We start from the raw sequence: 60,948 nt of genomic DNA, 5'->3' as shown, positions 1-60,948 counted from the left end.
CATGGTGCCCTGGGACAGAACTGTCCCATCCAGGGTGTACGTGTATTCCCGACTTATCCAATGTTCCTCAGATAGACTCTGGAGCTACAGCGACACTGCCCAGGATGAAATGGCTGTCCAGGATGAATGAATGAATGAATGAATGAATGAAATATACAGTATGATTATAGAGAAATGTTGTGATGTGTTTGAAAATGTCCTGAGTAGGGAGGATGGTAGATTTGTCAGAAGCATGAAGTGGAAGAAAAACTCAAATAAAGCATACAGACACTTAAAAAGCAGACTTAAGCACAGTAACACAAGAAGGTGCTTTGTTCATTTCCACTTCTGAGGCACACTTGGTGTTCATAGATCAGTGGTGTGTTTTCAGTAAAGACATCCAGACTTTTACTTTGGAAACAGCTCTGCATGTTGTGTGTGTCAAATATTTTCCTCTAGCTGGCACTAGCATGGCCAGTCCAAAGGAAGATATGATCAGTCGCAGATTCGGTAAGCAACTGATTACATTCGACATATTTTTGAGCATTATACACTGTCTTTTGTCATTTGCTAAGTAATCTGAGGTAAAAATAAAAAATGACACTGAACGCGTGAACCAGTTAGCTTGTTAGCATCCTGCATTGCATGCCTTTAGTCGACTTAGGTCACTTAGTTGTAGCTGTAATTATCGTAGTTGTTTTGTTTAGCTATCTAAAAGCGAATATTAACTTATTTTAATATAAGAAAATAATTTAAATAATTACTTGGGGTTTTTTTTGTATTTAAAAAAACAACTATGGGCTAGCCTGTGTAGCTAGCAAGGTAGCTAAACTAAATGTTCGATAATGAGGTAAATCAAGTAAATATAAACGTCAAACACACTTTTATTACCATATATATATATATATATATATATATATATATATATATATATATTCAGATTAAGTGTTAAAACGTTATCAGTGGAGACTGGGGGGAAAAACCCCTGTAACAACTATTTTTCTTTCCTTATCCAGACTCATTGAATAACCTTTCTAGGCTGAGGCTGTTAATGATTGAGACAAACATTACAGATAACTGAAGGCCAAAACACTGCTGTGGTTTCTGCTGATTTTTTAAATAAAAACAAATTAATTTCAACTTTTACACGTCGTTTTTGTTTGTCATACGATATTAGAGCAAAAGGTGACCGCTAGTGATTTGAACAATAAATGGTCCCTTGTCATTCAGATTCTTATAAATGGAATAACGATTGAAATGTAGGTGGAATGACATGCTTTCAGCTCATGAAATGGAATGACATTGTTTCTAAGTGGAATGACATACTTTTAGGTTATGTTATCAGTGATATCCCCTTTTACAAATGGAATGACAGTGTTTCCAGGTGGAATGACATACTTTAAGCTAATGTTATCAGTGATATCCCCTTTTACAAATAGAATGACAGTGTTTTTAGGTGGAATGACATACTTTGAGGCAGTGTTATCAGTGATATCACCTATAACCTAACCCTAGAAACAGTCATTCCATTTGTTAATTTGATATCACTGATAACATTGCCTCAAAGTATGTCATTCTACCTAGAAACCTTATCATTCCATTTGTAAAAGGTGATATCACTGACAACATTAGCTCAAAGTAAGTCAATACATATAGAAACCCTGTCATTCCATTCGTAAAAGCTGATATCCCACCAAGCACCCACTTATCTTATCCTAGGGAGATCTAAAACTAAAGATTTCAATCGTTATTCCATTTGTAAGAATCTGAATGACAAGGGACCATTTATTGTTCAAATCACTACCTGTTATTCGTCATTCCATTTCATGCGTCATTCACTTTAGGGAGTTCTGTTTCAGTTTCGATTAGAGTTGGCCCATATAGCAAAAAAAAAAAAATCACGATACTTTGATGTGATACTATATTTATCACGATATTTAATTTTTCCAAATGTTTGCTCACCAGGTCCCAAAAACAAAAATCATTAAAAAGTTTTTTTTTTACACTTAATGATAATTAAATGGTTAAAATGATTTTAACATCTATAAATGTAGAAAGAAAGAAGAAACCTTTATTTGTCACATGCACACTTCACTTCAAGCACAGTGAAATTCATCCTCTGCATTTAACCCATCTGAAGCAGTGAACACACACACAGCCACACCAGAGCGCCCGGGGAGCAGTCAGGGGTTCGGTACCTTGCTCAAGGGCACTTCAGCCCAAGGCCGCCCCACGTTAACCTAACTGCATGTCTTTGGACTGTGGGGGAAACCGGAGCACCCGGAGGAAACCCACGCAGACACGGGGAGAACATGCAAACTCCACACAGAAAGGCCCTCGCTGGCCGCTGGGTTCGAACCCAGAACCTTCTTGCTGTGAGGCGACCGTGCTAACCACTACACCACCGTGCCGCCAAATGTAAAAATAATATGCAGAAAATATATTTTCTGCAGTCTGCAAAGGAAAAAAAAGGCAACACTAAATCACTTTCTTTTCCCAAGCAGGTAAAAAAGAATAACTATAATTTGCAAAACAGGCAATCGAAAATAGGATTTAGGAAATAAACCTGTATGAACGAAAAGTCAGTGAATTTAAATATTGTGTTTTTCTGCAGGTTTGGCACATCTTCCTTGTTTAAAGATTGTAAAGGTAAGGGGAAAAGGAAAATAACAACTTGCTATCAGAAAAATGATTAGTGGTGAAATTTGAGCCCGGAATGTTGTCCTACTTACAGATAAAGACATGGACCACGAGGAACGCTCTCCTCTCAAAGACTTTGTACTGGCCAAAAAGAAGATTGGTGAAGTTTTTGAGCAGCTGCTTAATTACGCCCAGGACAGTTCACAGTTTGTTAAAGGTGAAATGAAATGAATCGTTTTTTTTTTTTGAGTGAAACAAGTATTTTTGTTGGTGTGATTTTTCTGATTCTTTGTCTGCTTGTCTATCAGATACATGTAATAATGAATCATTAGAGCACATTGCAAATAGACATCAGTTGGAGGTGACAGAGGCATACATCAGCAAACTAACAGTTATCAAAGAGGTGCTGGCTCGCAGACATATGAAGGTGGCCTTTTTTGGCAGGTGACTTCTGTTTCCTTCTGAAGCAAATAATTTGCTAAATTGTAACCTGAGGCTGGATTTGTATGAATGATTTTCTAATGGTTTGTTATATTTAACCAGAACAAGCAATGGAAAGAGCACAGTTATCAATGCCATGCTGCGCGACCGGGTGATGCCCAGTGGCATTGGCCACACAACTAACTGCTTTTTGAGCATTGAAGGCACTGATGAAGATAGGGCTTATCTGAAAACTGAGGGATCAGAGGAAGAGAAGAGCATCAAGGTGAGAGCCAGCTCGACAAGACTTATTAAACTACACAGTCAGGTGACATTATTTAATTGGATTGTAGGTTATGTTTCTGTAAGGGGAAAAAAACTTTGGGGTGTGTGCTGTAATAGGAAAATAATTAATCATATAATCAATCAGAATGATAAATGACAGGGTGGTGTGATGCAGCATGACATGAAGTGGAGTTTCTGTTACCACCCTGTTATCAAATTGATTATTTTTCTATAACAGCATGTCTTGAAATGTTTCTCTCTCACTCGTATTACAGCAATTTGCCAATGCAAGCACTCTTTATACTGTATTTGCTAAAAAACATCATGCATGTTTTATGTTTATAGCGACATTTTATAATTGTTAATGTCATGCTTTGACCTGTATTTTCACAGACTGTCAATCAGCTGGCTCATGCACTGCATATGGATGAGAGTCTTGATGCTGGCTGTTTGGTTAAGGTCTTCTGGCCCAAAGCAAAGTGCGCACTTCTCAGGGATGACCTAGTACTCATGGACAGGTATTGATTTATATAACAAATGTCTTTTTTTAAAATGGGCATTGTTGTATGTTTGTACATTGATACATGTGCACGCCTTTCTTGTGTATTACCATTAAAATAAATAAGTAGCTTAGGTGATCGTGTTTTGTATCCACAGTCCCGGGACTGACATCACCACAGAGTTGGACAGCTGGATCGACAAGTTCTGTCTGGACGCCGATGTGTTTGTGCTGGTGGCTAACTCTGAGTCTACGCTAATGAACACAGTGAGAAGCTACTGCAGTGCATCTTATTAACATTTCAAAACTGTTGTTTTTCATAGCCTATTTAAATTGCAAAATAACACAGAGATTTGAAAATTTTTAAATTGGTTATACTGGGTGTCTCCTAATTCACTGGAAGTCATTACACAGTCAATTCATGTGGTATGTAGAGTCACAGGTTTGCCATGATCAAGCTTAGCCAAACCTGTGACTCTACATACCACATGAATTGACTGTGTAATGACTTCCAGTGAATTGGCTTTATATATAATATTATTTATATTTTATCAGTGAGCAAAATGAATTTCTGCTTAAACAGTAGATATTTACAAAGTTATCTACGTATCCAATTTATTTAAACAGCTTGCTTTGATCCAACACAATAAAGCATGAACACACATAATAATCAGTAGCACATAAAAATAGTTAGAACCAGTCAGAATTATAATGTATGAATCAGTAAAAGGTGGGGGAAAACTGGAGATTGAAATTGGAAAACTCTAACAATTATATAGAAATCTGGTCAGAAATCCTGCCCTAAAACATCTTAAAGCTAGACAGCCTTTCAATTTTATAAAATCGGTGAAATTTTTGTTCTCTCTGAAATTTGGTCATTGTGATATGTTTATTTCTGTAATATCTCCAAAAAAAATGTGGCTGGGAAGTTATTTAACTTGAGGGGATTGGCTAGCAAATAATATGCATGAAATCGCTCGCTTCAAGCAGACAGAAGAAGTCCGTGTGCGCATGCGCAGGTTTACCACCTTCTCCTTCTTCTTCTTTTGGGTTTTACAGCAGCTGGCATCCACAGTGTTGCATTACCGACATCTACAGTTGTACCGTTGTACAGTTGTACCGACATCTACATCTACAATTTACCTTGACCGTGCACTGACAGTTCCATCATTCTGTCGCTAAACGAACAGCTGATCACACAGAGGTGCTCGCTGACCACCGATATTTATTAGTTTGGTCCTGTGTTTCCTTTCCTTCGCGACATAACGTCTTTTCTTCTCGCTTTCCGTTACTGTAGTCGGTCTTTCACGTTTCATTCGCACTCTCACATCTGCCATTTTTCCCTCCCGTTTCAAATTTGTGTCCCACAATGCCTTGTGCGAATGGGGAAAGCCCACCACGTGATGCATGACATAGTATCTTGAATTGGGTCATAGTGAAGCAGGAAAAAATAGCAGGGAATTTAGGGCCACATGGTCCTAAATTCATTATTTGTTCCATTAAAAAAAAAAAACCCTAATAAAACTGGAAGTCTGTGATTCGAATTCAGTAGCTTTCGGTCCACTAGACAAAAATAATTGGATGTCAGGGAAAATTCTTTTCATGACCTACACTTAAAATCTGAATGGCAGTTTACCTTTAATGACATTAGAGGGAGACATTTCGTAGATGTTTAATACCAACTAATTGGCTTGTGTATCAGTCTGGAAGTAAATTAGTAAATATTTTGGTTCTTTGGCAAATTTGTCCTGAATTCAGAAAGCCAGTAAGATCTTGTTTAATTTCATGTACTAGGCCTGCATGGTAAAAAGATGACCTGTTTATTTTGTGAATAACCGTTTAGGTTGTGTTTTATTGTTCAGTCATGAAACACTTCCGCTCAGATAAGACAGGATGCACAGGCGTCCCTTTTGTTGCGCGTGTGTGTGTATGTGGATTGTTGGAGAATGGAGTTTTTCCTCAGCTGAGTTGCTACCATGTTACCAGAGTTTAAGTGTTCTGACCTTCCTTTGTGCTTTCTTCCTCAAAGGAGAAACAGTTCTTCCACAAAGTAAACGAACGCCTTTCAAAGCCCAACATTTTCATCCTGAATAATCGCTGGGACGCTTCTGCCTCTGAACCAGAATACATGGAGGATGTGAGTGCCTTATTTGTTTTGTTTTTTTTTTAAATCACAAATTTCCAATATATTGTCCTTTTTTCATAGTCTCTTTATTTTGCGAGATTACATGACTGATTTTACAACTGCCTTCTACTTTAGGTACGTAAGCAGCACATGGACCGGTGTGTGAACTTCCTGGTGGAGGAACTCAGGGTGGTGGATCGCCAACAGGCTCCAAACCATATCTTCTTCGTGTCTGCCAAGGAGGTGCTGAACTCCAGAATGCAGCGGGCGCAGGATATGCCAGAGTCTGGTAAGCAGGTCACGCTCAGGGTACATGGCACTTTAGCTGCTTACTTCTGCCAGCATGTCATACGTGGTTACTCCGGTGTTGACCGTGCTTAGTAACAGCCACAGTGTACCCACATACTCATGAGAAGTTGAACGATGACTTCCTTATTCATTTATTTATTTATTTAGCAGATGATTTTATCTGGGTGGCACGGTGGTGTAGTGGTTAGCGCTGTCGCCTCACAGCAAGAAGGTCCTGGGTTCAAGCCCCGGGGCCGGCGAGGGCCTTTCTGTGTGGAGTTTGCATGTTCTCCCCGTGTCCGCGTGGGTTTCCTCCGGGTGCTCCGGTTTCCCCCACAGTCCAAAGACATGCAGGTTAGGTTAACTGGTGACTCTAAATTGACCGTAGGTGTGAATGTGAGTGTGAATGGTTGTCTGTGTCTATGTGTCAGCCCTGTGATGACCTGGCGACTTGTCCAGGGTGTACCCCGCCTTTCGCCCGTAGTCAGCTGGGATAGGCTCCAGCTTGCCTGCGACCCTGTAGAAGGATAAAGCGGCTAGAGATAATGAGATGAGATGAGATGATTTTATCTCTGTTGTATGACTTGTGAACAGCAGTCACAAACATATTAAGCACAGGATGATCCTGTTATCAAAGAATGGGGAAAATGATAAAGGGAAAAAAAAACTATTCATGCATGTATTTAACAACCAGCCAGAAACCAAGACACATCTAAACCCACATGACGTTGACTCTCAGGGCCTTTATTGGAGGTGAGCGAGGATGTGTGAAGTACACCATAAAAATCAGCAATTAATGTATATTGCAGTGAATTTTGTAATATTTCATTGCAATAAATAGATCATTGAATAATAAATCATAACATGATCACATAAATTGAATTCTTTTTTTCTTTGTGAGCCTTTGAAAGGCTATAATCTACAGTTTTTTTAATGTATTACTATATTTTATTATTAACTGCATCTATTCTCTAATCTGATTATGATCATGACTCAGTTTAATATATTTATTTTTGTTTCATAATGATGACAAATCTATATTCATTCATACCACAACTTATTTTCTAGCAATAAAGAAGAAATCATACAGTATGTGCATTTCACAATTTAGAGTTAATCATTATATCAAAGGCTGATTAACACAATTTAAGCCCTGTTTACATTTAGTTTTAGAATGCGTCTTAGGTGATTGGATCACAAGTGGATCACGCTAAATACAAGTGTAAACGATCACCAAGGCATGTTGTGATCCGATCATTCAAACCACTTGCCGAGGTGGTCTGGGAGGGGGTGGAGAGCAAGAAAATAATGACGATATGTTGCAAGTTTTATGTTTTTAACATAACTGTGCATGGAGCCCTTTGACCTTTTAGCAGAAGTGATGTAGGTAGTAACGAAATCTGAACACAAGTGATCAGCTGGACACCTTTGAGATGCATGATACACACAGGTGTAAACGGCGATGTGTCTTGGCTGTCCACTTGTGATCCGATCATCTAAGACCCATTTTAAAACCAAATGTAAACATGGCCTTAGACATATTTCAGAATAATTTTTAAACACATTAGATATGCTTTGCGGGGGCGGCACGGTGGTGTAGTGGTTAGCGCTGTGGCCTCACAGCAAGAAGGTCCGGGTTCGAGCCCCGTGGCCGACGAGGGCCTTTCTGTGTGGAGTTTGCATGTTCTCCCCGTGCCCGCGTGGGTTTCCTCCGGGTGCTCCGGTTTCCCCCACAGTCCAAAGACATGCAGGTTAGGTTAACTGGTGACTCTAAATTGACCGTAGGTGTGAATGTGAGTGTGAATGGTTGTCTGTGTCTATGTGTCAGCCCTGTGATGACCTGGCGACTTGTCCAGGGTGTACCCCGCCTTTCGCCCGTAGTCAGCTGGGATAGGCTCCAGCTTGCCTGCGACCCTGTAGAAGGATAAAGCGGCTAGAGATAATGAGATGAGATGAGATTTTAGGCCATGTTTCAATCTAGACACACCTTAAAACACAAGTTCACTTACTCTGTTGCATTTATTTTATGTTCTCTTTCTGTTTAAGTCCATAAAGATGCATTAAATTCCCAAAGCACTTTTAGCCATGAATATCTGCGTGCCAGTGGAGGATCGGCGACACCCTGTCCCTGATTTGACCTAAACTTTTCATACGTCAGTTGTAGGTATCATGCCGCCATCTTGTGTCTAAGAACTACACTTCCGCGTTGACAACGTCACGCCTGGGCGGGATCACGTACATCATTCCTCAGGTTTCATATAAGAGACTTGGAAACTCCATTTTTCTTTGTCTCTGGTGTCTGAACTGAGCGGAGGACAGACCATAGAGGGACGCTCACCATCGGACCGTCCGAAACCACGACTCTTTCCTGCAAGAGACACGTTTTAGAACGTTCTCCTCCTTCTGTCCACCCTTGATCACGGTGGACTCCAGGAAACACGCGCGTTTTTAACTCAAGTGAGTTATAAACCGGTTTTGTCAGTTATTTCTTTCAGTACGTACTAGACTGCAACCAAAAGGCAGTTTTATTGGTGTTGGGAGCGGCTGGACCGTCCTAACCTGTCTGATCAGAACTTTCTTCTCACGAGCTACGAAGATCTTCAGAGGAAACTTCAGAGCAACCGCTCTCTCTCTCTCTCTCTCTCTCTCTGTCTCTCCGAAGCGCAATCTTCAGCCTGCCGGTCATTTCCACGGAAGAGACTCTGCTTTCTACAGAAGACGAAGGTTTGCAGTAAGGAAAGGCACTGGGCAAAATAATTAGTCTAGACAGTAATCAGGGGTGTAGTGGGCGTGGTACGCGGGGGTACGCCGTCCACCCACTTCTCCCGAGGTGAGATTCAAAAAAAAAAAAAACTCATTCAATGGCCTGAGTTTATACGCTCTACAGTAAGTGACACGTGCCTTTGTGCTCATCATCAATGCCCCCCCCCAATCGAACGTTACGTAAAACGTAGCGACGCAAAGTAGAATGCATTCTAAACGCAGCCGAGATATTATAATTATGTAAACGGTTGACTCCGCCATCTGTCGGTTTAATGCTTCATGATCTTTGAAGTTCTAATGCGATTTTTGCTCAGTATAGGCCTATGATTTTGAATAGCCTAATAATAACAGTAGGGTCTCTGTGTGTGTGTGTGCGCGCGCGTGTGTGATTTCCGGGCGTTCATGGTAGCAGCACCGAGAGGGCAACAGAACTGATATTGAGGTATTTCACCTGACGTCACAGGGTCACGTGACGCCCCGGTGTCCACCATTTTGGACGGCAAGCTAGCTAATGTCAACAACAGTAGCTGGTATGTTACTGTAGCAATGTTTACGTTCAGTCATTTGGATGACTGTTAAAACCTTTCAGTCTCAAGTTTTTCCTTTACTGGATTTACTAGTTTACTGAGCCAGCCGGCCCCGGAGCGCTAGCTAGCCATCCAGCCGGCCCCGGAGCGCTAGCCAGCCATCCAGCCGGCTCCGGAGCGCTAGCCAGCCGGCCCCGGAGCGCTAGCCAGCCAGCCAGCCGGCCCCGGAGCGCTAGCTAGCCAGCCAGCCAGCCGGCCCCGGAGCGCTAGCTAGCCAGCCAGCCGGCCGGCCCCGGAGCGCTAGCCAGCCATCCGGCCGGCCCCGGAGCGCTAGCCAGCCATCCGGCCGGCCCCGGAGCGCTAGCCAGCCATCCGGCCGGCCCCGGAGCGCTAGCCAGCCATCCGGCCGGCTCCGGAGCGCTAGCTAGCCAGCCATCCGGCCGGCCCCGGAGCGCTAGCCAGCCATCCGGCCGGCCCCGGAGCGCTAGCCAGCCAGCCGGCCGGCCCCGGAGCGCTAGCCGGCCAGCCAGCCGGCCGGCCCCGGAGCGCTAGCCGGCCAGCCAGCCGGCCGGCCCCGGAGCGCTAGCCAGCCAGCCGGCCGGCCCCGGAGCGCTAGCCAGCCAGCCAGCCGGCCGGCCCCGGAGCGCTAGCCGGCCAGCCAGCCGGCCGGCCCCGGAGCGCTGGCCGGCCAGCCAGCCGGCCGGCCCCGGAGCGCCGGCCGGCCAGCCAGCCGGCCGGCCCCGGAGCGCCGGCCGGCCAGCCAGCCGGCCGGCCCCGGAGCGCCGGCCGGCCAGCCAGCCGGCCGGCCCCGGAGCGCCGGCCGGCCAGCCAGCCGGCCGGCCCCGGAGCGCCGGCCGGCCAGCCAGCCGGCCGGCCCCGGAGCGCCGGCCGGCCAGCCAGCCAACCGGCCGGCCCCGGAGCGCCGGCCGGCCGGCCCCGGAGCGCCGGCCGGCCGGCCCCGGAGCGCCGGCCGGCCGGCCCCGGAGCGCCGGCCGGCCGGCCCCGGAGCGCCGGCCGGCCAGCCAGCCAGCCCGCCCCGGAGCGCGCTCAGTAAACTAGTAAATACAGTAAAGGAAAAACTTATAACGGGCCATATCTCAACAGACTAAGAAGTTATTTCAATGACATTTAATAACATTTTGTTTATCCTGAGGACCGAAAGTAAATGAAAATGTGAACAAACCTTAGCTGTCAGTGAACAATCCTGGTGGAAGCAGGTAAACGTCGTTCTCTAAGCCTGCTAACCTCAATTTTTGCAAATACCTCTCCCTCTGCTCGCCCTGTAAATGCCCTACGTCGCTGGATAGTGAAGGTGTTTTCTGCATCTCGCTCCTTTTTCTTTTATGTTTTTCGTTTGTCGCCTTCCTCGCATTCAAACTGATTCGAGCCGTGCCGTCCAAAATGGCAGTGTCACATGACTTGGTCACATGAGTGAAATACCTCAATAATCGCCTGCCTGGTCATCCTTACGCGGATAATTTCACCACATACTGTGTGTGTATATATATATATATATATATGATTTGAAATTCATAATCTTTGTGGCCTTCCTGTTTAGTGTTTTGTTGTACATCCAAAAATGTGAAATGACAATAAATTTAAAGAAATACTCAAGTCTTTAAGAAGGAGTGCATGGTAGGGCTTAACCCAATGGCTGCATGTCATGTATTTTGTATACGCAGGTGCCTCAATCGCGCCAGACTAAAGGCCTCTGTATGTTCGTGCGACAAGGCTTTCGCAGATAGCTTTTTGCAGATAGTTGTAATTTATTGTTGAGCGGGGATAATAGCCGTGCGCGATGTTATTCACCGGCACAACGCAAGGGGGCGCGAAGTCGCTAGGAGTAGTTGGTGGGTGTGGTTAGTGGAGTGTTTATCCTCCGGTTACTTATAATGACTAGAACTTTTTTTTTTTTAATATAATGACTAGAACTGGAGTCGTATAGATGTACGTACTTCCTCAATCAACCGCTCTTCATGCTGCTCCATCTTCGCTCGTGTTTTTAAAAATGCCGGTCGTGAAAACAAACCAAACTGGGAAAGTAGGGAAGCGGAAGTGCGTGTACAGCGGATGTAGAGTGGACCAATCAGAGCCCTCTTGTCTGCGGCGCTGTCTGTGAGGCTTCTGCGGTGGTCACAATTTTTGGGAGGTGCGCGCAGAGCGTCTGCGAAGGTGGGGGGCTACGCAGACACTGTCTGCGACGCTATCTGCGAGGACTGGGTTGTCAGCATAAATTGGCCTTTAATGCTTGATTTATTCGATTGGTGCCTTTTATAATAAATTTCAGCCCATTGCTGGTTTGTATGTGATGTGAGTGAGTGACGTGACTTTTTTTGAACTTCTGGACACATGCTGTAGCTGTTGCCACGGCAGTAAGTAGGCTAGTAAAAATATCGAATTCCGAATGCAGCTCGACTCAAATGAACATGAATCGAACATGAACAAAGGTGTTTGTGTATCATCATTTCCAATATTTTGGCTTCACGCCTGATAGTCCATGTTAAACCTATGCAAGGTTTATGTTGAGTTCCAGCAGCAGAGTGGTGCTGTCTACGACGATGCATTCGGAAGGAGAAGGCGAATTTGTTCCTCTTTAGCCATTTCGGCATATTTATTGGAGACAAAATAAACCGCGGCTTTTCGCCAGAACAGTTGGGCTGTACTGACAAACACGAATGAAAATTGCACACACAAAAATGTCTGAAAAAAAAGTGTCTTCTTGTGCCCTCTTGTGTTGTTAAAAGAACGTAACATTTATACAAATCATTCATACCAAACGTAGGCGACCAAACAAAGGCTACCGCTTCTGACATATCAAATCGATGACGTCACGAATCGCGTAGCCCCACTTTAAAAGTCTCCACTACACCACTGACAGTAATTAATTCACTAAGTGTGAAGCTATAGTCAGGAATAAGTGTGTACACTGATTTATTATTTTTGATTCTCTATTATTTGGTATTATTGATTTAAAATTGGTTAATCCATAAGTTTGTGCATGTCTTTTTATCCAACAACATGAGCTGCAGGGCTTGGGCAAATCCCTGCAGGGAACTATATTAACCGTTAACCTGCATACTGATCTAATCTATAACACTATGCAGACTGTAGACAAATTGGCTGGAAGAATCAAGAACGAGATCAAATATGTCAGAGAAATAAGGGATTTAATGCAAGACCTGCTTAGAGAAGTAGGTGACTCAATTAGTTCCCTGAGTAGTGGCAAGGTCCCATCGTATCTCACACCCCTTAGCTTGGTGGAGAATATACTACAATCCACTACTACTACTAGAGACGTGCATTCCTCGCAAATACACCTGGCATATAGTCTCGGCAGTGCTATTCCTATTTTTGTGAGTCCACAAGATTTCAAGATAAGTTTCATACTAAATCTACCCATCATTGAGAGAAACAACATATATAGACTCAAGTCTGTCCTCAGTGTAGGTTTCTGGAAGGACAATGTCCGTATACGCATACAAACACCACCCATGGTAGCATACCATGACGACAACCCCTCTGTCTATTTTATTCCCAACCTAGAGATGTGCACCTCCACTAAAGACATCCACTGGGTCTGCCCAAGCAACCCATTTATTAGAGACACTATGGATCGCCTGTGCGGTCTGAGGGCGAAAGCGCCCGAACAAAAGTGTGTAGGTCAAATGTCCGCAAAGGACGAGGATATGGAAACTAGAGTAGAAAGAGCTGGTAGTCGGTGGGTTGTTAACACCCCGAAAACTGAAATCTTGATGTCATACAACCAGCACCACACAGCCACAAGAATGAAAATCCCAAACCAAACGGTGTTCCTTAGTGTACCACAAGGAGCCACCATTCACATATGGCCCTTTTCCACTACCCTTTTTCAGCTCACTTCAGCCCGACACGGCTCGCGTTTCGACTACCTAAGAACAGCACGACTCAGCTCGCTTCAGCCCTGCTAAGCACCCAAAACTCGCACGGTTTTGGAGTAGGGCTGAAGCGAGCCAAACCGAGCTGAGTGAGGCTGGGGGCATGAGCAGACACTCCCCTGTGCACTGATTGGTGAGGAGGAGTGTCCTCACATGCCCACACACGCCCCGCGAGCACGCTGGGATCTGTAAACACCGCAAACCTGGAAGAAGAAGAATTACGAGAATTTCTGAAGCCTTATGCGCCTCGCCTCATCTATACGCTCTTGCGAGTATCTGTTGGCGTTGTCGGTGACAACAAGCCACAGCACCAAGACCAACAACACTAACGACTCCATGTCCTCCATGTTTATTGTTTACTATCCGGGTCGTGAGACTACCGCTTAAAAGATCACTGATGTCACTGTTTGCGCCACTTAACGACATCACGTGACGTCCACCCACTTTCGCTAACTCCACCCAATGTGTCCACCCACTTCCAGCCAGCACGGTTCAGCGCGGTTGTAGTCAAAATGCAACTCCAATAGCCCCGCTCAGCTTGACTCAGCCCAACTCAGCACGGCACGGTTCAGCCCGACTCAGCCGCGTTTGTAGTGGAAAAGCGGCAATAGGTGACATCACCCTACACCATCTTAGTACTGACAGGTACGATTCGGAGATTGAGATGATAGATGCATTCGAAGGTTATGATCTTGAGATCAGTAACACCCTCCAACAGCAATTGCTGGTTGAAGGGACCAAAACGGGGGAATTTAGTGTAGATCAGAATGGAATTTCAACCATAGTCTCCCAACTCCGATCAGAGGGTTACTTGACCTCAAATCTGCCCTAAGTCTGATTGTTTTGGGACTACTTCTCTGTGGCTGGGTCTTTTCTGCTGGTATCGCATGCGTGCTACACAAACGAATAGCGACGCTATATGCCAAGCTGGATAAAGGGGTCTGCGTTCCTGACAGCTTCGGCCATAGTAGTGCACGCTTTCTGGCCAAACCATCTGTTGCGGTTACTTTGCCAGAAGATTAGGTTTAACACCCTAAACACTAACACTTCTTTTCTCTACTCCACTTCCTCTCTTCTTGTTTTATTTTTTTTCTTCCTTTGAGTAGGAAATGGTGTGTATATATATATATATATGTAGTGTTCACTGAAATGAAGTATACATGTAACCTGTACTGAAATGAAGTATATATGTAGTCTTCACTGGAAAAATATGTAACGTTCACTGTTTGAACTCTGAGGTAACCCTAGTCTAGTTAGTGATTATATGCCCAAAGTGCCTATGGTGATTATATGCTCAAGTGCCTTGTAATGGAAATTTCTAATAAACACTTCAGAACGCTTAACAGTCGTCTTTTCAGTCATTTATTAAAATAAATCATACAAAGGTATATAAGAAAGAAAATTAAAGCAGAACATCACCTCTAGTGATGTGAGAGTACGCGTGCGCTCTCTGAGTTGTGTTTTAGTGGCTGCTATCTATTATACTCTAAAGGCATTTGTTTACTGCTTGCATCTTCACGTGATTGGCTCAAGATTTTCTATGAAGCTCTGTTAGAGCGTGCACCTGGCACGCGGGCGGATGCGTAGTTATGAGAACTCAGGCACCCCGCTTATCACCACCAAGGTCAGGAAAGGTGGTTACATCATGAGAAAATGCAAGCTAGGATGAACTCAAGCACCCTGCTCATTACCACCAAGGCCACAGAAAAGTGATTACAACATAGGAAAAAACATCTTTCTCAGTATAGGCCACTTGAGCTCAACACACAGAAACACAGAATAATAATGTTCATCCATTAAAAATCCCCTCACATTCCCCCCTTTTTATCCTATAGGATAAATTGCTAAAAGGAAAGAAAAGAACTGTACACAGTTTCAGTGATGAGTTCTCAGAGAGATTCGACTTAACACGTCATTGAGTGTACAGGGATAACGCTAAGGCTGTTTTTATAAGACATACACATCTTAAATAAATGCTAGCAAGCCATATACATAGATCAGGAATAATAGAACAGGAAACAATCATAATGAAAGTGTTTTAAGTCAGGACTAATTTCATGTCAACTGTGCTGATGTCATGGAACGGTGGGTTATAGTCTTCGTGTGGGTTTGGAGGCCAGTCAGGCAAGTCATCGGAGTCTATTTTCACCATCTGGTAACCGATATTTGTCAGCTGCCTCTGAAACACAGACATACAACATTGACAGAGAACAGGGAGCAAACATAACATCACAATCACTAAGCCCAGGACCGGTATGGTGGATAGAATTAGAGTCTTCCATCCACTAAACCAGCGCCACCAGCTGTCTCTATCTCCTCCATGTTCGTCTGCTCGTAATTGTTCAGCAACCTTGCGCATCTTGTTCAGTGCCTCAGTGATGTTACCATGATTTCCGTCGTTTTCAGGAATGTACGTACAACAGTGTTCTCCTATCATGACACACACTCCACCTTCCTTTGCCAAAAGGATGTCGAGGGCCATGCGATTCTGTGTCGTCATTAATCTGAGTGCGGTCAATTCAGTTCTCACGCTCTCCATGGCCTCTATGGTTGAATTCACAAACTGCGCCAGCCTATAATGCACCACCTCAAGTTCACTCCAGAGTTGTGTTATCCCGTACTGTGGAAACAGTGCCTGAAAGAATTTCTTCACCTTGGGTTGCAGCTGATGTTCTGGAGGAGGAAAATCATTGTCGACACTTCTGCGTCGTCTGCCACTCGTCTCAGGGGTTGCTATTATTAGGTGGGCATCTAATTGGATCAGGGCACATGTGCCTTTCCAATCTACCGGAAGAAAGTTATACACATAGTGACCACACTTCCACTGCCAGCCTGGGTAATAGAAGGTTGGACCCGCTAACTGAGTTAGATTCCCTCCTGGTCCTAAGTCACTTCCTGTTATCGCTTTTCTGCCTTGCTTGTACAGAGTGCCACTTCGTCCCGTGCAAGTCACATTTGGATTTGGGACTGAACCCTGCACAGTGCAAATGGTTGAACACCTAGTTTCCTTGACCTTCCCTACGAGGTTTGAGTTTGGATCACCCTTTCGCCCTGCGCATAAGGTATAATTTATCCCCTTTCCTAATTCATTTACACTAATTTCTACCCTTGGGTCGTCTCCCCCACCTTGATACGTGACACTACAGTCTTCTACATCATTGCAGACAGCTTCCATCACAGCTCGCCATGCTTGCGCAGTGTCTTCATCCGTTGTGTTGGCGATCTCGAACACGAATGGTTGTGTAACGGTGTGTGGCAGAGTTGAGCAAACTAGACAATTTGACCTGTTAGCTTGTTTAGCTGTAAAATTAGCATACTGGCAATACAAATTATGAGTTGGATGTCTCCCTCGTCTCGATTCTGTGTCAGTCTGGGTTCCCTGTATCGACCACCACACGAATCCTCCCATGAGCCCCATTAGGATCAAGATGCTCAGGCCCACGACTGGACCTAGTTTGCATCCTCATTTGTGTGAGTGCTACAGGGAGGACCTTTGTCCATCCTAGCCCTGTTTCTGCACAAGCTTTGCTTAGTTTATTTTTAAGTGACCCATTTTCCCCCTCTACTGCTCCCGCACTGGCAGGATGATAGGCACAATGTTGTTTCAGGTCTATCCCTAGGAATGCTCCTATTTTCTTTAGGGCTGCATTAACAAAGGGTGTTCCATTGTCACTTGGGATTTTGCTAGGTATACCCCACCTAGGAATTACATCTCTCAGGAGTGCTTTGACTACCGCCTCTGAGTCTTGTTTAGCTGTGGGGAATACTTCTACCCATTTTGAAAACATGTCAACTATTACCAGGCAGTACCTTTTCCCTTCACTAGGTGTCAGTTCAATAAAGTCCATTTGGAGGTGATCAAATGGTTTGTCTGGTATTGGGTGTGCTGCTTGAGTTAGTCTGATACCTTGACCTGCATTATGTTGTGCACATATCAAGCATTGCTTGCAAAATTTTGCAGCATAATTTGAAAACCCCTTTGTGAACCATCTCTTTGTTACTTCTGCCATCATCCCCCCTTTTGACACATGGGTGAGCCCATGTGCCAATTTTGCATGCCTCAATGAGGGCACAGAGCTCTGCAGCCTGCGCCGACAGGTTCGAGGGCAGACGTGACGCCTTGAGGACCTCGTGATCTGAGACTACGGCAAAACCTACTTTGTTCTTTCCCGTCTCTGGGTCTCTGGAGGCTGAACCATCCACATAGAGGATCATGTCTGGATTTTCCAAAGGGTCGCTCTTTAAATCTGCCCTGGGGGAACAAAAATCGTTAGTGAGAGCAACACAGTCATGTGGCTCTCCATCGTCCTCTGTAGGGAGAAGAGAGGCAGGATTCAGAACAGTACAATGTTTCACAGTGATGTTAGGCACATCAAGTATGACTGTGTTATACTTCAGCCATCTCTGTGCTGACAAATGTGACGTCTTTTTCTCCAACAGAAGCAGGGAGACAGCATGTGGGACCAAAAGGGTGAGGTTAGAATACCCCACAATATTTCTGGAGGCAGTTACCGCCTTTTGAGCTGCAGCAACTGCACGCAGGCAAACAGGAAGTCCAGCCGCCACTGGATCCAGCCTGCTGGAGAAGTAAGCTACAGGTCTCAATCTATCCCCGTGTTTCTGCAAAAGAACAGAGGTCATAAAACCCTTCTTTTCATCTACAGTTTGAACAAGTGGTTTATTGGGATCAGGCAGTCCCAGTGTGGGTGTGGTCTGCAGGGCGCCTTTTAGGGCCAGGAATGCTTCTTCAGCTTCTGGTGTCCATACGACAGGTGATGAAGCGGTGAGGGACGAACCGTGCACGAGCTCCCTCACTGGACTTTCCAGGATGGAATAATTCGGAATGAATGCTCTGCAATAGGAACACATACCCAAAAATGACAAAACTTGTTTCACAGTGATCGGCTTGGGAATTTTCTGAATAGCTGAGACTCTGTCCGCAGACAGCGTTTTTCCCTCCCCTGTGATATCATGCCCCAAGAAATGCACCTTCTGTTTTGCAAACTGTAATTTTGTGAGGCTAGCCTTATGACCTTCCTTAGCGAGGTGTCGCAGTAGCATTATGGTGTCATCCTCACATTGAGCTTTAGTTGGGGCACAAATCATTAAATCGTCAACATACTGCAGCAAAGCTGATCTTGGTGACAAAGTTAACGAAGCGAGGCTGTCTCTGAGGCACTGGTTGTATATGGTTGGGGACTCACAGTAACCCTGGCACAAACGAGTGAAAGTGTATGGACGACCATCATACATAAAGGCGAACCAATACTGGCTGTCTTTATGTATAGGAATAGAAAAGAACGCATTTGCTAGATCCACCACTGAAAACCACTTACTGTCAGCGGGCACCTGGCCCAAAATGGTGTATGGGTTAGGGACGTCAGGTGCGCACGGAACAACCGCAGCATTGACTGCTTGCAGATCTTGGACAAACCTCCACTCATCGGGCTGAGACGATTTTCTTGTCTTCTTAACTGGAAAAATAGGAGTGCGCACTGGAGAGTCCGGGCAAGGGACAATTACACCTGCCTTCAGCAACGAATCAAAAGACTGGTTTTATACCTGCAATTGCTTCTGGTTTGAGTGGATACTGGGTCTGCCTAGGCCTGAAATCCGATTTGGGGGTGATCACCACTGGTTCAGCATTCTTTAGTAGGCCCACATCATGTTTACCCTTTGCCCAAACGGAATTTGGAACTCCCGCCAATTTGGGGCGCACCTCTGCTGGAGTTATGCCTGTGGAAACAGAGACAAACAGGCCACTATGGCTGGGGTCCCCAGGACCCTGGTCATCAGTGGCTAGTATTACGCTGCGCTTAACATGCACACACACAGCCTGACTTTGCTTGTAGACCCCAAGCCTTTGACAAAACAACACACTAGGGTCCTCTGTTCGGGACCATTCATTGTCATTGGCTGCACACTTCTTGACCCACTTCCCCACGTCTTTCCAATGGGCGGCTCGCGGTTTTGCTAATGAGACATGGGGTATAGAATCAATGATGTCAAAGAAATCATGTTGGCAGCAGTCAACCTCAGAGTCCTCTGTTCTGAGACCATGCATAACATGTTTGAGAACACTGCGATTAGCATTGATGCAGCTGTTTGGACAACGAGTAAAATGGACCTGCACAGCACAATAATGTTTAGACCAATATGTAGTTTTGAGGGTCAATCTTTCACGTGTGTGGGGGTCTGCAAACCAAGTCTTTTCAAACTCTACATCTTGCCCTTGGTGAACATGTGCTGTACAATGCAAATCTTCCTCTTTCATATAATCTGTGTCAACTGATGGTGTTCAAGCGTGAGAGCTGTACAAGGTGTTTTGGAGTTTGTGTGAGCTGATCTGAGCAGAGCCGCCAGACACAGGGCCGTAACCAGGATTTTTCAAATACCGAGGTCATAGTCCGGGAGCCATGGGGTCGGACCCGGAATTTTTGGTTAAAGTTATTTTTTTTGCTTTATCTTATAGATTTGAGGTAGCTCTTCAAGATTTAAGAGGGTGCCCGGTGATATCCTTTGGGCAATTTAATATATTAACCCTTTAATGCCCTATATGCCCAAATAATGGAAGAAAATACAAAAAAAATATCAGTGTAAATACTGATATTAAATGCACCAAGTTGGCTGTATCTGATAGGTATTCACATTTTTCTCTATATTTGTCATTCAAATACATCAAATGTGGATTAATTAACCCTTTCATAACTTTTCCAAATTAGCGATTTTTATACAAGTATTACATAAACTCTACAGTTAATACAAAATAATGATCAATATCTATGTAAGAACTATACAGCATGCAAAAGAACTATATACAGCATGCACACACACACACTAATGACCAATAACTATGTAAAAGAACTATATACAGCATGCATACACTCACACCAATGATCCACTATGTAAAAGAACTATATACAGCATGCATACACACACCAATGATCCACTATGTAAACGAACTATATACAGCATGTATACACTCACACCAGTGATCCACTATGTAACTACAGCATGCAATAGAACTATATACAGCATGCATACACTCACACCAGTGATCCACTATGTAAAAGAACTACTGTATATACAGCATGAAATAGAAATATATACAGCATGCATATACATTCACACCAGTGATCCACTATGTAAAAACTACTGTATATACAGCATGCAATAGAACTATATACAGCATGCATATACACTCACACCAGTGATCCACTATGTAAAACTACAGTATGCAATATATCAAGCATGCAAAATGGCATATACAGCATGCGCGCGCACACACACAAGAATAGCAAAAGATACTGATTTTCAATTAACCAAATTGGCTGTACAGTATTCACGCTTTACTGTCATTCAAATTAGTCAAACGTGTAATTGACCCTTTCATAAATTTGCAAAATTAACAATTTTGATACAAGAACTACAGTACATAAAGCATGTACGTGCATGCATGCATGCACACGCACACACATGCACACACACTAATGAGCAATAATTATGTAAAATAATTACATACAGTATGCAAACACACACAAAACACAAAAACTATTTAAGGAAAGAACTAAGAGTTCAGATGAAAAAAAAACCCCTCTAAACCCTTTGCCATTGCTTAGTGTCTAAAAATACGCTTATGTACTGGATGCCAGCTAGTATAGAGGAGAATGTTAAGTAAACCTTACTCCCCAACGTTTTAAAAGTCGTGCTAGTCAGTGGAAGAGCAGTGTGGTTTGGAGTGGGGGTGAATCGGGGACAATGCCCTGAATTTTACTAGGGAACCAGGAACATTACTATTTCAACAGTCAATATCGTAAAAATAAGCAATCTATTAGCTTAAGGAAACCTTACTGCCCAACGTTTTAAAAGTCGTGCTAGTCAGTGGACTGGCTAGTGCACATGACTCTCAGTCCACAAGCAGTGTGGTTTGGAGTGGGGGTGAGGGTAAGGTTAACAGACTTTTGAGATGATAATCGGGGACAATGCCCTGAATTTTACTAGGGAACCAGGGACATTACTATTTCAACAGTCAATATCGTTAAAATAAGCAATCTATTAGCTTAATGTATTAGCTTAAAAAAATCAGTGACTAGCATTTACTAGGTGAGAGTTAGGTGTGCTAGCCAGTGTTGTGAAACTATGGGTCTAGTTCACTGGTGAGCAGTGAGTACATGTCACTGCTCTTTCATGATTACAGTCAAATAGTTTCTCTGCTTAGCTTATGCGTGCTGTGATCTTTTGGGGGCAGTGTGATTGACAGAGTTAGCAAGATAGCTACACAAGTTGGCTTGAATTAGCTAATTGTGTCCCTCATATCCCCCTGCAGAAGTAAACACAAGGATGACAATGGAGTGTATGCCTAATAATTTAAGGCTCGCATTAACAACCAAAGTAATAGAGTAATAAAGGGCTTTTTGGTATAAGCCCCGCCCCCAATTGCATGGCCACACCCCCAACCATGGCTGGAACCCCACCCCCAGGCCTTAAACTCATCCTATTATGTTAACAAACACAAAAATAAGTATGATATATAGACTTTGGTGAACATAAAGTGAAGAATGTCAAAATGTCAGAATTTAGGCTATGACTGCAGCACATCCAACAATAAAGGGCCAATATCCGGAATTGCCCAAGGGATATCACCGGGCACCCTCTCTTATCTTAATGAGTAGACCTTGGACAACAACAAACAGCAAAAAAAAAAAACTTTAACCGACGAAGCCAGGTTCAGCCAAATTTGGGCCTTTGGCTCCCGGACTATCAAACATTGCGATACATCTTATTTGCCAAAAAAAAAAAAGTGTCCTAATATGGTGACTTTTCATACATTTTGGAAACGAGTCAAAATCACAAGCCCAACAAGATGAACATGTAGGTGAACATGTTTATTTTAACAATTTAAAAACTGCATGATCACAAAAGTATTGTGTGAGTGAGAGAGAGTGAATGAGAGAGTGTGTGAGTGAGTGAGAGTGACAACGCAATCTAGCCGAGCCTGAATGGACTTCAATTGCTTTTTAAAAAATATATGCCCTTTTCAATAGCAAAATACTAGACGGTTATTGGACAAAACCGACTAAAACGCCACATTCGGAGACTGAGCCTCACTGGAGATGGGAGTCAATAAGAGGGGCGGGACAAGACTTCCCGAGAGGAGGCTCATCTCCAGCTGGTGATCGGAGGAGGAGCTGTGAACGCGGCTGGGCTGCTCATGATTGACAGAAAGCAGTCAGAGGTGGTACATAATGTTGTAAATAAAATGTGAACATAAGTTTGCTACCCGTTTTCATTTCCGTTCGAAAATAAAACCAATGATCAAAACAATAGTGTCTTGTGTTCACGTTAGCCTATAGTCTGGTAAGTTAGCAAAATAGCTCAAGTCTCGTCAGTATCCAATAACTTCATAAACAACAGGTCACGACTGTCCAGCCTTTTCTGATCTGAAACGCATCAAATCGAGAGAGAGAATAAAAGAGTTTGTGCCGCCTGGAAAACGAAAATTCTATCTAGCTAAGTGGCTTCGACTGTTGTTGCTTGAAATGCTAATTAAAATTGCACTGTTAATGATCATAAGCATTCCGGACTGGCAAAATTAACTCACCTTCTTCCCTCTTTCTTTTTCTCTCACTTGTTGACTTTCCAAAGCTGAGTTTGGTTTGTTTTAGTGTAGTAGACTTCTTCATCTTATGTCAATTTTCAGATTCCACGACTAATTGACAAACTGCCTGGCTGCGGAGTCGGACCTTGATGAGAACACTTCTCAGCTCTTGTATATCCCATGGTGCTTAGCTGACTATCGCGAGGCTGCCTAATATGAAATGTTTCCAATGTCGGATATTTCAGCTTCGTTTAAAAATGATTATGTGGACTTTATTTTTAGACAAACAAATGAGAACAGGGGGATGCAAGCTGAATTTAGAATTTTCCACCGATCAAAGTCAGAACGATTTTCATCATGTATTAATTTCACATTTCTGAGTGAAAAAAAAATAAAAAATACCATGGGAAAAAAATGCCGAGGACATGACCTCGGTGTCCTCAATGGTAGTTACGGCCCTGGCCAGACATACACATACAGGGGGCTTCCAAACCCATACTGCACACCGCACATTTCACTTACTTCAATGGTTAGCCCATCTGGAGTGGACATGAGATTTACTCCTAATTTGCACATTAAATCACGTGCTAACAAATTCACTGGACATGTATGTGAGATGAGAAATGAGTGGGACGTAACTATTCCTCCCTCGCTTTCACACGGGAGGTTGACTGAGAAAGTTTCGGTTATAGGTCGTCCTGAGATGCCCATCGTCTGAATAGAATTTGAGCTGAGCGGTGGGTCTACTGGAAGTACCCCATGTTGTATCACTGAATGTACTGCTCCAGAATCTACTAAAAAGGTTAACACATGCCCACACACAGTGAGGGGCATACAAGGGAGTTTAGAAAAAGGAGTAGTTGTGTATTTTAACAAACTTAATGCAACTTCAGGTGTATTTATTTGGACTGGTATATCGGGCGTTTCTGTGTAGTCTTGCTGTTGCATGCAGGGGCTGCTACTAATGTGTTTAACGTTATGTGAATGCTCCTGTCTATGTGTATCATCAGGGGTGTGTGTGTGTGTGTGTGTGTGTGCGCGCGCGTTACCTCCCCTGTTCTCTGTGTGGGGCCTGTTCCCGGAATCCGCCCATCAGTCTGCTTTGCTGTACTCCTCACAGGGCTTCTGGCTGCTTCTGTGGAGACAGTTTCGAGCAATGTGTCCCTTCTGATTGCAGTTGTAGCAGGTTGCATCCTTTATCCAGGACGAGTAACTCCAGGTCGTCCTGTCTCGGCCCCTACTTCGACCTCTTCCTCTTCTTGTTCCTTTTTCTCCAGGCTGAACAGTCTGGAAAAGAGTGAGAGTGGCAGCGTGTAGATCTTGGTCTCTTTGTGTCGACTTTGTCTTCTCCTTCAGCAGCTTTTCTGCATGCACAGCGTACTGCTCGATCTTGGTGAGACTGGTGGTTTCCCACAGGAGACAGAGCTGCTTTACTAACTTGGCCACTGCTGGATCCATACCGCTCATGAAACTGTTCCGCAGGTGCGCTTCCCAGACCTCAGGACTGCCTTCCACTCCAGCCAGGGTCGCGGGTCTGGTCAGGCCACTGTGTTTCTCATGCACAGCAGTGAGACGGGTGAGAAATGCTGACATCCCTTCTCCATCTTCTTGCTTACACATACTGATCTTAGTCATGTCTATGTTCAAAGGAAAAGCACTATCCAGACGAGCACAGAGAGCAGTGATGGTATCTCTATACTCACTATTGCCAGCCACGCTCCAGTCAAGGATGTGATTTGGGGCTGGTGAAATTATCTGAAAATTTTAGCCGGGGGTCTGGGGGCCGCAGGCCCCCAGCTGGTCCAGGGCAGCACCCTGGTGGGGGGACAAGGGGGGAAGCCCCCCGAAGCTCCTGGGTTCTGGGGTTTTCTGACTTAAAAATTGTACTAAAATGGCAAGCAAACACACAAGAAAAAACTTGTCATGATTAACAAATTCAAGCCAATTTAATGGTCAACATGCAACTCTGACACACACACTCTCGCTCACTCTCTCACTCGCGCGCGCACACTCTCGCTCGCGCGCTCTCTCACTCGCGCGCTCTCTCCCTCTCACTCGCGCGCTCTCTCCCTCGCGCGCTCTCTCCCTCTCTCCCTCGCTCTCCCTCTCTCTCTCCCTCGCGCGTGCTCTCTCTCTCTCCCTCGCGCGTGCTCTCTCTCACTCTCTCTCACTCGCACTTTACGCTCGATCACGGAGGCTGCCATCTTTCAACTCTGAAGCGAGCTTACGTACAGCTATCTAACAAGCGCGTTCATTGGTTGTTACAGAGCGACGGGCCAATCACGTACCTCGTTTCATCTCAATGACGTAATTGCGTAAATGACGTAATTACGTCAATGAGATGAAACGAGGTACATGATTGGCCCATCGCTCTGTAACAACCAATGAATGCGCTCGCTTCAAACAAAGAGTTGAAAGATGGCAGCCTCCGTGATCGAGGTGTAAAGATGCAAATCCGAGGCTGCCATCTTTCAAACAAAGTCGGAACGAATAGGATACGAATGTGGATTTGAGGGAAAAATCGGAAACATTTTTTTTTCAAGTTTTGAGGTGAAAAAAGCGGAATTCCGCGAATTCGCGGAAAAATCACATCTCTGTCCAGTCTGGTGTAGTCATTCGCTGGTCAGCTTCCGGCCACTCTTTGGAAACTTTGTTCCAATCTATACCCATCTTGATCATGAGTAGGCGGCGAAGTTCATGGGTGGCCGGTCGGAATTCTCTGCAAAATATCAACAGCTCATTACCAAATGTCTTTCCTCCTACCTCTCTCACATTGGGAAGAGAAGCCATGCTTTCCTTCATGTCCGCTGTCGTCCAGGGTCTGTGGACTAAAAGCACGCCATCAGCTCCAGCCACTTCCACCATTGGAAGATGAAGGACTTCAGACTTTAGATTATGGCCTTGTGGACCCACTGGTGAGCACGTGGTCAGGTCCAGGAGAGTATCTTTTCCATCGCCATATGTAAGACCGGATCTCGTGTGTGATGGAGAAGCGAGGGGAGGTGCTGATGCTGGAGGCGGCTGGTAGGCTGGAGGAGATTCCAGAGGCTCAGTTTTTTCCTTCGTCTCAACTTCTCCCCTTCTCTGTGGGTGAGGCGCTTGTGGGAATGATGCTCCGCCTTGCTGAGGAGGCAGTGTGTGTCGGGGTGGTGGGGCAGACTCCAGGTCAGGGTCCATCTGAAATTTCAAAACACTGAGAATACAGCGATGTATTCTCATTTGGAAGACAGCCTACTTATAACGAGTCGGGGCCCATTAAAAAAGATCCCCAATTATTTTGCCTGTCGTTTCTCTCTTTTGTACTCTCTCTTAAGTGTTTCTTCTTTCCATGCAGAAAACGCCCTCCAGTCCCCTAAGAACTTAACATTATCTGCAGGCTCTTCTTTTTCCTTCTGTTTCAACTTTTCTTCTAACTGTCCTATCTGCCTGGGACTAAAACTGCCCTTCTCAGGGAATCCTAAGTCCTTTACCCATATGTCAAACTGTGCCAAACAATCCTCGCCATACGAGGTTTTCATAAACTGGATGTTTGGGCTATCATAGGAACACCCACTTCTTACTATAGCACATGTAACTTCAGGCTTACCTGCTTCTTCCTTTCCTTTCTCTAACTTGCTGCTTCTGTTCCCCATTGTACACTGTTATATTAATAGGCTGTGACAACAGCGGCTGAGTTTCTTTATCAGGATCACAAAAAGAACAGGTTGGACTATGTCCAAAAATGCGACACAATAATCCTTTAGGTGTGTTCTTATTAGTAAACAATTTATCTGACATTTGCCTTAAACCAAAGTAGGTATCATTTAACACAACAACCTCAAAGACAACTCGCGCATGTGTACAAAATCTGTTTCTCTGTTTCAGAATTTGGAGGAGGACAGTACTCTTAATTCATCAATATTTTGCGTGCACACCGGTGTGTCTTTGCGACTTCGTGATCGAACCTCTCTATCCCGTTCCTCCGACGGGCCAGTTGTTCACACAGAACAAAGGGAGCAAGATTCAATTCTTTCCCAGTTACGAATCGCTGAACGCGAGTCCGTCGAGACACGCACCCGTACTTCCTTCGCTCAAGTAGGTGAGCCATTACCCAGTCGTCACTTGGGCAGATAATTCTCTTACACAACCCAATAAACTACTCGCGGTTTATTGTCTCAAAATTGTGTTTATCCGTTTCGGCAAACATATTGATGGTACCACAGCTTAGCAGTCCTCCTGGGCTCGGACAAACTTCTGTCCGTCTCTTATATCAGTCTTCCTTGACTGGGACAATCTCTGTCCATCTCTTATATCATTCTTTAAATACTAGGACAAATCTCTGTCCATTTCTTGTATCATTCTTTAAATACTGTTTCCACTAATTTCTTTACACAAGAATGCAAAGTTATCACTTACTGGTTCGGTGAGCCCTGACGGTCTGGTCTCTCGTCCGAGTTCTCAGCTCCGCACTGTAGCCTTGGGAGTGTTCCGTCGTCCGAGGATCAGATGCATAGGGCCTACCCAGGGGACGCCAAATTGTAATGGAAATTTCTAATAAACACTTCAGAACGCTTAACAGTCGTCTTTTCAGTCATTTATTAAAGTAAATCATACAAAGGTATATAAGAAAGAAAATTAAAGCAGAACATCACCTCTAGTGATGTGAGAGTACGCGTGCGCTCTCTGAGTTGTGTTTTAGTGGCTGCTATCTATTATACTCTAAAGGCATTTGTTTACTGCTTGCATCTTCACGTGATTGGCTCAAGATTTTCTATGCAGCTCTGTTAGAGCGTGCACCTGGCACGCGGGCGGATGCGTAGTTATGAGAACTCAGGCACCCCGCTTATCACCACCAAGGTCAGGAAAGGTGGTTACATCATGAGAAAATGCAAGCTAGGATGAACTCAAGCACCCTGCTCATTACCACCAAGGCCACAGAAAAGTGATTACAACATAGGAAAAAACATCTTTCAGTATAGGCCACTTGAGCTCAACACACAGAAACACAGAGAATAATAATGTTCATCCATTAAAAATTCCCTCACAGCCTCTACCTCCAACTGTCTCACTGGAACTCCCAAGTTTACACAGTCTTCACAGAACACCATGAACTGTGCAGAACAAGTCTACCTCAAGGACTATGGACACGGCGATGATACGGTACGGTGCTCTCAGTGCTACGACTCCGTCATACCCCTGAGACCAAAAGGGGGAATGTAGGTATCATGCCGCCATCTTGTGTCTAAGAACTACACTTCCGCGTTGACTACGTCACGCCTGGGTGGGATCACATACATCATTCCTCAGGTTTCACATAAGAGACTTGGAAACTCCATTTTTCTTTGTCTCTGGTGTCTGAACTCAGCGGAGGACAGACCATAGAGGGACGCTCACCATCGGACCGTCCGAAACCACGACTCTTTCCTGCAAGAGACACGTTTTAGAACGTTCTCCTTCTATCCACCCTTGATCACGGTGGACTCCAGGAAACACGCGCGCTTTTAACTCAAGTGAGTTATAAACCAGTTTTGTCAGTTATTTCTTTCAGTACGTACTAGACTGCAACCAAAAGGCAGTTTTATTGGTGTTGGGAGCGGCTGGACCGTCCTAACCTGTCTGATCAGAACTTTCTTCTCACGAGCTACGAAGATCTTCAAAGGAAACTTCAGAGCAGTGGTGTAGTCTACGTGATACGCAGGTCTACGCCGAATGCCCACTGGAAAAGCTCAGCGATTTCCGTATACTCACTGAAGAGCTCAGTGATTTGCGTATGCGCATACGCCTACCGAAAAATATATTCGTTATTTGAACTGGCCAAACCAACGTCAACATTGTCAGATGAATGTTCCACAGTTCCATTCCTAAATGCCTGTGTCCACCAAACGCGCTTTAGCGCTACAAGCGCCTATTCAATTCAAATCCTATGGGCTTCATTTATTAGACGCTGACAGAGCCCGACTCAGCACTCAAGGCGTTGCGAGTTCTTCTTCTTTGGAGTTTTACGTCAGCTGGCATCCAATATGTTGCATTGCTGCCACCTACAGTATTAATCGGTCAAAGAACTAAATTCTGTTATATAAACCAGAATCTCGTAAAAACTTGATCAAATGCCGTTTGCCCTTCACATTTGTCCCCATGTCCAGTACACTTTCCAATGATATCTCTTTCATGCCATTCTGCATCAAGGAACTGATCAATACTTTTCTATGGCAATCATAGTTCCTACAAAACAATAAAACATGTTGAACTGTCTCCATCTGCTGACAAGAGCATAGCCCATCCGGATGTTTCCCTATAATAAATAATGAGTCATTCAGACACGTATGACCTATTCTCAATCTAGTAATAATGACCTCTTCCTTACGTTTACCACTTCCGCAAACATTAACTGAATCAGCAACACGATTATTTATTGAGAATGGATGCCTGCCCTTTATATCTTGTTCCCAAAGATGTTGCCATCTCAAAAGAGATTGCTGCCACGCAATAGATTTGCCTTCAGACTTTGATAAGGACAGACTAACATCTACTGTTTCCCGTCGCGTCGCCTCCTTAGCCAGCTTATCCACCTTTTCATTGAACTTGATTCCCACATGGGCAGGTATCCATAAAATTGCCACTGTCACTCCATATCTTCCCACATCTCTAATTGTCAAAAGGATGTCATATACTATGTCTTGTCGCCTCTTGGACATTCCCTTCCCAAGACTCCTGATAGCCGACACAGAGTCGCTGCATATCAGCACCTTCCTATTCTGAAGTTGTCCAGCCCACTGCACAGCCATCAGGATTGCATACAACTCCACTGTAAACACACTCAACAGATCAGAAGTCCTCTTTGAGGCCTGCACATTCATTCCTTGGACTACAAAAGCTGCCCCAGTAGCCCCTGTATCCTGATCCTTTGATCCATCAGTAAATATTAATACATAATCACGGTATTTGTCTTTTACATGGCAATGAAAGCTATACACCAACTCTGCTTCAGGATCTTGCTCCTTAGTTTTAAGTAATATTAGATCAATCTCTGGGACCTCCAGCTGCCACATAGGGATCAACGGCCACAATACTCCTGGGCAAAAGGTCCTCTGAAGAATATTCAACTCCTGGGCAACAGATTCTACAGTCCACCCAAAACTGTGCTGATTCGCCACCTCCCTCTCCCAGCTTGGCTCAATCACTCTTCTGACAGGGTGACCAGGACTCTGTCCCATCAAATTAATCCAATAATTGGCCTGCAGCTGTTTTCTCCTCAGCCCAAGAGGCATTTCTCCTGCCACAACCTGTAGAGCACAAACTGGGGAAGATCGCACCGCTCCAGTACATAATCTCAACGCGGCCGCTTGGATTACATCCAGCCTAGCCAGTACAGATGTCGCTGCAGATGCATAAACCAAGCACCCATAATCAATCCTTGTTCTGATCAGGTAAACATAGATCAATTTTAAAGAGGTCAAATCTGCTCCCCAGTTCCTTCCAGCAAGACATCTCATCAGGTTCAATACATTTTTACATTTATCCACCACTTTTGAGATATGTACTCTCCAACTAAGTCTAGTGTCAAAGAACACTCCTAGAAATTTAAAACAAGAAACCCTTTCCACAGGACGGTTGTAAAGATATAGCTTTAGGTTTTCACAGACCCTCTTCCTTGTAAAAAACATTGTTTTTGTTTTCTCAACTGAGAATCTGAAACCCCACTTCCTACCCCAGTCCTCTACAAGAGTCAGAGACTCCTGGACCTTCTTCAAAATGTGTCGCATATTTTTCCCCCTCTTCCACAATCCACCATCATCTGCAAACAGGGACTGTCCAATATCAGGCTGAACATCAGAAAAAATATCATTGATCATTATATTAAACAATAAAGGACTGATCACACTTCCTTGTGGAGTTCCATTCTCAACCAAACATCGACTTGATATGTCCGTCCCTATCTTGACCTGAATGCTTCTGTTTCTCAAAAAATCCATCACCCAATTAAAAATATTTCCCCCAATACCCAACAGGTGCAACTTAATCAAAAGACCCTCCACCCAAAGCATATCATACGCTTTTTCTACATCCAGAAACACTGCCACTACAGTTTCTCTATTTATCTGAGCTTTTCTGATTTCATCTTCAAGACATATAATAGAGTCAATTGTGTTCCGTCCCTTCCTGAAACCACTTTGATACCTTGTCAACAATCCCTTTTCCTCAACAAAGTGCCTTAACCGTCCATTGACCAGTTTTTCCATCAGCTTACCTAACTGTGAGGTCAAAGCTATAGGCCGGTAATTGACAGGGTTACTAGCATCCTTCCCTGGTTTTTTTATAGGCACAATGACCGCCTCTTTCCATCCTGCTGGAATATGTCCCTCCTCCCACACCCTATTGTACAGATTCAAAACTGTTCGCAGACTCGTGTCACTCAAATGAGCTAACATTCGATAGCAGATTCCGTCCTGCCCAGGGGCTGAATTCCCACACCTCTCCAAAGCATTTTTAAGCTCCAACAATGTGAAAGGAACATTATATTTATCCTCTGATTTCTCTCTCTTTTGAACAACCCCGCCAAATATATTCATTGTCTCTTCTCTCCCGCATCTTTCCTCTTCTGACAGATTATCAGAACTATGGACCTTACTCAAAGTCTTCACCATCATTTCCGCTTTTTCCATGTCAGACACAGCCAGCTGGTCTCCATCTGAAAGAATAGGATAGCCCCACTCTCTTCTGTTACCCTCCATTTTCTTAATCATACCCCACACTTCATTTATATCCACACTACTACCTATTGAGCTACAATATTCTCTCCAGTAAGTCCTTTTCCTTTGTCTAATGACCCTCCTGACAACTGCCTGCACCTGCTTATATTCAATAAAGCGTTGAAAGTTATGTGATTGCTTCACCTTTCTAAAAGCCCTATTCCTGACTTTCACAGCCATCACACAATCTTCATTCCACCACGGGACTGCATTCTTAACCAGCTTCCCTGAGCTTTTCGGGATTGCTTCCATTGCAGCCATACAAATCCTCTGGCGCAACTCTATTTTATGCCCTTCAACACTATCTGTATTTGGAACTGACCTAAGAAACAGGTCACTGAATTCCCTAAACCTCTCCCAATCTGCCTTTTCAAAGACCCACCTCCCAGGCCTCACTCCTGATCTGAGTCTAACATCAATATCCACAGTACAAATAATAGGGTAATGATCACTCCCTACACTGACTCCATGTACTTCCCATTCACACCTTGGGGCCAATCTAGATGATGAAAGTGTCAGATCTAATACTGACTCACGCCCCGTCCTACCATCAAATCTAGTTCCCCTTCCATCATTCAGGCAAACTAAGTCCCTCTCACTCAGCAAGTCCTCGACTACCTGACCATTTCTATCAAACCTATCCCCACCCCACAATGAACTGTGAGCATTGAAATCTCCAGCCCACACCACATTTCCTCTATCCTGTCCTTCTATCTTCTCTAGTTCAGTTAATTCTAACCGTTTGCAAGGGTTATAATAATTTATAACAGCTATTTTCTTTGAACCCACCCATATTTCCAGCACCACATATTCCTGCTCCGTCCCCATACCCAGTACTCTATATGGTATCCCCTGTCTAACAAAGGTAGCACAACCCCCTCCACTTCCTCCCACTCGGTCCCTCCTAACAACTATATAATTGATTAAAACAAAATCAAACCTAGGTTGGAGCCATGTTTCTTGAATACATATTATATCCGGTTTCACAATCATATCATCCACAAACTTTTTAAATTCTTGTCCATTTGCCAGCAGACTCCTTGCATTCCATTGTAAAATGATCATACACAGAATAATCATCCTACACTATCTTGGCTTGTCTGCATCACACAGAGCCCATCCCTCACCTCTTCCCACTTCAATCCCATCATACCCAAATGCTGAACTGCTGCCTTTGTAATAATTTGGATCCTGTCTGTCTTCGATTTCATTTCCGCTGTGGCATTTATTACTCCTGCAATAAATATTACAAGGTCTCTTTTCTCCCTCCACCCATATTCCTTCACTTTAACAGATGCACATCCCACCTCCCTGTCTGTAGCTGCAGCTAAGTCTCTTCTTACAGTTCTTCCACTATTTCTAGACTGGTCCACACTTTTAACAGCTTCTGCGTAAGTTACTTTGTTTTTCAACTTCACATTATGGATTTCTGTCTCTCTTCTCATAACTTCACAACCCCAATACGCTGCACTGTGCGCTCCTCCGCAATTACAGCATTTAGGTCTCGCTCCAACATCACACTTCCCATAGTCATGAGCTCCCCCACACTTTGCACATGTTTGTACCCCTTTACACACCTTGGCTGTATGGCCGAATTTTTGACATTTAAAGCATCTCAAAGGCTTATGCACAAACTCTCTCACTCGATACCTCAAATATCCTAAATAAAGTTCAGAGGGTATGTCTCTAGTACTAAACTTAATCAGAATCGACTCCGTCTCCTTTTTTTCAACTCCCCTGGTCAATCGCGTTGCACTCTGAACGGCTCCACATCTTTCTTTCAAATTCTTAACCAACTCATCCATTTGCATCGAAACAGGAATTCCATATATCACCCCTCTACTCCCTTCATTACCAACCCTTATCACTTTCACAACCTTTGCCTTCCCAACAACTTGCAACCTTTCAGCCTTCGCAACCTGTTCTTCAGAGACACACCCAATCAACAAATTACCATCATCCAACACTCTGGCGTTATTTATAGTTCCAACCTGATTCTTAAGCACATTCGTCAGTTTTATAGGATCCATATTCTTGATGCCACCACTTTCAAACCTTACAACCACAAAAGAGCATTTCTCCCTGTCTCTCCCCCTTCTCCCGTCCCCGTAGTTTTAAACTTTTTCCTAATCTGCCAATTATTATCATCATCTTTAATGCCATCCATACTAATACTCTCCTCCCCGCCATGGCGGAGAATTTGCAAGGATATCGTATACAGGCCGTCGGCCGATATACTCACAGATTTCTCACTCCAGGGTATGCTAATGCTAGCTATTTATACCGACAACTTTGTTTGTTTGTTAGTTCACCACCACTCCCAGCTCAACTCGGCGTTGCGAGTTCTTCTTCTTCTTGGATTTTTATGGCGGTTGGCAACTTAACGTATGAGGTGCATTACCGCCACCTGCTGGACTGGGGTATGGTTCAAGAGCCTATTCTACATCTAACCTGGGTGATTAAAAAAAAAAAAAAAGATTGGTGACACTAGATCCTCTGAATAAGCCCTGTATCCCTCAGAAACTTAAAAACATAATTATAGCAGACATGGCCTGAGCTTACTTTCAAAAGTTCCTGTATACTCAAACTTAGTTTTTCTTTTCTCAGCTGTTCCATTAAAACATTCCTTTCTGCTTGATATTCAGGACATTCACACATGACATGTTGTACAGTTTCTGGGCTACCACAAAACTGACATCTTCCATCTACATGCTTTCCCATAAGTGCTAGGGTGACGTTCAGCCTAGTGTGCCCAAATCTCATCCTTGAAAGAATGTCTTCTTCTCCCTTACTCCTGTTTGAGGATCTACATCGACCTATACTATTTTGTATGCTGTATAAATGCCTTCCAGTATGTCCACTGTCCCATAGAGACTGCCATGATTCTCTAGTTTTTCTTTTTATTATGCTTTTGACTTCAGCCTTGCTGTAGTCCACTTCTAACTCAACATTGCTGTTGCTGGCAGCTTTTTTGGCACAGCTATCAGCCATTTCATTGCCTGCTACTCCTATGTGAGCAGGTACCCATACAAAAGAAAGTTTTACTCCGTTTTTTAGCAAGGTGTTGCAGACTTGTGATATATTGGACACTACATCCTGCCTTGATTTTGACTGCCAGGTATCAATGCTGATCAGCGCAGAACTGGAGTCTGAGGCAATAACTACCTTGTCAGGCCTATTCCGCTCCACCCACTGCAGTGCAATCCACACAGCAACTAATTCAGCCGTGTAGACGGCCAAGTCATCCGTGACTCTCATGCCTACTTCAGTGCTGTGTTCAGGGATGACAAATGCAACCCCAACTGACCCATCTGTTTGTTTGGAGGCATCTGTAAATATTTTAACCTCATCCCAATATTTCTCATTTAAATACTCTTGCACTCTGTATTTATCCAGTTCTTCACCTTGGCGTTGCGAGTTGATCCAAGAGCAGAGAATTGACCCTTCCGGGAGCTCCGCCCCCCATAGCAACTGTTGCTACGTATGTCAGTCAAGCCAGCCGTCCCCCTTCGCAGTAAACGTCATTCATACGTAAGAGGAAATTGCGCGCGCAGCCTGGACCACAAAAAGACTCAGCGACGGTAGAGACGAGAAGAAATATTTGGAAGAAATGCCTAGTTGTTGTGTTGTCGGGTGTCAGAATCGTAGCAGTGATGGGGTTAAAATGTTCAGAATTCCAGCAGGATCTCACCCATTCCGAAAAAATCGCCGACGTCTATGGCTACAAGCCATCAAACGTGTAGACTGGGATGAAAGCACCATCAAAAATGCACGGGTTTGCAGCGCCCACTTCATCACAGGTAAGATCAGGCTATTTATTAAATCTTTCTTTTTTATTCTTTCTAGTCTTCGTTTATTGATGTAGCAAAATACTTTGGTAACGTTTGTCTGATTAGCTGGGTCATAGTTACACAATGTAATGAATATTGTTAGCATGTTAACTTAGCTTTGCATGCAATTTTGTTTGTAGGAGAGGTCTCGCTTGACTCAAGCAGACCAGATTTTGTGCCATCATTATTTGTGTCTGCTGAAAATCACAATTTTAAAGCAAGGATGGAAAGGTAAAATTGTGTGCCCTCACTCTAAATGCCAATTTACGTTGACTGCTCTAACCTAGCTCCCGCCCCGTTCAGTTTCATTTCTGCTCTCTGCCTCTCGCTTTTTACGCAGCTCTGATTTCTCTTAGCTGCACTCTTTACACTATCATTATGGATATGTTGGATGATGTAGGCACGAAGTTTTTCGTGGGTGTACACTGAAGTCTTGTCAATAAGGTACGAGTATATATCTGGCCATTGTATACCAGGGAACTTACTAACATCGTCCGTCCACTGTTTAATTAAATGCGGATCCGGTAGGCGATGTCCACTTGTTAGAGTTAACTTATTTATGTAGCATTCTCGATCTTGTCACGACAATTGTTTGGCATAATCTGACAGCTCATAATGCCGGTCTATGGGCAGCGCCATTGTTTCTGAGTCCAGGCTGCGCGCGCATCCTAGCAACGGTCGGTTTGTTTACAAACATGCGAAGGGGTCTGCCTTTGACTTGTTGCTAAGCAACAGTGCTTATTCAGTCATGACAGACCACGCGGCATTATCTAGCATTCAATCAAGCTTGCGAAATCATGAAACGAAAACAAACGACACTATTTCAGTGTTTTCAGAAGTGTCCTCAGCCATCACTCTGCAACACAACCAAGGAGGCAATGCAGACCTCAAATGCCAGAATATAAAAACACCTGGAAAGTCCTGTAGACCTTTTTTGCAGGGCTTGTGGACTAACACACTGAAGGGCATTGCGTATTTGTTAATTAAATTAATTTTTTCTTCTCTGAAGCAAACATTTGTTTTAGCACATCTAGGATGTTTTCTTGTTCATTTAAGCTGATGTGCTGAATAGATAAGAAATAAGAAATGCATTTAATATGTTAATATATTATTGTGTGATGTTTAATTTACATGTCAATATGTCAAATTTTCTTGATACATGAAAAATAAAAAAACAATGATGGAAAAGCCCACTTATCTTAAGTTGAACGGTGAATCAAAATTTTATAAATTTTGTACATTTAAACCACATTTGTTTTGCATACAGTAGATCTGTACACAAAACCAGTTTCAAGATGCATATTACTATGCATTAGGCAGTGATGGTGCTCATGAGGTGTTGCTTTCAGGTTATCGGACAGTTACAAGATGGATGAGTACAAGTATAACAGTATAGCCACAACACACGTGTGTGTGTGTGTGTGTATATATCTCATCTCATCTCATTATCTCTAGCCGCTTTATCCTTCTACAGGGTCGCAGGCAAGCTGGAGCCTATCCCAGCTGACTACGGGCGAAAGGCGGGGTACACCCTGGACAAGTCGCCAGGTCATCACAGGGCTGACACATAGACACAGACAACCATTCACACTCACATTCACACCTACGGTCAATTTAGAGTCACCAGTTAACCTAACCTGCATGTCTTTGGACTGTGGGGGAAACCGGAGCACCCGGAGGAAACCCACGCGGACACGGGGAGAACATGCAAACTCCACACAGAAGGGCCCTCGCCGGCCCTGGGGCTCGAACCCAGGACCTTCTTGCTGTGAGGCGACAGCGCTAACCACTACACCACCGTGCCGCCCCGTATATATATATATATATATATATATATATATATATATATATATATATATATATATATATATATATATATGTATATATATATATATATATATATATATGTATGTATGTATGTGTGTGTGAGTATAAATTTTTTCCCGGGGGGGCGTTGCATGGCAAGCACTGAGTATACCCACTGCAAAAAAGTAGACTACACCACTGCTTCAGAGCAACCGCTCTCTCTCTCTCTCTCTGTCTCTCCGAAGCGCAATCTTCAGCCTGCCGGTCATTTCCACAGAAGAGACTCTGCTTTCTACAGAAGACGAAAGTTTGCAGTAAGGAAAGGCACTGGGCAAAATAATTAGTCTAGACAGTAATTAATTTACCAAGTGTGAAGCTATAGTCAGGAATGTGTGTACACTGATTTATTATTTTTGATTCTCTATTATTTGGTATTATTGATTTAAAATTGGTTAATCCATAAGTTTGTGCATGTCTTTTTTTTCTCTCTCTCTCCTAACGTTTTAATTTCATTTAACTCACTCATATTTTGACCTTATTAAGATTTCAGTGAGTTTGATAATGAGTGTGGAATTTCTTTGTTACTGAGAAAACGCGTGCTCACTAAATCCTGAGGGGTCCCCTCCTCCAAGAGTGCAGATAAGACACTCTGGCTCGTCCTGGCGCGTGCGCACGCACACACACACACACACACACGAACATAACAAAACATCAGATAAGAACATTCCAAATTTTATAGCTCCCTCATACAAACACACACATATACACACGCCTCACTGCTTGTATATATTGATTATTATTTTTATCTTTGTATAATAAATTCATTTATTATCAAAGCTGTGTGTACTCATCTGCTGTTTCGATATTTTGAAGTTGCCCAGTCAAAAGAATTCAAGGAAGGTGTAGACAATTTGTAATATGGTAAGTGATCAATAATAATTTGATAAGATACCATAATCTAGCTGTTTGGTAATTTATCCAGGATTAATGGTATGATTCATTAAATGATTCACTAAATGATTCATTGAATGGTTCACCAAATGATTCACTTCAACGATCCAAATGAGACTGATTTTATGTAATTATTAAAGATTGATCACTTATCCAAATCTTAAATACACAAATCCTTAATTACACCTACACAGTTCAAGTCAGGCATGCCTTTTATGTCCTCTTGAGATGGGCTGCTGTACTAAATCTGCAGTGTTTCTTTCCAGGTGGAGCATTAGCAGAAGGCTTCCAGGAAAGACTGAAGGCGTTCCAGAGCTTTGAGAGGACATTTGAGGCAAGTGGTTGCTGAGATGATAACCATGGATATGCGATGTCTGTTTATTGCCAGAACAACAACAAAAAATAAGTCCAGATGAAAAATTTTGTCTCATCTAGAAGCTGTTTGAGTTGAAACAAGTGCATTAGAGTAGGGAGACCTGAGGATATAAATGGCAGTAGAGTTTAACTGGAAATAAAATATTAAAAATTTTAAAAAGCAGTAGAAACCTCTAGAATGAACTAAAAAAAAAAAAATCTGCTATAGTCTTGGTCATATTTCGCCTGGTGTCTTTAAACAAGTAAAATGTAAATGAAAGGAGAGAAAGAAAGCCATGTAGGTCACTGACTCAGACCATCCAAATAAAGTATTTCGGGCATTTTTAAATGAATGTTTGTTTAACGATGAGGAGCTGTTTTGGGAATTGAAATACAGATTGATGATCAATTGAAAACTGACTTCTCCACTAAATATTCTAGTGAGATAAAGTAGGAATCAACACAAGCTTGATGGTTTTCATGTAACCCCAAACGCATCCTCTTAGAGCTTTATAACTTGTCTACAGTAAATTGTGTTTACAAATACAGTGCATTTAGGCAAACGTCTTCAATTGATTTCTTAAAGCTATAGGTAGCGTAAATTAAAATATCACAGCACTGAGATAAAAAGTACGTCAAGACATTTTTATTTTAATGTTGGTGAGATCAAGAAAATTGATCAAATAGAACTGACTTGTTTTCAAGTATAAATTATTACCAGATTATTTCTTGTCTGCTTTCTGACACCACAAGCAAAGGTTTTTCATAAATTGTGCATTATCTCTTAATCCCTTATAACTTTATGCCTTCAGATAACATCTGTAAGACTTAAAGCTAGGATTAATGTTAGTATTATGAATTTTTAATCTATCAGGAGGCTGAGGATTCTTGTATCTTGACTCACTGTGACCTTTTTTTTTTCCTGATTTTTACATCTTTAGGTTTCGTGCTTAGAAATAACTCATTTGTCATTTCCATTATAAGTGTTAAGAAAGGGAGATTTCTCAAGCAGATTGAAAATGCACACCAATATTTACAATAGTTCATAAATTATCACACTGGGGAACAATTTGAAAAAAATGTTCTGTTGAGTTAGATTTTTATGCTGATTAAAACTAAAATTGGCATGCTGATTCCAAAATTGCAGTCAGTTTTTTTTTCTAGCACGTCAAGTTTTTTTCTCCACAGCTTACCCTCCAGATAAGCAAAATTCCACTGATTAGCTGTAGTAAGACTATTTGAAGGTTATGGAAGAACATTATCAGGGTAGATGGGATGTACATATGATGGCTGACTATTGTTGGAGCATCAAACGTGATGGTCCTCAAGTTGAACACTCCAGAAAGAGCTACTGTATAAACATAAATTTTTACCTTAACTACTTGCACACAATTATAATTACAGTAGCCATATCCTTTGTAAAAACATGTGTTAAATAAACATTGCAGTCATGCCTGTTTCTTTCATATTTCATTGTATGTCAATATTTGTAAATTTTTATAAAACAAGCACATATCTGTTAAGTACAGTATTTTTCATATTTAAAAAAAAAACGGGGATCCTATAGTTCAAAAACTTGACGTGATAGAGAAAAACTGAGATCAGTTTTGGATTCTGCACCCAAAAATTAGTTAAAAACAGCTGTCAGACCTAACTCAACAAAAATTGTGTTCCCCAGTGTCATGAGTCTTAAAACTTAATCATATTTGGATTGAGATACGTACACCACACACATGTAGAGTTGTTTTTTTCCTGCCACCGTGTACATCTTTCCTGAAGTGTAGCTTAATTATTCTGCCAGTTTTTTCCCCCTGCCTAGCCATTTCCTTTTCCTAGGCCCATGTGCTCTTTTTCATCAATCTATGTTCATTGCTGAAGTCTAGATTTGCTAAGGCAAGGACACCCTTCTCCTCAGTTCACCAGTTTTCCTATTTGATATATCAGTGTTTTGTGGATTATGTTGATGTTTTGTATGATTTTGAGTACTGTATTTTCTGTACTATGAGGTTTTTGGGTTTTTTTTGTGTGTGTGATTTTTTAAAATTCTCAAACTGCTGAATACAGAAATATAATATTTTGGCATAAGCCTAATTGTGATCTGTTCATTTGTTAGTGTTCGAGTAGATTAGATTAGATAAAACTTTATTGATCCCTTTGGGTGGGTTCCCTCAGGGAAATTAAGATTCCAACAGCATCATTACAGATAAACAGAGAAAAGAAATAGAGAAAACTTCTAGATAAATTAAAATAAATTAAATATTGTAAGTAAGGTGATAGCCCTGTGATGACCTGGCGACTTGTCCAGGGTGTACCCCGCCTTTCGCCCGTAGTCAGCTGGGATAGGCTCTAGCTTGCTTGCGACCCTGTAGAACAGGATAAAGCGGCTAGAGATGATGAGATGAGAAGTAAGGTGATATGACAAAAATATCATCTCATCTCATTATCTCTAGCCGCTTTATCCTTCTACAGGGTCGCAGGCAAGCTGGAGCCTATCCCAGCTGACTACGGGCGAAAGGCGGGGTACACCCTGGACAAGTCGCCAGGTCATCACAGGGCTGACACATAGACACAGACAACCATTCACACTCTCATTCACACCTACGGTCAATTTAGAGTCACCAGTTAACCTAACCTGCATGTCTTTGGACTGTGGGGGAAACCGGAGCACCCGGAGGAAACCCACGCGGACACGGGGAGAACATGCAAACTCCACACAGAAAGGCCCTCGCCGGCCACGGGGCTCAAACCCGGACCTTCTTGCTGTGAGGTGACAGCGCTAACCACTACACCACCGTGCCGCCCAAAAATATCATACGATACTCAAATATGTTTCTGTGATGGACTATATGATGCGATATATAGGTTTGCTAACAAACTACCAGCAAATTAGATTTTTTTAAAATGTGAAAAACTAAGTTTTGCGATACTTTAACGTCTATATAAATAAAGTTTTTTTTTGTTTTTTTTTAAGATTTCCTATAAATTTTAGCAGCTAATGTGCTACATCAGAGTTATAAAAATACTGATGATCCTGGCATCTATCAGAATAGTGTATGGTGACTTAGTTTATCACCATATCAATATTATAAAGTGAATTGCATGAAATATTGCTACATAATATGTTCAAGCAGATAGAATTGAGCAGGGAGCCCCTCACACACAATATGACCAACTTATTGTTCAGAAAATAGTGTTGAGCATCTGTTCATTATTTTGTTTTTGATATCATTTAATTTCTGTTCCAGATTGTGATATGTGATCTTTAAGTCTTTTTTACTTTTATCTTTGACCTGATTTGAATGTATGCTTTTGCATTTTATTTACTGTAAGTTACTGTGAGGTGAAGCATGACACTGCGATGGTGCAGACCTGCTGCTGAACTTTCTCCTCATCCTCTTCCTTTGTTTGGGACGAGCCGGAGCAGCAGGTCAGTATCTCGCCCCTTAAAGTGCCGCTCATCCCAGTAACACATGCATGTGGCCTCGCAGGAGTGTATCTCGCAGTCAGTAGTGAAAACAAAGTTTGAGCAGCACACAATCAGGGCAAAGCAGATCACTGAAAGTGTTAAAGACATCATGGATCAGATCCACATTGCTGCTGCTGAGAAGAGGTGGGCTCACTTTCTTTAGTTCTGTCTTCTGAGTTTCACTCTGGCATAGCTGGTTCTAACTTATTTCGACAGGCCACTGTGAAATTCGGAGCATAATTTAATATTGCAATCATGCATTATGTCTCTGTTATAAAGAGCTGGTTTGTATTCAGTTGTGTATATGCATGATTCATAAGCAGCAAGATGTACCTGTGATGAGCTTTGTAACCGTTATTAGGGTGGCCTCTCTGGAGGAGAAAGAGTATCTGAAGGACCGCTTGGAGTTTGTTCGAAATCAGCTCAAGCCTCTCACTGAGGATATCGAAAAGAAAATTAAGATGGTCTCAGAGCAGGTGGCCAACCAGGTAGAAATGGCAAAATGCAGCACTAATATTGAAAGTGATCTAGAACAGACTATAGACGGTTATTGAATGTCTGTCTGTCTGTCTGTCTGTCTGTACCAGGTATCAAATGCCATGGCAGAGGAGATCTGTCGACTCTCAGTGCTCGTAGATGAGTTTCGTTCAGACTTCCACCCATCTTCTCACGTGTTAAAGATCTACAAATCAGTGAGTTGATCTTCTCTTGGACACATTTCAGGAGAGCTTGTGCGTATTGCTGCATCTAAATTAGCTTATGTTCTCCTTATAAGCGCAAGGTCTCAATAAATTTCATCATTCTCATCTCATTATCTGTAGCCGCTTTATCCTGTTCTACAGGGTCGCAGGCAAGCTGGAGCCTATCCCAGCTGACTACGAGCGAAAGGCGGGGTACACCCTGGACAAGTCGCCAGGTCATCACAGGGCTGACATATGGACACAGACAACCATTCACACTCACATTCACACCTACGGTCAATTTAGAGTCACCAGTTATCCTAACCTGCATGTCTTTGGACTGTGGGGGAAACCGGAGCACCCAGAGGAAACCCACGCGGACACGGGGAGAACATGCAAACTCCACACAGAAAGGCCCTCGCCGGCCACGGGGCTCAAACCCGGACCTTCTTGCTGTGAGGCGACAGCGCTAACCACTACACCACCGTGCCGCCCTAAATACATTTCAGTAAGCCTTAAATTTAAAGTACTTAAAATACCAAAGTTCCGTTACTTCTTATATAGTTCTTTAGCCAAGACTAGTTTGGTGTCCAGTGGTTGCTTTTTGGTAGCTGGCACTGGAGCTATAAGCCTAATGTTACGTAGAGGTTCCAGTTTTTCATGAGTAATTCAGACAGACTTGCTAACATAGTTTCTGAACACTATTACACATACACTTTTATATAAAAAATAAAAAAACACAAAAGGACATCATAGAGCTAAATACAGTAGGTAGCACCACCTTGAAGCAATGATTCCAGTGGTACAATAGACTGAGTTTGATATTTAACATTTTAAAGCTGACTTATTGTGCTATTTTAGGAAACGTTTTATGTATTTAAAAAAACCCGCGAAGGCGGCACGGTGGTGTAGTGGTTAGCGCTGTCGCCTCACAGCAAGAAGGCCTGGGTTCGAGCTCCGTGGCCGGCGAGGGCCTTTCTGTGCAGAGTTTGCATGTTCTCCCCATGTCCGTGTGGGTTTCCCCCACAGTCCAAAGACATGCAGGTTAGGTTACTGGTGACTCTAAATTGACCGTAGGTGTGAATGTGAGTGTGAATGGTTGTCTGTGTCTATGTGTCAGCCCTGTGATGACCTGGCGACTTGTCCAGGGTGTACCCCACTTCTCGCCCGTAGTCAGCTGGGATAGGCTCCAGCTTGCCTGCGACCCTGTAGAACAGGATAAAGCGGCTACAGATAATGAGATGAGAAAACCCCCGAATCTGTAATGATTTAGACATGAAGGCTATAACCTTCCTTCATTTGTTGGCTGCTTTACCCCTGTGGGTTTAGTATACAACTAAACTAGCAAATTTCAGACACTTAATTTCCATTTAAGTTATTTCACGAAATCAAGTCATACATGAGCTGACATGCCTCGTCAGCTCTAAACCATGTACGGCGAGATTGAGTAGAATAATTGTTTTATTCTATTCACATTCACTGGATTTTGAGAAACAGCATTTTTATTTTTTGCAAATTCGATACAAAATATTTTATACAAAACACTGGACCAAATCATTTCCGCTTAGAATGTAAACAAACCGGCGAAATGGCAGTATCAATTTGTGAAAAATGCTGCTATAATAATTCTTGGGGAAAAAAAAAAGATACGTTCTTGCCATCAAATACTTTTATTCCATATTTTGTTGCTGCTTTTTTTTTTTTATTGTTTTGTTTGGGGGGTTCCTTCTTTAGGTTTTTTTTTTGGTGGTTGGCAAACCAACTTAAAGGTCCATTACTGCCACTGACTGAGCTGGAATGTGGAACAAGAGATATTTGGGGGGGACTATATTCTTTTAGCGAGTTCTGATTCTTTTAAATACTTTTTGGGGGGCTTTGTTTTCAAGTAGAGTTTTTATTTCGTCCTCGGTTGATTCAGCAGCATGCGCCGCCATTTTGTTTTTCTCTACTCGTGGTATATGAGCTGATAGCCTAGCATTAGAGGGGCTAATCAGAGCGCGCGATTGCTCATATCCAGTGACTGTGAATAGAATTATATATATTAATTTTGACTACGGCAGCACGGTGGTGTAGTGGTTAGCACTGTCACCTCACAGCAAGAAGGTTCTGGGTTCGAGCCCAGTGGCTGACGGAGGCCTTTCAGTACGGAGTTTGCACGTTCTCCCCATGTCTATGTGGGTTTCCTCTGGGTACTCCGGTTTCCCCCACAGTCCAAAGACATGCAGGTTAGGCTAATTGGTGGCTCTAAATTGACCGTAGGTGTGAATGTTTGTCTCTATACAGTATGTCAGCCCTGTGATGATCTGATGACTTGTCCAGGGTGTACCCTGCCTCTCGCCCATAGTCAGCTGGGGTAGGCTCCAGCTTGCCCGCAACCCAACACAGGATAAGCGGTTACAGATAATGGATGGATGGATAATTTTTACTACATTTATACTAAGGAGAAAGTTTGTGTAATTTTTTTTTATTTTCAAGGAAAATTTGTCTTGTATAAATTTTACAAAATGTGCAAATCTGTTTCTCAGGATCTGCTTAATCATGTGGAAAAGGGAATGGGAAAGAACCTGGCTTTCCGCTGCTCTGATGCAGTCAACGCTTCTGTGCAGTCCTCTCAGAAAGAAATGATCGGTGTGTGCCTATTGTAACGAAAATCAACTAAAATGAGACTTATTTTATTAATTATGTTACAAACGTACAAAAGTGTATTGTGTCAGGAATAAAACACACCACGGTGTGGTTTTATAATAAAATAGTCAGTGACAGATGGTGTGATGCAGTACAACATGAAGCAGTGTTACTGCTATCACATTGAAGTTGATTATTTTCCATCATAAAGTGTTTTATTCCTATTATACCACAGCAGTTTCTGACATATTTTATTCTTTTATGTTTAATGTTGTGGAATGTCCATGAAACAACTTGTTTTGTGTACTGTTACTTGCATTGTAACAGCTATAAACAATCATTCCCTCACTACCCTTATTTTCTTTATCTTGACATTACTTTGACAAAAATACCACAGCTTTACCTCTGTCTGTTACAAAGCTCGTTATATAAATGTCTCCTTACAGAAAATGTAACCGTATTAACAGATATACACATTGTTTAATCAATTTATATGGCGTGTCAAACATACAGGCTAAATGAAAATTGTTACTATAAAAACAATGATGAAGACATTTTCCTGCTTTTATAGGAGATTAAATAACACCTTGTGAATTCAACAGTGCTGTGGTATAAAATGTAATTGTTTATTGGCCGGCTTCCTCATATTAAGAGATTTGGTACAGCAGCTGTTATTGATTAACCAAGGGTCCGTATATGAATGATCATGGTGACAACTTATCTGCAGAATAGATAATTTTACATGTTCTATTCTTATGCAATTTCATCACATGAGAGACAGCACATGCTGCACACCAGCACTGAAGGACATTGTCCTCTAATGATCTTCTCTTGCCCCCTGTGCTAACAGAATGTTTGCAGCCTTTACTGCCCCCTGATGTTCAGAGCCAAATCCACATTCCTTCCAGAAAGTTTGACCTCAGTTATGACCTGAACTGCACAATCCTCTGTGCTGATTTCCAGGAGAACATTGAGTTTCAATTCTCTCTTGGCTGGACTGCTCTGGTCAACCGTTTCCTCGGCCCAGCCAATGCCAAGCGTGCCCTCATGCTGGTGGATCAAAACCTCCAGGTAATCTCATATTTATGGCTCAGTCCTATAAAAATGTCATTCGTAAATTAGCCTGTATGAACACTATTACCCTTTTGTTACGCTTGTCACATGCCACTGAGGAACCCCTTCTCACAAGCTTTTTCTCTCTCATTTGTCGGTCTCAGCTCACACGTCCTTTGGCCACTACTCCAGGAAGCGGTGCCATTGCACAGGCTCCACCCCCTAGAGCTGCTGTGGCTACTCTGAACCAACCTCAGGCTGTGATGAACCAGGAGGAGCTCATGATGTCGTCTAGGGTTGGAAATCTGGCTTCCCTCACCTCACACATTTCCATGAGCGTGGTCATCTTGGGGGGAGTGGTGGGTAACATATTAATCCAACAGTGTGTAAAGTCCAATGATCTTACAAAGAATGTGTTGTACATTTGCTTTTTTTTTTAGCGGTACTCTTTTGTTGTTTTTTTTGTCAGCTTATATCACAGCACTGTTGAATTCTCTACATTTTTGTCTTATTGTGATGTAAGAGGAATAATACATTCCAGAAGGTGGTGTTATAGAAAAAATAATCCAGGGTGGGAACAGTAACTCCATGCCATGCCACCCAGTTGTGGATTACTTTCCCATAACAGCATGCCCCATTATATTTATTCCTTGCTCATTACCCATGGCTTAAGGTCACAGTATTATAATCAACCCATTTGTCTTTGTAACAGGTATGGACGATGATGGGCTGGAAAGTCATCGCTGTATCCATGAGTCTTTATGGTATGGTGTATTTATTCGAGAAACTCACTTGGACCACCAAGGCTAAGGAGAGAGCACTGAAAAAGCAGTTTGTAGATTACGCCACCGAGAAACTCCAGATGATCGTCAGTTTCACCAGTTCAAATTGCAGCCGGCAAGTGCAGCAGTAAGTAACCGTATTTATCAACTTAAATACTGAACAGGCCACTCAAGAATAACCACTTGTGGGGGGGGGGTTCTTCTGGAATTGAGGTTGGTGTGTTTTGTTTTTTTTTTGTATTCTGTGATAAAGATGTTAATTTGGTTGTACACAGTTGTGAGTGATGGTTTGTGCCATGCAGGGAGATAGCCAGCACGTTTGACAGGCTGTGCCAGCAGGTGGATATAACCCAACAGGACCTGGAAAGTGAAATCAGCCGGCTGACGACAAAGATCCAGCAGCTAGAAACAGTCCAGAGGAGCTCCAAATCACTTAAGTTAGCACACAACTTTTTAGAACAATAAATCAATTAATAATAAACATTGGGGGCATCGTGGCTCAGGTGGATAAGGCGGCATACCATAAATCCGGGGACCCGGGTTCGATTCCGACCCGAGGTCATTTCCCGATCCCTCCCCATCTCTCTCTCCCGCTCATTTCCTGTCTCTACACTGTCCTATCCAATAAAGGTGAAAAAAGCCCCCCAAAAATATTTTTTTTAAACATTACATTAATAACAGCGATCTGTGCACAGATCTTAGTTGGTAAATCTTTACAATGTTACCCTCCTTCCATAAGCTTTGCAAATTGAAATTAGTTTTGTCTCCCTTTTTTTTTTTTTCCCCCCATTTTGGCATATTTGAAAATCACAACTATACAAACTCAATGAAGGGTTCTTAATCTTTTGACTAGAATAGGTTTAATCCAAACATCAGTAACTCAAACAAAAAGGCCTATAACTGTCAAGTTGTATCTGCATTAAGTGGGTAAAATGTCTCTTTTTTTTTTTTATCTTAAAACATATCTTCCTTTGCATTTTGTTGTGGACAGCTAAAGGTGGGCCAGGCTGCAAGTAGTCTGAACTCCTGGTACTTGTTGAACTTTTTTTTTCCTTTTTGTTCTTCCAGACACAAGGCCACAGATTTGGAGAGGCAACTGGAGAGTTTCACAAGCCAGTATCTCCAGCCACAGAACTGAATTCCCCATTCTCACTCACTCAACACCTTGGTCTCAGTCCACCTGCCACAGGAATTTGTTTATTCCACCAGGAGGAATCCACGTGATATGTAGCAGCTGTATATCTGCACTTTAAAAAGATCAATGAATAACTGTAACATACGCTTACACAATCACACGTCGTTTGTCTATTATGAACAGTTGTGATTTGATTTGCTGTTTAAATTGAATGATTATCAAACTCTGAAAATACTGAACTGTGGGAGGAAAAACATAAATGATGACTATACTGCTTGAACTGTAAAGTTGACTCCATGGCACTTCTCCAAACACTATATAAAATCAGAACTTTGTTCACATCCAGCTGGCTTGAAACGAAGCCCTTTTCTGAGCCATGTTTTCTAGAAGGGAAAGTTCTAGAAAGTGTTTAACTGAAATCAGTATTTTGTCGATTAGCCTTTTGATCAGTGCCTACTTTCAATATGTTAAATCTAAAACCCTTCTATGATTCTAACCCATTGTGAAGACTATTTTGGATTCTGATTTGTAAAAACATGAAATGCTCAACTTAAAAAAAAAAAAAAAAAAAAAAAAAAAGCATAATTAAAATATTACCTATGATTAATTCCTTGCCTATATTTTAGCATGAGTAATGTGACTAAGGCTAACAAATTTGGTTGAAGGGCTTATTTAATACAATATCAACTTATAGTAACACCATTATCACCAAGCCACTGTACAAATACAAAAAAAAAATACTATAAAAGAAAATCTCTTAAATGATTAGTTCACATGATGGCACTATAAAATATCAAGGCACAAAAGCCTTGTGTTTACTGGCTTAAAAGGTTTAAAAAAGAAAAAAAAAGCAGGGGCTGGTAACTACTTCTGCTTAGTGGCCATTCCCTGTTTCACTTTTCATTTCAAAGTCTTAATACAGTGTTAATACAGTTTGTCTGGGGGAGGGAAAAAAAATTAAAAACCCTTACGATGGGAACAGCAGTGCTGTTAATGCCACTGGGTCATCACTGAAACACTTGCAACAATAATACACTCTGCCATACTCACATTTAAGCACCAGGGTTGTACATGTGACTGCATTCTAACACAGTGTGCTGACTACACAATTGTTAAACACAAAATTAATGATTGAGAAACCAAATGGCACAAAAATGGGTATAAAATACACTGGGAATGTTCTGATGACTTTAACTAAGATTACACATTAAGGCTTATCAAAAGGCCTGGTTTGCAATAAAAAAAAAATTGAATGGTCTGGCTTTATCAAATGTACTTCTAAGAATTGCAAAGGACATGGCTAAATGTGTAAATGAACACTTAATTTTTTGGTTCCTTTGGTTACTGCTGGTACAAACTGATAAAAGAATTAAATACTGCATCGTTTATGAGTGAAGGCAAAAACGGGCACAGCGCCTTCGGCACAATACATTTTTAGTGTTCTTCATTAACAGCAGCCTAAATTTAGTTTCACAACTAAAACCAACCATGCTACAAACTCGACCCAACAAATAAACATAGTTCATTCAGCCTATAGAGATCTTGCAGTCACGTGACCGGAAAGTACACAACCGCCATCGTGTCGGTCAAAAACACCGCTGAATACTGCTGCACTCGTGTACAGAATGGATCAATTTCAACCGACGGACTACACGGCTCATTTTTCTAATGAACAGATAACTAGATATATGTCTAAAATAAACGATCTACAGATTTGTGACCCTTATGGCTTTCCGGACGGAGTTTTCACGACCGGATTTTGAACTGCCAGCGGAATACCCGGACGTGTATGATTACCTCATTCACTTTCCCTCGCTGTTCAGTGGTGAAGCACTGCGTGCTTATAAATCTCTAGACAGTTATCTTTACAGAAATTCAGGATTTGTCAGTGACTCAGATGTGGCATCTTGTAAACAAGAAAAGGATCCTCACTGGATGGGTAAGTCACTTAAGTATTGAGTATAGCACTGACCAGCCGATTATAGAATAAGGTAATTCCAAATCGTCCGTGTTGTTTACATGGATCTGGCGTTGGAGAGGTAGAGGCTTGGCAGTGGAGGTTTGAGTGGCTGTTTTCTGAGCTTAGTCAACAGGCCGGCTCTGCCTGTAGCCTCGCTTTTGCTTCGGCTCCCGGCGCCGCCTCCTTCGCTTTGCTTCCGATAACAATCCACGGAGACCCCGCTGGTCTCGCCATCTGGTCTCGTCCGGAATGTTGTTTTTTTTTTTCTCGTCCGGAATGTTGTGCATGCGATGGAAATCGCTACAAACCATCATTTTCTGCTGGAAACCAATGTCCAGTAAGTCCATACGGTTGTAGTGGATCTTGAAGTCCGGTACAGACGAACAACACGCAAAAATACACACAAAAAACATAAAAACGTGCACAGGTAGGGAGAGCTTGTAGCCGCAGCCGTTGTAGTAGAATTGTATATAGTAGGGTTTTCCAGAAGAAAAGGTAGAAGTAAAAGCAGAAGTAGAAGCAGAAGGCGGAATATGGCGTTTGACCGACACGATGGCGTCTGTCACAATCTGGATCGGCTGTGACGTCACATGCAAGATCTCTATAGTAACGCAGATTGCTTTATAATTACTAACAGCCTGATTATTGATCCTACACTGCAACAATCTGGGTCTTCTGGGGTTTTCTACAGAGTCTCAGTAGCACTTGGAAAGTTTGAATGGGTTTTCAGGCAGATAAGAAATGACCAATAGTGCAGGGGAAAAAAACCTTTACATGTGTTCTGCAGTAATTATTATAATAATAATAATAATAATAATAATAATAATAATGATTTGCGTCTGGGATTATCTGCCTTATGCTGGCCACAAAAATCCGAGCTTTTATTATGCCATGATGTGTTTGTACATTAGAACTGGAATTTGAGTTTGTAGGGCAGCAGTATCCTGGTACACTTCTAGAACTGGGTGGATTTCCCAAAAGCCTCTTAACGCTAAGAGCATCTTAACTAGGAGTGTGTGTGTTCATTGTGCTGCTCGCTCTACCATTTAACGATTATCTTTGTGCTGCGATGCTTTTGGGAAACTCAGTCCAAATCAGTGCAGAACTGCTTGATATCAAGGCAATACAAGATATTTCAACTCCTAGGTTCTCAATTTGTTTCAATCCAGGGAGAAAAATAAGGGACTTGCACTTTTATATAAAAAAAAAAAAAAACCACCCACACACACCACAGCAGCAAACATTTTATGAATGTTCTCAGTTACATAGCTGCTGGTTACACACAAAGTCCCTAATGCCCTTAAGCCATCTAGTATCGTAAGGTCTACATTTTTTTTTCCCCCTTCACTAAAGGAATTGGGTAGAAATTATTACTGAAGCACAGTCTTTATGCCGTTTCTGCTGCTTATGCCAGACAGTTGCTGCCCTGCCCCACCCTCTCTCTCTAAACTATTCAGAAAGTACCTGTGCTTTATTCTTATTTTTGAATAAATTGGCTCTTAGAAAGTGCTTTCTAAAAAAAAAAAAAAAAACCCTAAATAAAATGAATGCAGGTGCTAAAGAGTACTGGCACACAGGAATCTGCTAAAAATATGTTGAAATTCAAATATACTGTAAAATGATGCGTCTCAAACAAAACAGCAATAATAGGCTGCAATCAAACTACAAAAATATATACAATACCATTGTGTGAGCATATATATATGGCATATACATGTGCATACTGCTGTACATATATACCATATTTATATTCATATGCTGTACATACGTATGTACATAAAGCACAATGATGCCTCCATCGTTTCTCAATAACCTGAATTTATCATAACTACCAGGATAAATCGTTTGAGCGCGAGTCTCGTTGAGGTCCAGGGTCACCGCGATCAATTCGGCCGAGTCGCTGTCCGGTTCCGAGGCTGCACGGTCAAACCAGTGAGCCACATTCACCGATTGCTTCGCAACGGCCATAGGTTCATACATATATGGTTTCACCCCTCGATATTCAATTTGGAGAGTTCCGACTTCAAAATCGCTATCGCTTTCAGACATTTTACACAACCTCTCACGATCAAAGTCCGTACACGTGTGCTCGGTTCGCAAGTAAACACAGAACTGCTCCCAGTCTGTTTGGCTTGAATGACGTCACGACGACGGTCCCCTGGCGGTGAAAGCGCGCATAAGTGAGATGTAAACAAACCTTCGGAACTTGCGCAAACCAGTATATTAACCGTTTTATTCAATTTGAGTGCAAATTAGACACCAGGAAGATTAAATTCGCTTTTTGGGTCGCTCTTGATATTCTACGTTCCACCTCCGACCCTTGCCAAGGACCTTTAATGCTGGCCTTCATAAATCAAGGAATGGCTATTTTAAAAAAAAAAAAGTACTTAAAAGAACTAAGTACATTTACATGTATATATCGTTCATAAGAATTTCTAGGGATGTCAATTATGGTGATGCATTTTTTTTTCCTTTGGGGGGAAAAAAATGCTAGAATTAAAGATAGGAGGGTTTTTTTTTTTTTATTAACACTAAGCTTTACCAAAAGGTGACAATTATAGTTCCGACTGTATAAGAATTACTATTATTTATAAAACATGGAGTTGTTTCACAATCACTGATGATTAGTCAACCATTTTGTGAGGACACTAATAACACATTGTGGAATGCATTTTAATGGAATCACAATACAACAGCAAATGATCTAGTGAAATAGTTAGGCATGTATTTTACAGATCACCGGACTTCTGCGATCACAAGGACACACACCTTCGTCACATTTTCATCGGCTCTTATGTCAGAAGTATCAGACTGTTGGAGGTGATTTTTTAAGGTCAGGTTCATTTCTAAGATTTCCTACTGGACATAATGCCTTAAATAAATTTCCATTTATGTTTTATTAATCAGTTTATATAAATACATTTCTTTTACAAGGTTCGTCAGAAATATCAGTCACTCCTTCACATGACCCAATGTGCGCGCACACATGCACACTTCACACCAAGGAGCAATTTAGAGTGGCCCTTCCTGCACATGGTTTTTTAAGAGGTCACGAGGAAACCAGAGAACCCAGAAGAAACTTAGACACAGGGAGAACATGCAAAAGTTCCAAATCAGGACTTTAATAACCATGTGATGCTCTGTGCCCGTTTCTGAGACTGCTCCTGAACGTTTCGACTCTGGCTGAGACTAAAGGCCAATTTATGCTGACAACGCAGTCCTCGCAGATGGCCTCGCAGATGGCGTCTGCGTAGCCCCCCCACCTTTGCAGACGCTCTGCGCGCACCTCCCAAAAATTGTGACCACCGCAGAAGCCTCGCAGACAGCGTCGCAGACAAGAGGGCTCCGATTGGTCCACTCTACATCCGCTTCCCTACTTTCCCGGTTTGGTTTGTTTTCACGACCACCATTTTTAAAAACACGAGCGAAGAGGGAGCAGCACGAAGAGCGGTTGATCGAGGAAGTGAGGAAGTACGTACATCTATACGACTCCAGTTCTAGTCATTATAAGTAACTGGAGGATAAACACTCCACTAACCACACCCACCAACTACTCCTAGCGATTTCGTGACTTCGCGCCCCCTTGCATTGTGGCAGTGAATAACATCGCGCACGCCTATTACTCCCCGCTCAACGATAAATCACAACTGTCTGCGAAAAGCTATCTGCGAAAGCCTTGTCGCAAGAGCATGCAGAGGCCCTTAGACTTACACAGCAGTCAGTCCAGTAGATGTGCAGGAAAGGGAACGTGAGGAGAGCCTTGTTTCCCTCTTTAGGAAGCAGCTCCTCTTTGAACTGGACAAAGTTGGCTTCTAGGTGGATCATCTTCGGCGCGCGCCCGTAAGACCTGAGGGAAATGAGAATGGAACACAAGTCAAACCACAGCACCAATGTCTTTTTATACCACTAGTTCTCTATACATAAGCATGTGTCTAATGCGCTAGCCTGCAGTGACCTTTCCTGTAAGGTTTCTAGTGTTACAGTGGATAGGTTACTATTCTTCCTCAGGAGGTGAAGCCTAAATGGCACATAGCTGAGGAACCCAGTTCATGCTACTCTGCTTAAACGAGTCTTGAAATCAACAATGACTTGCCTTTGAGGCAAAACAGGAAGGTTATATAAAACGTTTAGTTATTTAGCATCCGAAAAGCAAAGATTGTACAGTGCTTCGTGCATGACACTTACAGTTTATACTCAAACAGCTAATTTCTGCTACTCATTATGCTTATATAATATGACTTGTTATTTTTATAACACTTTAGAATGCTTTAAAGGCATCTTCTACTCAGAGCATAAATTTTCAGTGTGTGTCTCAGCACATTTTGTGAACAGCTTGGATGAAGGAGTTCTGAATATGAGCAAGCCCCTATTTTTGAGCCAGATGTGTCCTTGACTAACCATTAACTATCTATCAAAGCTTTATTTGTGCCTGAGAATACTCTCTGAAAACAAAGAACTAAAAACAACCTCACTCTAATGCTTTATACTTACTTTCTAATCAGCAGAAGTGCAAGGTCATGGATTATTTTTATTACAGAGAGCACACACAGAGCAAAATGACACTAAACCTTCAGAATGGCTCCAAACCAGCTGTTCTACAACATACACACCATCTAGTACTCCATATATTCGAAGGATATCCTGTAGTTAGGGTTATATGATACAATGCTGATTTCATCAAAACTGTCACTCTAAGAGAGCGCAGGTACTGAATTCTTGATTCATTTTCTATAACAGCAGCTCTGACAATAATTCTGGCTGTTTTTTATTTCTACGTTTATCAGAACACCTTATGGTTTCTATAGTAATAAACTGCTATAGGGATTTGTACAGAGGGGAAAGAAAAAAAAAAGGCACCCATGTAACCAGGGACATGGTGAAAGTCTTCAGGACAGATGGCTGTGTGTTTTATGACTTTTGGGAACACGACAACCTGCTTTTTTTGTCTTTCTTCAAGAAGGGGGGCAGGGAGAGGCTGGTGAGGAAAATACTGCTAACAGCTATAATGTAAGTAACAGGAACCAACTTGTTTCATATGTTCCACAAGATTAAATGTAAACTGTAAGCAGATAAAATGTACTACGTGTCATTCATTAACAAATAAAACACTGCTAGCGTTTGTAAATGCAGCATTAGAGGAATAAACCATTTTATGGCATGCTGTTCTAGGAAAATAATAAACTGCACTTTAGTTCAGGCCGCATCACACCACCCGGTCACTGATTATGTTCCTATAACAGCATGCTCCATTATATTACATATAAAAGATCATTTTGCAAAAATCTATTAGCAAACCTCAATGCTACAATAAATATGCATCATAAAATACATTTAAATATCAATATTTTTTTAACGGCATCTTAAAATCTGAAGGCATCATAAAACCACAACTGGTGGGGTCACGTTGTCTAATAAACTGCACAGAGCAAGTATTTTATTAGATGTCAGCCCATTATGTTATCCATTTTTTTAAAGCCCCCCCAAATTAATTAATTTATATATATTATATAAAAAAAAAAAAACACGGGGCTGCAAAAGTAGCCAGTAATGAAAAAACATTCGCACAAAATGTTAGTATTAAATGAAACCTAGCACCACTATTGTAATACTGGAATAATCCTTACTGTATACCTACTTTTGCAGCCCCCTGTATATTTTAAGGCAACAAGAATCGTGTTTGTGCTAGGACAACCATCGTTTACTCGTATCTGTGTCAGCACTGTACATGCGCTATCTAGCAGAGTTAGATTTGCACTTCATAAAAGTGAAGTCTGTTTATTCGCATATTTTGTTGCCAGTAAAAATTGCATGATCTGATTAATGACAAAGATCTCAATCAATGAAGTACAAAGTTAACAGACAAGTAAAAACTGACAATATGATGATAGCACCAGAAATGTATAAAAACGTCTTCCATGGTGGGCCCATTATCGATGTATCAAGGTTTTGTTACACAGGTAAAATTCTACACAAAATTAAAGCAACCGCACACGTGACAGCAAACACATCAAAGCGGCAAGAGAACATTACTGACTTCTTTAACAAATCTAACGTTGCAAAAAGATCCAAAACGCAAGGTAATTAACACTGGACAAGTCTTGCAATGACTGCTATTATCAAATTATACATGAAAAATGGACCATGTCTACGAATTTCTCCAGATCCAGGATGTGTTTTAGAGCGATAGGAGGCAAAACAAGCAATGCTTTGCTCTATAATGTATGAGCCCACAAGTAAAATAGGGGAAAGCGGGGAGAACTGGGATTGGGGGGGGGGGGGGGGGGGGGAGACTTGGGACAGTTTGTATTCCCATGAATTAATTTCAACCAATCATGTTTTTGGATTACGCCAGAAGTTAGATAATGCCCTAAGACTAACCTACTTCCGTTGAAGTCATGAAGCTGGACACTGCAGTAAGGTCTGTGCAGTTTATGTGCGGATATATCTCTCTTCAAGCACACGTGATGCTCTTTTTATCATATAGACACAAACAAAAAGTACCCAAATTTATCAAAACAACTTCATTGATTTCCTCACAAGTTACATACAGAATTTTCTATATGTGCTAAAGGCGGCAACCGGACTTGCTTGAAATCCTTGAAGACGTTTCGCCTCTCATCAGAAAGGCTTCTTCAGTTCTGTCTGACTAGTGGGTAGTCAGACAGAACTGAAGAAGCCTTTCGGATGAGAGGTGAAACGTCTTCAAGGATTTCAAGCAAGTCCGGTTGCCTTCTTTAGCACATACGGGTTACGATGACCTGGATGACTGAGAACCTTCACAGACATGTAGAGAATTATTATACATACAGGACACTTTTTCTGATGGAATAAAAACATGTATTCCATTCCCTTCTAACAGGTTTCATTCATTTGGTTTGATAGCATGCAATATTGTTAACATATTGCTTATTCTACGTGCATTACGTCACTCTACCCAATGGAGAATGAGCGTTGAATATGGTTTATGATACTGCATGGTTGTCAAAACAACATGATGTCGCACATCAGACGTGTAAAACTTCCGCGCTAGTGACAATCTGTAAACAAGCATGGCCACCAGGTTTGCTTTGTTAACTATGGAAGATTGAGAGAGAGAAAGACACACTGATCACCTGAAAGGAATGTGTATGTATAATAATAACTTTTTTCATGTTAACTTGTCTTCAACTCGTTCAATATCATGCTAGCTGAATGGAATATATCTGATGTACCACTTAATGTCAGCCTTTATTTTTATTTCTATCCATTTATCTTCTACCGCTTATCCAGATCCAGGTCACGGGGGTAGCAGCCTAAGCAGAGCAGCCCAGACCTCCCTCTCCCCGGCCACCTCCACCAGCTCTTTCAGGGGCATGCCCAGAAAACTTCCCCTGGGAGGTATCCAGGGGGCATCCTAACAAGGTGCCCGAACCACCTCAACTGACTCCTTTCGATGTGGAGGAGCAGCGGTTCTACTCCGAGTCTCTCCCAAGCGTCTCACCCTGTCTCTAAGGGACAGCCCAGCCACCCTGCGGAGAAAACTCATTTCTACCGCTTGTATCCGTGATCTCATTCTTTCAGTCACTACCCATAGTTCGTGACCATAAGTGAGAGTGGTAACGTAGAGAGTGGGCCAGTAAATTGAGAGCTTTGCCTTTTGGCTCAGCTCTCACTTTACCACCACAGACCGGTTTAGTGTCCGCATCACTGCTGACGCTGCCCCGATCCGTCTGTCCAACTCCCGCCCCCCCTTACCCTCACTCGTGAGCAAAACCCTGAGATACTTAAACTCCTCCACTTGAGGTAACAACTCCCCCCTGATCTGGAGTAGGCACTCCACCCATTTCTGGCTGAGTGCCATGGCCACGGACTTGGAGGTACTGATTCTCAACCTCATTAAAACTAGATAAAGGTGGTGTTGTTGGAGCTGTTTTTCTGGATCTTAAAAAGGCCTGTGATACTGTGAATCATAATGTACTCATTCACAAGCTTACCTGTTTTAACTTCTCTTCCAATGCAACAAACTGGATGAGATCCTATCTATCGGATAGGATTCAGTGTGTGAGGGTGAGTGATGAAACATCACCACCCTTAAGCAATGAAATGGGTGTACCCCAGGGATTGGTCCTGGGACCAATTTTATTCACTTTGTATATAAATGACCTACCATCATCATGTAAAGGGTGTGAAGTACAGATGCATGCTGATGATACAGTCATCTATGTCCATGCAAAAACTAAAGCACAAGCAGCTGCTAAACTTAGTGAAACAATGGTGCATGTGCAAAAATGGCTTACTGACTCAACTGTACCTTAATGTAAACAGTCTGCATATTTTTTAGCAAGACAAACACTGCATCAGACTGTGATCCTAAAGTCCAGATATCTGGAGAGATCGTCCAAACAGTCTCTCATTTTAAATATCTAGGTATTATCCTAGATTCAAACTTCTCTTTTAAAAACCAAGTAAAAAAGGTAATGCAGACAAATAGGTACAATTTGTTAAATTTTAGATATATTAGAAACTGTCTGACAACACATGTTGAAGCTTTTTATGAATGTAATGATTATGCCTCATGTAACCTACTGTACGACAAGTTGGATCCAGGCCACAAGCACAACATTGAAGCCCATCACTGTATAAGTAAGCTCTCAAGGTGCTAGATAGAAAGCCCAAGCTCTATCATCACTGTAATATACTTGATAAATATAACATCCTTAGCTGGGACAACTTAATTAAACACACTGATGCCTGCTGAATTTTTTAAATCATAAATGGTAAGGCACCACCACCACTTTGTGCTTTTATAAAGCAGAAAGATTCTAACAGTAAAGCTACAAGCTACCTTCAACACCATCCAGCCCCTATTGCTTCAGGACAAACTGAACAGGATGCAAGTGGACCCCTGCCTGGTCACCTGGATCTCCAGCTACCTCACTGACAGGCCGCAGTACGTCAGGCTGAAGGACATCACGTCTGACACTGTGATTAGCAGCACCAGAGCACCCCAGGGCACAGTGCTGGCCCCTCTTCTCTTCACCCTGTACACCGCAGACTTCTGCTACAACTTGGAGCTGCATCACATTCAGAAGTTTGCCGATGACACAGTCATTGTTGGATGCATCAGTGACAACAGAGAGGAGGAGTATAGGAGCCTGGTGAGGGACTTTGCTATGTGGTGCAACAGGAACCATCTGCAGCTCAACACCTTGAAGACCAAGGAGCTGGTCATTGACTTTGGGAGGTCCAGACCAAGGTCACGACCAGTTCTGATCGAGGGAGTCGAGGTGGAGGCTGTGGATTCCTACAAGTACCTCGGGCTGTGGCTGGACAGCAAGATGGACTGGACTTGCAACACCAAACACTTATACAGGAAGTGACAGAGCAGGCTATACTTCCTTAGGAGGCTGCGGTCCTTTAACATCTGCAGGAAACTCCTGTGGATGTTCTATCAGTCTGTGGTCGCCAGTGTCAGTATGTATGTATATATATATATATATATATATATATATATATATATATATGTATGTATGTATAAAATGTATATTCATACATTGTTACTTTACAGAAATCTTTAATAAGTTTGGTCTTTTCATGACAGCCTGTTGTAGACCTAAATATAATGCACATGAAATGACACTACTCACCTCAACATGTCTTTTACAATCATTTAAGCCACCATGGGCAATGCTGAAACCACTGTTGCAAACAGTACATCGCACGAAACTGTCATTTTTGACCCTTATTAGACAGGGATATTCTTTTGTGTAATCTGAGGTGAAGTGGGTTTTGTACTTTCGTTTTTTAGGGCGCGCGCTCTCTCTCTGTCATGCCGATCCTGTAGGCTGCACTGGCTCAACTGGAAACTTCGGCCCTCGAGAAAAGAGATAAAAGCCCGCCCACACTGAAAGCTGATTGGCTTATTTTGCTGAGTAACCCAATCAGGATGCTCTTTGTCTAGCATGCGCTACATGAACAGGCACACACACAGTCTCTCTCGCGCACTCCGTCGCATGCGCACATTCTAAGATGCGCGATGCAGACATTAATGTTTCGCGTGCACGCTCTTGCTCGCTTGCTCTAGATTCCCGGGAGATTTTTTCCAATTTGCGGACATCAAGGAGCCACTATCAATATGCGGGAGACTCCCGGAACTTCCGGGAGACTTGGGATGTCTGCGTTATAAGGTGACCACAGATCGTTAACCATACATACCCCCCTGAAAAATTCTCAACGGATTTACATCGATCTCAAAAACCATCATTTTGGTCTGAAAAAGTCGGAAATCCGCCGATCGGCGGAAAATTCTCATCCCTGGGTAACAGGAGGACAGAGGATGGGAAGGAGCAGTAGCCTATGGTATGATAGGTTCATGGTATGATAAGTTCACAAGGTTCTTATAGTTCTTGTATTGTGAGGCTGCTCCATCACTGAAGTAGATGACCTTCTTAAGATCAGGAATGCTCTCTTGCAGTCTCGGCAAAACCTTTGAAATAAAGGTGTGCACTGCAGTTGTGTCATGCTTCAGGCAATCCGAGATCACTGCAAGACTGTCACACT

General features: G+C 42.5%; 1 protein-coding gene across 1 annotated transcript; it reads left to right on the top strand.

The window, feature by feature from the left end:
• The first annotated feature begins 402 nt into the window (after positions 1 to 402).
• Positions 403 to 48,794, top strand: LOC132899255 (mitofusin-1-like). Its single transcript, XM_060941003.1, has 19 exons — positions 403 to 489; positions 2,594 to 2,628; positions 2,714 to 2,836; positions 2,928 to 3,063; positions 3,163 to 3,325; positions 3,718 to 3,842; positions 3,982 to 4,090; positions 5,853 to 5,960; positions 6,084 to 6,237; positions 38,621 to 38,688; positions 42,197 to 42,318; positions 42,536 to 42,662; positions 42,762 to 42,866; positions 45,380 to 45,482; positions 46,330 to 46,550; positions 46,697 to 46,891; positions 47,245 to 47,441; positions 47,617 to 47,751; positions 48,383 to 48,794. The coding sequence occupies exons 3-19, from the start codon at positions 2,722 to 2,724 to the stop codon at positions 48,450 to 48,452; spliced, it is 2,253 nt and encodes a 750-aa protein (XP_060796986.1). The 5' UTR covers positions 403 to 489; positions 2,594 to 2,628; positions 2,714 to 2,721; the 3' UTR covers positions 48,453 to 48,794.
• The last annotated feature ends 12,154 nt before the right edge of the window (positions 48,795 to 60,948 follow it).

Source organism: Neoarius graeffei, chromosome 15 (assembly GCF_027579695.1).
Source record: "Neoarius graeffei isolate fNeoGra1 chromosome 15, fNeoGra1.pri, whole genome shotgun sequence".
Taxonomy (NCBI): domain Eukaryota; kingdom Metazoa; phylum Chordata; class Actinopteri; order Siluriformes; family Ariidae; genus Neoarius; species Neoarius graeffei.
This window is presented reverse-complemented; position numbering and strand designations above follow the sequence as displayed.

What these genes read in the sequence shown, in the direction of transcription:
- LOC132899255 (XM_060941003.1), top strand. Translation starts at nt 2,722, where the DNA reads ATGGACCACGAGGAACGCTCTCCTCTCAAAGACTTTGTACTGGCCAAA. An exon ending in CAGTTCACAGTTTGTTAAAG is followed by an intron (nt 2,837 to 2,927) that starts GTGAAATGAAAT and finishes CTTGTCTATCAG; the next exon opens with ATACATGTAATAATGAATCA. An exon ending in TGCAGCCGGCAAGTGCAGCA is followed by an intron (nt 47,442 to 47,616) that starts GTAAGTAACCGT and finishes TGTGCCATGCAG; the next exon opens with GGAGATAGCCAGCACGTTTG.